We start from the raw sequence: 72,089 nt of genomic DNA on the forward strand, positions 1-72,089 counted from the left end.
CTTTTGATTAAGGATGCATGCGCTTTCCTCTCTCCATTTGAGGAGGCCACAAGGATAGTCAGCCGGGACAGCGCATGCATCAGTGACACCCTACCGGTACTGTTTTTGTTGGAGCACACTCTGCGTGGCATTATGGACAGGGCACTGGAGGCAGAGCAGCAGGAGGAAGAGGAGGACTTCCTTGCCTCTCAAGGCCCCCTTTATCCTGAGAATCCCGACCCCATTATGCCTAGCTCCCAGAGGCCCGAGCAGGATCCAGGGGTGGAAGAGGAGGAGGAGGACGACGATTCTTCGGGAACCTTTGCAGGCTTTGAGGAGGAGGAGGAGGAAGACATGCAGCAATCTGCAAGGCCTAGTTTTACTCCCTCGGGACACTTTGGAGTAGTACGTGGCTGGGAGGAGGAGGAGCATGTTCAAGATCATGTCGTTTTGAGTGACCCCGAGGTGTCAGCTTCTGAGGCCTTTGCTAATTTGCGATGCATGGCAAACATCATGCTTCAGAGCCTGCGAAACGACCCCAGAATCAAGGCCATTAAAGAGACTGACCACTATTGGTTGGCCACCCTACTTGACCACGGGTACAAGTCAAAAGTCTCTGAGCTTTTCCCATCCACCCAGAGAGTCCACAGGATCAAATCCCTTGAGGACAGTCTCAAGAGGATTCTGGTGAACACATTCCCCGACTCCCGTAGGGTGCAGGGGTGGGGACAACCTACCATGGACTCTACTGCGGGTCACGAGAGGAGCGTTGGAGAAGGCGTGCGGTTGATGGATGCCTTTCGGTCTTTTTTTAGTCCTCACTGCCCAGGCCTCTCAGCTGCCACATGGCATCGACAGCGTCTGCATCACATGGTGGACAATTACACCAGGGCACAAAGTGACACAGAGGGCTTTTCATGTGACGAATCTGATCCACTGGCATACTGGGTCTTAAGATTATACCACTGGCCAGAACTGGCCCAGTATGCCATGGAGTTGTTGGCCTGCCCTGCTTCCAGTGTCCTATCGGAACGGGCATTCAGCGCAGCAGGAGGATTCGTCACAGACCATCGAACGAGACTCTCCACCGACTCAGTCGACCGTTTGACATTCATCAAAATGAATCAGTCATGGATATCAAGCTTTGATGCACCTGATGCAGACCTTGTAGACTAGTCTATCGTTGCGATGTGGCTGCTGAGCCTCAGTTTAAGCCTGGACCAGGGTGCCACCCTCCAATCTTCCTCTCGTTCTGTTTATGTTCACAGAACCTCATTTTAGTTATACCAAAAATAACATGTTTGCGCACCTGTTGCACAGGTGCACACCTTCATAATTTTTTGGCCTTCTGCAACACCAGCTCTTTGGGCTTATGGTGGGGAGGCTCCGCCAAACAAAAAATACCATGTTGCGCACCTGTTCCACAGGTTCACACCTTCATAATTTTTTGGCCTTCTGCAACACCAGCTCTTTGGGCTTACGGTGGGGAGGCTCCGCCAACACCAAAAATATCATGTTTGCGCACCTGTTCCACAGGTGCACACTTTCATAATTTTTTGGCCTTCTTCAACACCAGCTCTTTGGGGTTACGGTGGGGAGGCTCCGCCAAAACACCAAAAGTACCATGTTTGCGCACCTGATCCACATGTGCACATCTTCTTAATTTTTTCGCCTACTTCAACACCAGCTCTTTGGGCTTACAGTGGTATGGCTCCGCCAACACCCAAACAACAATTTTTGCGCACCTGTCACACAGATGCATATCATTGTAATTTTTTTCCTTACAAAGGCAATTATTGCCTTCATTACCAGCACTTTCATAGGGATATGGTGTCAAGGCATCGTCAGCACCACCAAAGGCCCAATTTTTAAGCATCCTTTACTTCTATTCAAAGTCAAGAGACAACAGTATTCATCCAAAACATCTCTAATTTTGTTCACTGTGCACTACATTGTGGCCCCTACCCCTAACCCTAACCCTCAATGTATCCGTGCATATATGTCTGTTTCTTGTGAGAATTCAAGTTAAAGTGCACCAAACACCATTTTACATGAAATAAAGTGCATCTACATACATCTTTTGACTTCTTGAAAACATTTGGTAATAGCCCCATTGTGAAAATGCACCCGTTAATTATATCCACATGTAAAGAGACAGCACCTTTTTCCAGAAAAAAATCTGATCTTTTTCCCAGTGCACTGCATTATGTCCCCATCATACAAATTGGCTGTGCAGTTGATTAGAAGCAAAATAAAGGCGCGGTTAAGCAAAAAAGTCATTTTTGAAGATTTGGCATGCTATAATTCTGGTTCTGGACATGCTACAGAGCTGAAACTTCACAGGTATACTTTTTAGACCCACCAGACACTAAATCCAAAGAAATCTCTCTTTTTTTTCCAATAATTTTTTCAATAATTGGCTCTCTATCAAAAAACGACAATTTTTTAAGAACTTTTTTTACCTGATTCATAGTCCCTGGGGCATGACCCAGAATCCCAGGCACATTTTAGGGGCATTTATTAGGTTTTAGGGCTTCAAAATGGTGTTTTTTGATTCCCGAAGTTTGGGTCCCATTGATTTCAATGGGGTTCTGGAATCCGAACCGAACTTTCGGGAAATTTGAGTGTTCTGGTCGAACCGAACTTTTCAAAAGTTCGATCATCCCTAATCTAGAGGTCTGTGATGCCTATAGAATGTTCCACAACTGAGCAATGAATACTCTGGCTGATATCTGAAGTGATCTCTATTCATAGAGGTCTGTGATGCCTATAGAATGTTCTACAACTGATCAATAAATACTCTGGCTGATATCTGAAGTGATCTCTATTCCTATAGGTCTGTGATGCCTATAGAATGTTCTACAACTGATCAATGATTACTCTGGCTGATATCTGAAGTGATCTCTATTGCTATAGGTCTGTGGATATTATATAATGTTGCAAAAACTGACCGATGAACAATACTGTGACTGGTATCTGATGTAAAGAAAGAAATCTCTCCCTACCTCACACACGTACCTGGCCCTCCCTACACTGCTAGCAATGTCTCTGCACTGTCTGACAAACTCAAAAAAAAAACAACTCTCTCCCTGCCTCAATCGCGTTCCTGTCCCTGTCTCATCGCCCGCACAATGACACTACACGCTGTGGCTGCGTGAGCAGCCTTTATGTAGTGTGGGACCTGTATTTGGCCCCTGAGCCATGATTGGATAAAATTAGCCTGCCTTTAGTCCAATCATGGCAGATATCATTTGATTGGCCAAAGCATGAGGTCAGGGTGCATGCTTTGGCCAATCACATAACGCATGGCGCACGTGCAGTGCATTATGGGAAACTCGAATTTCCCACAAAGAAGCACATTTGTTCGTCATTCGACAAACAATTGAACGACCGATGTTCGAGTCGAACGTACCCTCAACTCGAACTCCAAGCTCATCCCTAATAGTGAACTTGTTGTTAAGTTATTCACTTTAAGATCATCACAGAGGACAAGGGGGCACTCTTTATGTCTAGAGGAAAAGAGATTTCATCTCCAAATACGGAAATGTTTCTTCACAATAAGAGCTGTGAAAATGTGGAATAGACTCCCTCCAGAGGTGGTTCTGGTCAGCTCACTGGATTCTTTCCTAGGTGTACATAATATAACTGGGTACTAATATTTATAGGTAAAGTTGATCCAGGGAATATCGGATTGCCTCTCGGGGGATCAGGGAGGAATTTTTTCCCCTGCTGTAGTAAATTGGATCATTGCTTTGCTGGGGTTTTTCGCCTTCCTCTGGATCAACTCTGGGTATAGGATTGTGTATATGGGATTGTATGGTTGGGTTTTCTTTACTGTGTTTTGTTTTTTATTGGTTGAGCCAGATGGACTTGTGTCTTTTTTCAACCTGACTAGGTAAATATGTTTGTGCTCAAGACTGCTAGGCCACATTCTGTCCATCTTTACAGATGCTGTCGCTTTCTGCAGGCTGATGGAAATGTGAGTGTTCCCGGCTTGGCTGCCTTCCAACCAGGCGTTTGGGAACTGACTGCATTATTTCATTACAAGTAGAGTTGAGCAGACACCTGGATGTCACCGAACCCCATTGAAGTCAATGGGGACCCGAACTTTCAGGCACTAAAATGGCTCTAAAACACCAATGGAAAGGGCTAGAGTGCTGCAAATGGCAGCAAAGCGTAGTTAAGAGCATGGCAAGTGCTCTGCAAACAAATGTGGATAGGGAAATAACTTAAAACAACAAAAAAAAAAACAGAAAAATAAAACAATGTTCTTCATCTGTGAAGGACGAGGCCCATATGGAGTAGGAGGGAGGTTGAGGTGGTGGTGGATGTGGCGGTGTCATTGGCGTGCGCACAGGGTGTGCCGGGTGTGCCTGGGCACACCCTAATCACCTAGGGCACATTAGCATTATCGCTCGGTTTGCCAGTGAGGAGATGGGAAAGATCTCCCTCGGACATGCTCTGCCATAAGAGAAGTGCCACACACTTCTATTTCACTTTGCCAGCAGGGAGAGTAATGTACAGGGGCCATATACATGTAGGCAAACACATGCATGTGTATTTAAACTTTGGGGTGCACACCCTAATGTAATAGGCGGTAACACCTATGGGCGGTGTAGGTGGAAGCGGCGGTGGAGGAGGACAAGGTAGCCAACACTGCTTTTTTTAAATGAGGGTACACCCCAAAAGAGGCTGGGTAAGGTCGGTATCCATCTCTATTCTGCACAAGGTACGGAAAAGTCCTGTGGGATCCACGCCTGGTTCATTTTAATGAACGTGAGCTTGTCCACATTGTCTCTGGACAGGCGGCTGTGCTTGTCTGTGATAATGCCCCCAGCCGTGCTAAATACCCGTTCAGATAATACACTGGCTGCAGGGCACGCCAGCACCTCCAAGGCGTAAAGGGCAAGCTCAGGCCATGTGCCCAATTTGGAGACCCAGAAGTTGAAGGGGGCAGACCCGTCATTCACTACATGTATGTGTGCACAAATACTGCTCCACCATGTTGGCGAAATGCTGCCTGCTAAGACGTTCCATATGAGCTGCTGGTGCTGCTGTTTGTTGTGGCGTGCTGACAAAGCTTTTCCACATTTCGGCCATGCTAACCCTGCCTTCTGAGGTGCTGGCGGTGCCCTGGTTGCGTTGGCGACCTCTTCCTCCTCCTCCTCTGCCTTGGCCTTGTGCTTCCACTGTGGCCCCGCTGTCAGGTGGGAATGCCAGCAGCATCACGTCTACCAGCGTGCGCTTGTACTCGCACATCTTGCGATCGCGCTCCAGTGAGTGAATTAAGGACGGTACGTTGTCCTTGTAACGAGAATCCAGCAGCGTGGCCACACAGTAATCAGCCCAAGTTAGAATGTGGGCAACTCGGCGGTCGTTGTGGAGACACTGCAGCATGTAATCGCTCATGTGTGCCAGGCTGCCCAGAGGCAACGAAAGGCAGTCCTCTGTGGGAGGTGTATCGTCTGTGTCCTCTGTATCCCCCCAGCCACGCATCAGTGATGGCCATGAGCTGGCCTGGGTGCCACCCTGCTGTGAACATGGTTCCATCTCCTCCTCCATCTCCTCCTCCTCATCCTCCTCATCCTCCAGAACTGTGCCCCTGCTGGACAATTATGTCCCTGGCGTTTGTGGGTGCAGGAACCCACCCTCGGAGCCCCTTGCGAATGACTGCCCTGAAAGCCTTGGAAATGTTACCTCTTCATCCTCCTCCTCCTCCTCCTGTGCCACATCCTCTTCCATCATTGCCCGAATCGTTTTTTGAAGGAGGCATAGAAGTGGGATAGTTAAGCTGACAACGGCGTTATCGGCACTGGCCATGTTGGTGGAGTACTCAAAACAGCGCAACAAGGCACACAGGTCTCGCATGGAGGCCCAGTTATTGGTGGTGAAGTGGTGCTGTTCCGCAGAGCGACTCACGCGTGCGTGCTGCAGCTGAAACTCCACTATGGCCTGCTGCTGCTCGCACAGTCTTTCCAGCATGTGCAAGGTGGAGTTCCACCTTGTGGGCACGTCACATATGAGGCGGTGAGCGGGAAGGCCGAAGTTACGCTGCAGCGCTGACAGGCGAGCAGCAGCAGGGTGAGAACGCCAAAAGTGCGCACAGACGGCCCGCACTTTCTGCAGCAGCTCTGACATATCGGGTAATTTTTAAGGAACCTCTGCACCACCAAATTCAGCACATGCGCCAGGCAAGGGATGTGCGTCAAACCGGCTAGGCCCAGAGCTGCTATGAGATTTCGCCCATTATCGCACACCACCAGGCCGAGCTTGAGGCTCGCTGGCAGCAACAACTCATCGGTCTGCTGTTCCATGCTCCTCCACAACTCCAGCGCGGTGTGTGGTTTTTCCCCCAAACAGGCAAGTTTTAAAACTGCCTGCTGTCGTTTACCCCTGGCTGTGCTGAAGTTGGTGGTGAAGGTGTTACGCTGACCGGATGAGGAGGCGGTAGAGGATGAGGAAGCGGAGTAGGAGGAGTTAGGAACAGGAGGCAAACTGAAGCGCCCTGCAATCCTCGGTGGTGGAAGGACGTGCGCCAAATTGCTATCCGCCTCAGGCCCATCCGCCACTGCATTTACCCAGTGTGCCGTTAGGGAGATATAACGCCCCTGACTGTGCTTACTGGTCCACGTATCGGTAGTTAGGTGGACCTTGGCACAGATGGCGTTGCGCAGTGCACACCTGATTTTTTCCCCCACTTGGTTGTGCAGGGAAGGGATGGCTTGCCTGGAAAAGTAGTGGCGGCTGGGCACGACATACTGTGGGACAGCCACCGACATAAGCTTTTAAAACTGTGCGTCTCCACCAGAAGGAATGACAGCATTTCAAAGGCCAAGAATTTTGAAATGCTGGCATTCAGGGCCAGGGATCGCGGGTAGTTAGGGGGGTACTTCCTCTTCCTCTGAAGTGTTTGGGAGATGGAAAGCTGAACGCTTTCACGGGACATTGTGGAGATGGTTGGTGACCCAGGTGGTGGTGTTGCTGACAGATCGTCTGTTTGCGGGGTGGCAGGTGCCGGTATCACTACAGATGTGGATGGAGAGGCCGAGACTGCAGCAGAAGAGGAAGCAGGAGGAGCCAGAGACCTTTCTTGGTTTTGAAGGTGTCTACTCCACTGCAGCTCGTGCTTTGCACTTAGATGCCTGATCATGCAGGTTGTGCTCAGGTTGAGAAGGTTTATGCCTCGCTTCAGGCTCTGATTGCACAGGGTGCAAACCACTCATGTCCTGTCATCAGCACATTTTCTGAAGAACTTCCACGCTAGAGAACTCCTTTGAGCTCGCTTTGGTGCGATCGTTCCCTTGCTGCGTTGGGCAGTAGCAGGCGTAGTGTCTAGGGCACGGCCGCTCCACTTCTGCACCCTGCTCCCTCTTCTGCTGTGCTGGTGGCTCTGTGCGACCACCGCCTCTTCCTCCAAACTACTCATGACCTTCATTCCATGTGGGGTCGAGGACCTCATCGTCCTCCACATCATCTTCCACCCAGTCTTCAATTCTGAATGCCGCAGCAGTTGGCACCTGCGTTTCGTCATCATCGGAGATGTGCTGCAATGGTCCTTCCATGTACTCATCTTGAGAAATAAGTGGTTGGGCATCGCTGCACTCAATCTCTTCCACTTCTGGGGCAGGGCTAGGTGGATGGCCCTGGGAAACCCTGCTGACAGAGTCATCAAAAAGAAGAAGAGACTGCTGCATGACTTGGGGCTCAGGCTGCTTGCCTGATTTGCAAGGGGGTGAGGTGAAAGACGGTTGGACATTGGCTGCAGGTGCCAACTCTGACCTTTCTGCAGTAGACTGGGTAGGAGGCAATGTGAAGGAACTGGAGGCACTGTCAGCAACCCAATCTACTATCGCCTGTACTTCTTCTGGCCTCATCACTTCTAGAGGCGCATGATGCCCTACCAAATACTGCTGCAGGTTCTGTCGCCTACTCACACTTGAGGAAGGTGTTTCACTTGTGCGTGTAGCTGGCACAGATATACCACGTCCTCTCTTTGCAACAGGAGCTCTACCAGCAGCACTACGACCCAGGCCACGGCCCCTATTTGACGGTCTCCTCATATTTCTGTAATTTATGATCTTGCCCTAGAAAGGTGTTTATTGAATAGCGGAACAAAACAACAACAGTATCGCACGGGTGTATCTCACAGTCAAATATGCAAACTATGCCGCAATTTAATTTTTTTTACCCCAAAAGGGTGTATATTGAATAGCGGAATAGAAAAAAGCATAAAAAACGGTGTATCTCACACGTACAAACACAGACTAGGCCCCGATTAAAATTTTTTGTACCCTAAAGGGAGGATGAGGAAGAGGAGTAGGAGGAGTTCGGAAAAGGAGGCAAACTGAAGCGCCCTGCAATCCTTGGCGGTGGAAGGAGATGCGCCAAACAAATTTAAAAGGTGTATCTCACATGTACCGATACAGACTATCCCACAATTTAATTTTTTACACTCAAACAGGGTGTATATTGAATAGCGGAATAGGAAAAATTTTACAAAAGGGTGTATCTCACACGTACAAACACAGACTAGACCCCTATTACAATTTTTTGTACCCTAAAGGCAGGATGAGGAGTAGGAGGAGGTCCGAACAGGAGGCAAAATGAAGCACCCTGCAATCCTCAGCGGTATGAGATGCGCCCCAAAAATTGGAAAGGTGTATCTCACACGTACCGATACAGACTATCCCGCAATTTAATTGTTTTTACCCCAAGGGTGTAGATTGAATAGCGGAATAGAAAATATGATATCAAAAGGTGTATGTATCTCACACGTACAGACCCAGACTAGGCCCCGATTACTATTTTTTGTACCCCCAAAGGCAGGATGAGGAGTAGGAGGAGGTCCGAACAGGAGGCAAACTGAAGCACCCTGCAATCCTCGGCGGTATGAGATGCGCCCCAAAAATTGGAAAGGTGTATCTCACACGTACCGATACAGACTATCCCGCAATTTAATTGTTTTTACCCCAAAGGTGTAGATTGAATAGCGGAATAGAAAATATGATATCAAAAGGTGTATGTATCTCAAACGTACAGACCCAGACTAGGCCCAAATTACTATTTTTTGTACCCCCAAAGGCAGGATGAGCAGTAGGAGGAGTTCGGAAAGGGCAGGAGGCACACTGAAGCACCCTGCAATCCTCGGCGGTATGAGATGCGCCCCAAAAATTGGAAAGGTGTATCTCACACGTACCAATACAGACTATTCCGCAATTTAATTGTTTTTACCCCAAAGGTGTAGATTGAATAGCGGAATAGAAAATATGATATCAAAAGGTGTATGTATCTCACACATACAGACCCAGACTAGGCCCAAATTACTATTTTTTGTACCCCCAAAGGCAGGATGAGGAGTAGGAGGCGTTCGGAACAGGCAGGAGGCACACTGAAGCACCCTGCAATCCTCGGCGGTATGAGATGCGCCCCAAAAATTGGAAAGGTGTATCTCACACGTACCGATACAGACTATCCCGCAATTTAATTGTTTTTACCCCAAGGGTGTAGATTGAATAGCGGAATAGAAAATATGATATCAAAAGGTGTATGTATCTCACACGTACAGACCCAGACTAGGCCCAAATTACTATTTTTTGTACCCCCAAAGGCAGGATGAGGAGTAGGAGGAGTTCGGAACAGGCAGAAGGCACACTGAAGCACCCTGCAATCCTCGGCGGTATGAGATGCGCCCCAAAAATTGGAAAGGTGTATCTCACACGTACCGATACAGACTATCCCGCAATTTAATTGTTTTTACCCCAAGGGTGTAGATTGAATAGCGGAATAGAAAATATGATATAAAATTGGTGATTTTTCAATAGCACATGTGAACAGCAGTGTCTTATATCAGTCAGCTCTGCTGCAGGCTATGGAGGAAAAAAAAAAGAAAATTCCCCTTTTAAGTTTGTAATTTTTAAATAGATTAGTACAGACTATGCCAGAATTTAATTTTTTTAACCCAAAAGGGTGTATATTGAATAGTGGAATAGAAAAAAGTGTATAAATTTTGAAATCACTCAATAATAGCACATGTGAACACAGCAGTGTATTATCACAGTCAGCAGCACTGAAGGAAAAACGCTGCACACAACTGACCGATAAAAAAGATTTTTTTCTCCCTCCTCCTCAGCGGGCAAAAAGATTGTGTTCACACCACCCCACACACAGCAAAATCGATGTGGACCACTGACCCTGCCTATTCTCCAGCCTGGCCCTAAAATGATCGATAAGATCGGTCACTGCCGTCACTGCAAACCCCCCACACAGCAAAATCGATTGTAGAACACTGACCCTGCCTATCTCCAGCCTCGCCCTAAAATGATCGATAAGATCGGTCACTGCCGGCACTGCAAACCCCCCCACACAGCAAAATCGATTGTAGAACACTGACCCTGCCTATCTCCAGCCTCGCCCTAAAATGCCCTAACAACTCGCCCTGCCTGCAGCACTCCGACCTGTCCCTGATTCTGAATTATTTTCGGACACAATATAATTTATGACTGTCTGTCCCTAATCAGCAGCCAGCACGTATGATGTGTGCTCTCTCCATGTACTACAGCAGAATGACGCAGCGACGCTCGGTCTCGAACTTATAAAGACTTGGTCACATGCTTCAGATGGCCAATCACAGCTACTAATACATTTGTAGGCATGGCTGGGAGGGCTTAAGGCACACCAGTTAAACGCTTGTTGATTGGCTGTTGAAAGCCCGCCATTAAAAGCGCGCCAATACATACAAACCCGGAAATAAAATGACCGAACACGGATTTTAAACCCGAACATACAGTAAAGTTTTCGGGTCCGTGTTCGGGTAACAAAAATCCAATTATTCAGTACGAACCCGAATAATACAGTCCGTGTTCGCTCAACACTAATTACAAGTTATTTCATTGTACTGGGACTGTGTGTGTTATTTCCACCTAAAAACCACTTACAGTGATGCATTTTTTTCCTTCTAAGTGCTGATATTTCAAAATAACTCAGAAAGGAAGTTGTGAAAGGTAAGTTTAGTGAATTCAAAGACTTGTAAATTTTTCAATTTTTACTACAATTTGTTCAGCTGTCTCATCTGTTATTTCTCTTTTCTAGTTTGAGGATGTGAGTAGAATTGTGTTTGTTCCCTGTGTGCTGCTACCTTCTACTATTTTCTAGATCCATGGGGATGAAGCTTTTCCACTATTGATAATATCTGGATTTTCTGTTTATGCAGATACTGCTGCCATTTGATTACTAAGCTCCAGATTACTTGATACCATTCAAGAAGATTCTTCCGATCTGCTGCAGACAGGAGGTAAGACTCTACCAACAGGTCAGTGGATGCGTGGTTGGGTGAAGGCTAGATATCAGAGTTTGGTTGTACATGGATCAGTGGCGGTTCTACATTAAATTGCTCCCCGGGCAAGACTCCCTCCCGGCGCCCCCCCCCCCCCCAAAAAAAAAAATTACATGACAACATAACAATAAATGAAGAGTGCCACAGCAATGCCCCCAATAAATGCAGAGTGCCACAGCATTGCCTCCAATAAATGCAGAGTGCCACAGCATTGCCCCCAATAAATGCAGAGTGCCACAGCAATGCCCCCAATAAATGCAGAGTGCCACAGCAATGCCCCCAATAAATTCAGAGTGCCACAGAAATGCCCCCAATAAATGCAGAGTGCCACAGCAATGCCACCAATAAATGCAGAGTGCCACAGCAATGCCCCCAATAAATGCAGAGTGCCACAGCAATGCCACCAATAAATGCAGATTGCCACAGCATTGCCCCCAATAAATGCAGAGTGCCACAGCAATGCCCCCAATAAATGCAGAGTGCCACAGCATTGCCCCCAATAAATGCAGAGTGCCACAGCAATGCCCCCAATAAATGCAGAGTGCCGCCTTTCAATGTAGAGATGCCAGCGTGCCACCTTTCAATGCAGAGCGCCAGCGTTCCCCCCGCGAGACCCGTCCATGCACTTACCTCACTTTTCTTCAGTTCAGTCCCCGGATCCCCCACGTCTCCTCGGTCCTCCCGTGGCGCCTCCTCCTCGACCAATGGCGTGGGGTTTGCCTTTCGGCCAATCAGGAAGCGGGAGGACCTGAATACTCAATATAGATCTTTATATTTATAGAGGGATTATCAGCAGGAGAAAGGTGGTCCCGATTCTTCTATATAGATCTTTATATTACTAGAGGGATCATCAGCAGGAGGAAGGTGGTCCAGATTTCTCTATATAGATCTTAATATAACTAGAGGTGTCACCAGCAGGAGGAAGGAGGTCCTGATTCCTCTATATAGATCTTTACATCAATAGAGGGGCAGGAGGAAGGAAGTTTGGATTCCTCTATATAGATCTTTACATTAATAGGGGGGTCACTAGCAGGAGGAATGAGGTCTCAATTCCTCTTTATAGATATTTATATCACTAGAGTAGTCACCAGCAGGAGGAAGGAGGTTCTGATTCCTCTATATAGAACCTGCTATCACTAATGGGTTCGTCAGAAGGAGTAAGAAGGTCTTGATTCATTTTTTTTTAGATCTTTATATCACTAGAGGTGTCACCAGTAAGAGGAAGGAGGTCCTAATTCCTCTATATAGATCTTTATATCACTAGAGGGGTCTCCAGCAGGAGAAAGGAGGTCCTGATTCCTCTATATAGATCTTTATATCACTAGAGGGGCCACCAGCAGGAGAAAGGAGGTCCTGATTCCTCTATATGGATCTTTATATCACTAGAGGTGTCACCAGTAAGAGGAAGGAGGTCCTGATTCCTCTATATAGATCTTTATATCACTAGAGGTGTCACCAGCAGGAGAAAGGAGGTCCTGATTCCTCTTTATAGATCTTTATATCACTAGAGGGGTCACCAGCAAGAGGAAGGAGGTTCAGATTCCTCTATATGGATCTTTTTTTTTTTCACAAAAAGGTGCTTTATTAAGGTAATTAAAGCATATGACTAAGGCCCCGTTCACATCGGGGCGACGCTACTTCGCACCGCGACCTCCGAGGTCGCGGTGCGAGCAGCGCGTCGCGACCTCGGAGCGGCCACCACGGACTTCATAACATTGAAATCTATGGCGGTCGCCTCCTGGTCGCCCCAAAGAAGCTCCGGACCCTTTTTCTAAGTCGGAGCGACTTGTGTCGCTCCTATTAGAACGGGTCCGCAGCTTCCCTATGGGAGGCGACCTACGGCGACCTGTGAGGCGACCAGGTCGCCTCACAGGTCGCCTCAGTGTGAACCGGGGCAAATAAGTAACAGTTGAACAACAATAGATTACAAAAATTGTTTATAAAAACAACAGTATCTTGTTTTCATGTTAACAGCAAGTAACACCTCCGGAGAGATTAAGGCATTTCAAGGTAAAAGAAGATAACAAAATCTTATCAACTGGAGAGTCACCAAGAAAGGTGAATTACACATCAAGTATGATAGATAACCAAAATATAATCTTGTACCTTACCTAGATGTGGGAGTTTAAGAACACTGTTGTACCTTACTGACGGTATCTATCGCCATGTGGCAACTAGCATCATATATAAGCTAACATATATAGAGACCTCCCATCCCAGGCAGGACCAGAACATCCAGCCAGGGAAAGGGGGTAGATAGATTATGAAAGGGAAAATAGATATAATAAGAAAGGAGGAGAAAAAATGAGTAAGTAAAAGGAGACAAACAGGAGAAGGAGGAATTATGAGGAGGGGATATGGGGGAAGGGAGGGGAATGAGGGTAGACGAGGGAGGTAAAGGACTATGTGTTATGCGACAACAGTAAAGGAGAAATTCAGTCGTTTTCAATTTCAATTTGGATCCAGTTTTGAGGGGCAATTTTATTATCAAGAGAGGGGACCAATCGTAATCAACTCAATGTTTTCAAATCAAGATATTCTTGAGTTGTAGAGAAAAAAAGACCAAGTGGACCACATTTTATGAAAGTTATCATTCCTCTCGTATCTCATGGCCGCAGTCTTTTCCATCTCATAGATCTGATCAACCTTAACAATCCAGTCTCTGAGACTTGGGATGTTTGCTGAGTTCCAGTGAATGGGAATCAAACATTTAGCCGCATTAAGATGGTGCCTCACCAATGAAAATTTATATTTCCTATAGGAGAAGGTATTAATGTGCAATAGGAATGTAGGTACATCAAATTTAAGATCCAGGCCAGTGATGTGCTTGATCCGGCATGCCACTGATTCCCAAAATGGCTTAATCTTTTGGCATGACCACCACACATGTAAAAAACTACCTCTGTGTGTGCCACATCTCCAACAATTGTCAGAAATCGTGGGGTACCACACTTTCAATTTAGTTGGGATTCTGTACCACTGTGTCCTTATTTTGGAGGCGTTTTCCTGCATTTTGGTACTGAGTGAGCATTTGTATGAAAAAACACACAATCTCCTCCACTGTGCCTTTGTAAAACTTTCCCCAAGGTCTCTTTCCCAAACAATCTTGAAGGGATCAGGTGAGTCCGGGGGTGTAGCATTCAGCCATTTGTAAGCTAGTGAGGTAACCTTCCTCATAGGGGCACCTAGTGAGCAACATCGCTCAAACTCCGTGAGTTCTCTTGTCAAGAGAGGAGTTTTTTTTACAGTTGCGGATGAAATCGTGTATCTGAACATAATTCCAGTAAGTTAAGTATGGTGTAGTGTTGCATTTACTCCTCAATTCTCTAAATGGCAGAAAACTGGCATTTGAAAAGCATTGTGAAGCAGTCAGAGGCTTTGGATTACCATTTACCATTCTGATTAGGGATTTATTTATCACTCCTGGGGGGAAATCTGGATTTTTGTATAAGGAGGTGAGTGGACTGGGGCATGTGGAGAGTCCGTGCTTTAGCATCAGCTTTTGAAAGATTGAGAGTGTGGTGTTAATCAAGGGGTGAGATTTTATCGAGGTTGGATATGATGATTGATTTGACCACAATAAGTAGTGTGTGTTATAATTTGACCACTTTCTTTCTATGGTAACCCACTCTTTGGATTCGTCGTGGCAATGCCAGTCTATAATCCTCGTGAGGTGGGTGGCAGCATAGTATTTGTAAAAATTTGGTAACCCCATGCCCCCGTCCTCTCTATTCCTTTGGAGATATTGAAGATTAATCCTAGGGTGTTTTTCTTTGCAAGGAAGTGAGCTTACGGAAATATGTTGTGGGGATATGGATAGGGAGTGCATGAAATAGGTATAATAGTCTAGGCAGGACTGCCATTTTAACTATCGCAGCCCTTCCAAACCAGGAAAATCTCCCTTTATCCCAACGCTCAAGATCACAGGTTCGTTTTTTAAGTAAGGGTAGAAAGTTGGCCTCAAACAACTTATCAGTTGTGGGTGTAAGGTTAATACCTAGATATTTCAGTGAGGTTGTTTCCCAGCGGTATGGGCAATTTTGTCTAGTAAGAGTAATCATATTGGGAGGGAGAGATAAATTCATGGCTTCAGACTTAGAGTTATTCACTTTGAAATTTGATAGATATCTATAGATCTTGGGGGTTGCTGGTGCCTCAAACCAGATAGAATGGGACTTTACGGCAAGTGAATGGATATACAAAGGAAATTATGATATATATATCAAGGAAATGACAAATATAAAAAGAAGTAGTATTTAATCCATAAATACCAGTAGGATATATACAGTAAACATTTAGTGAAAATTGTGCTTGGGACAGAGGCCCAAGTGTGAGGAAGAAAAAGATGATTCAACAGAATCAGTGACAATGGTGCATCTGGTGACTTTAAACATGGATTTTTTCTGTTTTCCCATGGATGTTGGAAAGGAAGGTTATTTCAGAAAAAATCCTAGATTGCTGACGCGTTTCGGCTCTATCATGGGCCTTTCTCAAAGCGTTCAGTCACTCAGTCTGTGGTCTATGAGAATGACATGAAATGTAAGGATTATTGAAAAAATCCTCTAAAATATATCCAGTACAATCTTAATATTGATAATGTTTGAAAATTACATACATGGGTGTAGCCATTGTTCCTGCGCAGAAGCCCTATATCCGTTCACATTCACAGCGGGAGTCGTGTACTGCAAGGCCTAAGATAATATATGATGTTTCTTAAAACTGGGGTTCAGATAAGTCATGCGAGTGATTCAAAAATTATATATATGTATATATTCCTCCACTTACAGTTAAGTTGACTGGTAGGAGGGGCTTGCCACCGGGGTCCTTGGGGTATAATCCCCTCTTTATCCACCGGGCTCTTGATCTGAAGTGTAATAGTAATTGGTTTTGTGGATAGAGTTTATATAGTACAGAGTGACTTCAAGAGTAGTGTGACTATGGTGTTCGTTTTTTTACCGGGATAAGTGCCGACATCTCATTGTGCTTGACTTGAAAGATGATGTTTTTACACAGGTAAGGTGACGTTTTATTACCGTGACTAGGTGCCAAAATTTTATTTAAAAAATAAGGGCTTTGAAGTCCGTAGCACTTACGTTTTTCAGGATGGGATGGAGGTATTCTTTCAGCCAGCGCAGGTTAGGTTCATCCTCTCCCCTCTGCTGGAGAGGAGTGAGGATTGCCTGTTCGTTCCCCGGCCTTAAGAAGCCCCTCGCGCATGCGCATTGCGCGCTGCACGTAGGCGGGCTCCATAGCGGCGTGACGTGGCACCGACATCTGCGCCTGCGCCGAATGGATGCGCGCGCAGGTCGCAACCCCGTTGCTGGGGACGCCGCTCTGGCCGCCGACACGGGAGGAGGGGCCATCTTCTCCCGAGGGGATTTGATTGGTCCCAGGAATCCCCTACGAAGTAGGGGTTTCCCGTGCCGGGTGTGACTGTGGGACATTGCGGGGCCAATCGGCGGAAGCATGGTGTATACCCATGTATTAACAAAACAAAATATGCGGAATCGAAGGCATTTCTGATTCAGTTGATATAAGTGTGCATTCACACAAAGGTGGATTCGACAATATTACAATGGTTATAGTATACTTATAATACAATTTATGAAATAAAAGTGATAATGGCACAATATCTTAACAGCAGTAGCATATATCACCACCACAGGTGGCTGTGGGTCAGGGAGGGACATTCCCGATTGCCGGGCAGTACCATGGATCGCTCCAGGGCCATGTCCATATACAATCGGGTTCTTGAGCACTAATGTGGAAATAGGCAGTGCTTTAAATACAGTGGAATAAAACATATATCCCATATGCAGTTTGTTTACAACACTGGAAAGCGGGGGGGGGGGGGGGCTGATGTATGTGGGGTCATGGGAGGGATGTATGGAGATCACATTGATACAAGCGTAAGGATGAATGGAGGAGTCATTAATCTGTCTTGCCAGAGGCAAAGCCTTCAAGAAACGGGCGGAAGCTCTCGTTTTCATTTAGGCCAGGAGGTTTTGTGGCATAGAGGCGTCTAATCCACCTCATTTCCATCTGAAGCAGTCTTTTATTCCAGTCCCCCCCCCACGATGTGGTATATGAATCCTTTCAAGTGCTATAAAAGTCACTTTGGGCATTCTGTTTTTGTGATAGTGGGCAACATGCCTCCCGAGGGCTACGTAGAAGTTGCACAATTGCATGCTGTTGATGTGTTGATTGACCCGTTTGCCAAATTCTTGTTTGGTCTTTCCTACATTTGTGGATTCTCTGGTATAAATGATTTTACCACGGGGTCTTCTTTTAGGATCAGCCAGTTTTTTGAGATGATCTTCTTTATTTTTTGGTGGTCGTTTGTAAACCTCATTATTATCCTGGTTGTGTTTTCCTGTTCAGTGAGTTTCCGTCTGTTTTCATTTTTGAATAGAATATTATGTCTGTCTTGCTTCTTAACTCTGTTAAACGCTTTTCTCAAAGTCGTCTTTGTGTAGCCCCTTCTTAGTAGCCTTGCGGTGAGGATGTTTGCCTCTTTCTGGAAATCTTGTTCAGTAGTGCAGTTTCTTTTAAGCCTAAGAAACTGACTGTATGGGATTGCATTCTTCAGTGGGGTGGGGTGGAAGCTTGACGCATGCAGTATGGAATTGCCGGCTGTCTCCTTCCTATATAGAGTTGTCTTTAGGAGTCCATCGTTACCTTTGATGATCCAAGTGTCCAAAAAAGCAATTTTCTCCTTATCGTAGTTGAGAGTAAAGAACATATTATACTCATTGTTGTTCATGGCTTGCAGGCATTCTTTGATCATGCTTTCTGGTCCTGTCCATATGATAAATATATCATGGAGAGTCTGTGCTTTAGCATCAGCTTTTGAAAGATTGAGAGTGTGGTGTTAATCAAGGGGTGAGATTTTATCGAGGTTGGATATGATGATTGATTTGACCACAATAAGTAGTGTGTGTTATAATTTGACCACTTTCTTTCTATGGTAACCCACTCTTTGGATTCGTCGTGGCAATGCCAGTCTATAATCCTCGTGAGGTGGGTGGCAGCATAGTATTTGTAAAAATGTGGTAACCCCATGCCCCCGTCCTCTCTATTCCTTTGGAGATATTGAAGATTAATCCTAGGGTGTTTTTCTTTGCAAGGAAGTGAGTTTACAGAAATATGTTGTGGGGATATGGATAGGGAGTGCATGAAATAGGTATAATAGTCTAGGCAGGACTGCCATTTTAACTATCGCAGCCCTTCCAAACCAGGAAAATCTCCCTTTATCCCAACGCTCAAGATCACAGGTTCGTTTTTTAAGTAAGGGTAGAAAGTTGGCCTCAAACAACTTATCCGTTGTGGGTGTAAGGTAGATATTTCAGTGAGGTTGTTTCCCAGCGGTATGGGCAATTTTGTCTAGTAAGAGTAATCATATTGGGAGGGAGAGATAAATTCATGGCTTCAGACTTAGAGTTATTCACTTTGAAATTTGAAAGATATCTATAGATCTTAAATTGTTGGTTTAAATTGGGGATGGATATGTGGGGCTGTGAAATATAAAAAAGCAGGTCATCTGCATATGCCGCAACTTTAAATTCTTTATGCTGAAATGTAATACCTTTAATTGACGGGTCTAAGTGTATGGTCCTAATGAGTGGTTCTAATGATAAGATGAACAATAAGGGTGAAAGGGGACAACCCTGCCTTGTGCCATTTCTCAATTCTAGTGGGTCTGAGAAGACCCCATTTACTTTAACCTTCGCCCTCGGTGAGGAGTACAATGCGCGTATCCATGTCATCATATTGGGGCCGAGACCAATGTGAGCACACGCCTCAAAGAGAAAATCCCAGGCAACGCGGTCAAAGGCCTTTTCTGCGTCCGTGGACAGCAGGAGACCTTCAAAACCAGCTCTGGGTGCACCGTGGATCAGATTAATTGATTTGATCACATTATCACGTGCTTCCCTTCCCGGCATGAAACCCACCTGATCTGGTCCTATGATCTTTTCTAGTAAGGGTCTGATTCTATCGGCCATAATTTTTGATAAAATTTTTAAATCCGTGTTGAGTAAAGAAATTGGTCTGTAGTTGAATCTTTGTCGGGCTTCGGGATCACCGCAATATGGGCTAAGAAGAAGTCAGTGGATGGTTTATGCCCAGATTTGATTACATTAATAGCATCAGCGAGATGTTTAGATAAAGTTTCTGAGTACGTTTTGTAATATTGTGACGTGAATCTGTCTGGGCCAGGACTTTTCCCTGGTTTAAGTGATTTAATGGCCCATTTGACCTCGTCTGGGGTAATCTCCAACTCTAGGGGCGTCAAGTCAACTTGGTCTAGAACAGGCAAGCCACTGTTTATTAGATATTCTCTAATGGCCTCTGGTCTCGTAGCAGAACTGCTCTCGACTCTATTTTGTGGGGGGATATTATATAGTTTTGAATAGAACTCTTTAAACGTGTTGGCTATGTCCTTAGATTCCTGCGTGACATGTCCATTTGGATGCTTAATGCCCAGTACATTATTAGAACATTGAGACTCTTTCAGGGCTCTAGCCAAAAATTTCCCTGCCTTGTCTCCATGTTCATAATATATAACCTTCTTAAAGAAAAGGATACGTTTCACATTTGAATTAAGGAGTTCTCTAAGGTCTTTCCTAGCCTGATTTAGATCATTTTCTACGTGTTCTGCTAAGGAGCGTTTATGTTGAGTTTCAAGTTCCCTTATTTTGGCTATTAAGTTGGCTCTGAGATTTTCTTTTTCCTGTTTCTTCCATGCCCCAATGCGAATAAGTTCCCCCCTGCAAACTGCCTTATGGGCCTCCCATACTGTACGTGGGGATATTTCTTGGATGAATTTTCCGTAAAATAATTGTGTAAGACAGTTTGAACATACGTTTGGGTAGGTAGGTCCAGCAATAGTGCAGGGTTCAGTCTCCAGGATTTATCACATCTGCACACGGGAGAAAAATTCAGGTGTAAAGAAATTGGCGCATGGTCGGCTAAGGTGGTCAACCCAATTTCCGCCCCCGACACCTCTCCCAGGTCTCTTTGTGATATGAAAATATTATCGATCCTGGCATATCTGTTATGTGGGACTGAAAAATGTGCAAAATCCCTACCTGAGGGATGCATTGTTCTCCATACATCGACTAGTGTCAAAGAATGCAAGGAAGCCTTTATTCTCTTTAAAATCGAGAATTTTATACTAGAGTTACCTGTAGAGGTGTCGCGCAGGGGATCTAGGGGTACATTAAAGTCTCCGCCTAATATTATACAGCCTTTTGCAAAGCTTTTCAGTTCCGCTATCATTTTATTGCAAAATGTTAGATGGGCATGGTTGGGAAAGTATACATTTGCTAGAGTTATAGGTTTACCGGCTAGGGTGCCTGATAGAAAGATATACCTCCCCTCTGGATCAATCAGTTGTTTGTCTAAGTTAAATGGTGTATCTTTATGAAACAATATGGCAACTCCTTTAGTTTTCGTTTGATTGTTAGAAGCATAGTAGGCATTCGGAAAAAATGTGTTTGTCATAGAGGGATGATTTGGTCCTTTAAAATGGGTTTCTTGTAAGAAAACCACCTGAGGCTTACATTTTTTAAGCTCATATAAAATCTTGTTTCTTTTTTCAGGAATATTCAGCCCATTTGTGTTGTGCGAGATTATGAAAGGGTTCTTACCCAGTTTGGAGTAAACCATGTAGTTTTTGTGGTGTCTCACCTTGGCCGAGCTCTTCACCTAGGAAACTAAATAAGTAGGGATTAATACGTGCCCTGATTAGAATGATGAAAGAGAGGGGAGGGAAGGAGTTGGGGGGGGGGGGGAGATGGAGACACAATAGGAGTGTAGGAAAAAGGATATAGAATAGAGAAAAAAGAAAGGTAAAGAAGAAGAAAGTAAAGAGGTAGACTACAAGTGGAGCAAGGTCGAAGGAGCCAAGAAAGAAACAAGGCTCCCCCGAGATTGCTTAAAACGAGGATGTAAATACAGAAAATACTATATTCAAGCAAAAGTGATCCTTTGGGATAATGGATGACTTGCAAGAGGACGGCCTCTTGTACTAAATTACACTTAGTTACAACGATGTGGAATCCAACCACATCAGGTCTCCTGAAATAAAGTGATTAGTTAACCGACTGGTAATATCAGCTGTAACTATAATTGTGAACCCTTTACCGTTCACAAGATCAGAAATGAGCATAACAATAAAAATACCAGTCATGTTTTCGATAACAATAACAATAGGCAATATTTTAGGACAACTAGAATGGGGGCGTTAAGAGTTAAAATTTCACACAAGCCCTGCATCTCATCTATAACCCGGGTGTGTCATAGTAGTGAGCAGCTCCAATGTGACCTCAAAGGTAAAAGGATTCCGGTATGTTCCAGATATATATGGTGCTGCTATGACCCTGCAGGGTAGTTTAAAGTGTACCCATCAGGTATGTTCAATTTGGATGTAGATAACCAGCCCTAAAGAGGGTCAAGAGTGCTGTACACTCACACCAGGCAATTATAAACTACTGGATCAGTGTGGAGAAACAAACATTAATTACAGTAGTAGAGACACTATTCAATGAACAGTAAAAACTGATAGCCAAATAACAGACATGGACCCAGACTCCATCTCCATAGTGTTCAAACCCACTGATCACATTGATAAGCAGGGTCTCTATCAGAATTGCTGAGAAGCATATGATAGGACCTTAACCACTTGCCGACTGCCTAACGCAGATCTACGTCGGCAGTCAGCCCCTCACAGGCAAAGCGATGTAGGTCTACGTCGCTAGCTTGTGAGGGTCTAGGGAGCGAGCGCGCGCCGCCGGAGGCGCGCTCCCGCTCCCGCCCGGTCACACCCCCCCCCGCGCGTGTGACCGGCGGACCCGATGTCCGCCGGTCACTCTGCGATCGTCGGGGGAGAGGGAGAAAGTCAGGCGGCTTGTGTATGAAGGATGATCATACGGTTCTACTATGTAGAACCGTTGATCACTGTTCATACATCTGAAGCCACAGCCAATCACAGTAGAAAGCACGCCCCTAGGGACACACATAGCCCCTCCCTTTCAAAAAAATGTTAACCCCTTCACTGCCAGTGTATTTTTACAGTAACAGCGCATATGTATAGCACTGATTACTGTAGAAATGTCACTGGTAACCCCAAAAGTGTCAAAAATGTCAGTCAAGGGTCCGATCTGTCCGCCGCAATGTCACAGTACCGCAAAAAAAAAAAAACGCAGATCGCCGCCATTACTCGTTAAAAAAAAAACAACAAAAATGACAAAAATCTTTCCCTTTGTTAGTAAACGCGATAACTTTGCGCAAACCAATCAAAATACGCTTTTTGCGATTTTTTTTTTACCAAACATAGGTAGCATAAAACAAATTGGCCGAAAATGTTAAAAAATTTTGATTTTTACATTTTTTTGGGGGGGAATTTCATATAAAAAAATGTGAAAAATATTGCTATTTTTGCAAAATTTACGCTTTTTTTTTGTTTATAGCGCATGATCAAAAAATCGCACAGGTGATCAAATACCACCAAAAGAAAGCTCTGTGGGGAAAAAAAGGACATCAAATTCGTTTAGATACAGCGTCGCACGACCGCGCAATTGTCCATTAAAGTCACGCAGTGCCGAATCGCAAAATACCCCCTGGTCAGGAAGGGGGTAAAATCTTCCGGGGCTTAAGTGGTTAATACGTGATCATCTGACTTAGAGATGATAAAAAAGAGATATAGACTGACATGATCACTTAGTGAGTCAGTTCAATAACATCAGGGTGAAAGGTAATTATCATAAGCGACAACAAAATAGAGCACAAATCCCTGCTTGTACCAAAACAGACTGCAGGTCTTGTAAGTTTAAGAATTCCTGAGACTTATGTATGGTCACCATGACATAAACTGGGGTTTCAGTAGTAACATACAGTGGCGGTATCTCCTACAAGGGAGAGAGTGGCTTCTATTGTAGAATCCCAGTATATTTCCAGATTGTTCTGCACAGGTAATATGCAACCCATGAATAAGGAAAGATACATCCAGCCGCTCAGTAGTTGCTGCCAAAAGTCACAAGGAGACCAGGATGTAAGCATGTTTTAATCCCTAAGCCATTATATGGCTCGCGTCTCCATCTAGTGGCCAAACATTGAATAGCTCCCAAAATTGAATAAAGAAAGTTTTGGAAATGAAAAAAGGAACGTAGTCTGTTTCTTTCCCATAAATTGCGAGTCAGTACAAAAAAACTGAGGGTGGAAAGCAGATATCGGGAGCAACTTAGTGTGAATTTTGTGGTTTTGCTCAGTGCTTCAAGCTGCTCGCAAACATATGAGTTAAAAAGTCGTCAGAGATGCTAGAAAGTCTCTGTGCTAACATATGGTCTGCATCTCCATCCAGTGACTAAGCATTGTACAGTTCTCAAAGTTGTATGGTGGATTTGAATGGGGTGTGAGATATAAAAAGTGGGCTTCTCAGTATTCCAGTTATCCAATGTATATATAGGGCTGATATAGTGGGCAGAAATGCGAGTAACGGTATGTCAAAAGTAATGTGTTATCGGTCACGGACGATTTCTAGTCTTGGGTGTTCTAGGAATTTTGGGTGATGCTCCAAAAAAGTGAATTTAGCTCCCTTTTCCTCTGTTGTTTCCCCCTTTTAGCATTGTGTGGGGATCTGGAGGTGGATGCCTCTACGTCATCTTGGGGAGCGTTTTGAATATGTGTGGTGAAGAACTCCGCGTACCAGTCTGGGAGTTCTATATCCCCCAAACGTAGATTGGCACAGAATTCCGGAAGATCAGCTGGTGTGCGTAGTAGGTATTGTTTCCCTTCGAATGTGGTTTGAAGGGCGAAAGGGAATTTCCACCTGTATGGAAGATTTTTTCCTTTGAGGATCTCTAACAAAGGTCTGAGGGCTCTTCTATTGTTCAAGGTAATGGGTGAGAGATCCTGGAAAAGTTGGATAGGTCTGTCGTTGAATATAATGCGCTCATTCTGCCTAGCTTTCGCAAGGATCTCTTCTTTTAAAGGATGACTAGAAAGACAGCATATTATGTCTCTGGGTGGTGCGTCCTCGGATGCCTTGGGGCGCAGTGCCCTGTGAGCCCTATCAAAATCTATAGGTGACTCTTCCGGGCGTTCCAGGAGACTGTTAAAAACAGACCGTAATGCAGGTTTAATTTGATCCCTGTCCACTGACTCAGGCACCCCCCTGACCCTAATATTATTCCTTCGACCTCTGTTGTCCAAATCTTCTATTTGTCTGTTCATCGTTATAAGGTGGGATGAGTGGGACAGGGTTACTTCTTCTAGCTTCTTTAGGGTTCTGTCCCTGTAGCGTCCTGCTTTTTCCACTGTTGCCATCTGGTCAGAAAGCCTGGTAATGTCCGCTTTCAAGTCTATTATGGCAGCAGTGAAAGAGCCCTTAATATCGGCTGCAATAGCCGTCATTGCTTTAAAAGTCAGTGGGTGATCTGTAGTATCAGAGTCTCCCATTGTATTCTTCTGTGTCAGCTATGGAATCTGTGTCATATTCCCTTTCCACATCCTGCAATGCTGCCCGCGCCATCTTTGAGTTAAGGGAGTTCTTTTTACCTGATTTCTGTGAGCCAAAGAAATCCGGAATATTCCTTCCTGAGGTGCCCAGACCAGACCGTTGCGACTGTGTGCTGCTGCCCGATTTGTTAATCTTGCCAATATTATGTGCAAATGTTGCCTATTCGCGCTTTAGAGACCCAATGTGGTGTGGTGTTCCGGTCTCACGCTGCCATCCCGCTCACTTGCCAAGCCATTCTCCCCAAATAAGTTTTGAAGTGATGAGTGGGCCGGGGGTTACATCAGCTGGCTATCCTATGAAGGAGAGTTTGTGCAGTCTAGGGGATGTGTAAATAAAGAGGCCTTACCAGATCCCCGACCTTGGCTGGATGCCGCTGTGTAAAAGACTGCTGCCGGATGCTTCTGCAGGGGAGTGCGCGGCTACTGGGCTTTACTAGGCTGCAATTATCAATCTACTCCTGAGGGTTCATATGGCATCATTTATGGCCAGTTAGGACCTCTGGAGCCTGGGGATGTTAGTAGAGCAACGATTGCCCGCAGGATGCAGCCAGAACTGCCGCTTCGTAGAGGTCCGCGGCCGGATGCCGCTTTAGGCAGACCGCGGCTTCTATTCCGGACTAGGCCGCAATCGCCGATCCGCTCCAGGAGCTCCAAACCTGAAAATTTGTGGCCCAGTATAGTCTATGGTGGTGGGGGACACTAGGTGGGCAGCGATGTCCCCGAATAAATCAGCCAAAACTGCGGATTAGGACGGATGCAAATCTTGGGACCGGCGGAGCTCCAGGAAGCACGTCCGTCCCGATCTCCTTCCGGTCACACCCCCCCGAGGATCTTTACATCACTAGAGGGACCACCAGATGCAGGATGGAGAGCCTGATAATACTGTACAATGGCTGGGTGATAGGAGTTATCAGGAGGGTAATCAAGGGGTTAACTGTGATTGGTCCTAGCCGATCAGCAGGTATACAGCCAAAATTATTGGCTGTAACGTGCTGAAAAACTCGCACTGTGTCCAATCACAGCACAGATCAGCAGGGGACACGCACTTGTGTGCCTCTATACCAGTGTTTCTCAACCTTTTTTCCATCGGGGCGCCCTTGAAAAGTATTTTCAGTCTTGAGGCACTGTGTGTCGCGGAACACACTCGAAATCGCGCTCGTTCCCGAACTAGTCTGCTCTTTAGGGGTGGCATTAAGTTTTAATGGTTCCCCACACATTGGAAAACATGGGGTGCTCAATTAAAAAAAAAAAAAAGGGTCAAGGACTTCTTTCCCTGTATTGAAATGAATGTGCTACCCTACACACAGCAAGCAGCCACACAGATGTAAACAAGAGCTTGTTCACATGTCAGGTTGGAGGGGCTGTAAAACCACATGGTTGAGCTGTTTTTACCACCCCCCAACTTCTCCCCCTTTAGCTGCAAAGGCAGCAGCTGGGGGTGTAGACATGCTGTGGCAGCAGCTGCAGGTATACCCAGGGTGAATGGGGCTGCCCTGCAACCACCCCACAACTGTGTACATTGCATGGTTGCGGCGTGTTAATGCTGAGTATGCAAGCTTAAAACAGGTGATGAGGTGGCAACATATTGCCTCTTTACCTACTGTTAAATTCTTCTGAAAAGCAATCTGAGCATGGATTGCTTTTCAGAGTAGCAGCAGTCCTTGCTGCTATCAGAAACAAGCCCTACAAAAGCAGTTCTGATGGTACAGAAATAGGGGGGTCAGGATTAAACATACACACACACACACACACACACACAGTATCTCACAAAAGTAAGTACACCCTCACATTTTTGTAAATATTTTATTCTACCTTTTCATGTGACAACACGGAAGAAATTACACTTTGCTACAATGTAAAGTAGTGAGTGTACAGCTTGTATAACAGTGTAAATTTGCTGTCCCCTCAAAAAAACTCAACACACAGCCATTAATGTCTAAACCGCTGGCAACAAAAGTGAGTACACACCTAAGTGACAATGTCCAAATTGGGCCCAAAGTGTCAATATTTTGTGTGGCCACCATTATTTTCCAGCACTGCCTTAACCCTCTTGAGCATGGAGTTCACCAGAGCTTCACAGGTTGCCACTGGAGTCCTCTTCCACTCCTCCATAATGACATCATGGAGCTGGTGGATGTTAGAGACCTTGCACTCCTCCTCCCTCCATTTGAGGATGTCCCACAGATGTTCAATAGGGTTTAGGTCTGGAGACATGCTTGGCCAGTCCATTACCTTTACCCCCAGCTTTTTTAGGAAGGCAGTGGTCGTCTTGGAGGTGTTTGGGGTCGTTATAATGTTAGAGAGCTGTCCTGCGGCCCAGTCTCCGAAAAGAAGGGATCATGCTCTGCTTCAGTATGTCACAGTAGATGTTGGCATTCATGGTTCCCTCAATGAACTGTAGCTCCCCAGTGCCGGTAGCACTCATGCAGCCCCAGACCATGACACTCCCTCCACCATGCTTGACTGTAGGAAGACACACTTGTCTTTGTACTCCTCACCTGGTTGCTGATAAACACACGCTTGACACCATCTGAACAAAATAGGTTTATCTTGGTCTCATCAGACCACAGGAGATGGTTCCAGTAATCCATGTCTTTAGTCTGCTGGTCTTCAGCAAACTGTTTGCAGGCCTTCTTGTGCATCATCTTTAGAAGAGGCTTTGTTCTTGGATGACAGCCATGCAGACCAATTTGATGCAGTGTGCGGTGTATTGTCTGAGCACTGACAGGCTGACCCCCCACCCCTTCAACCTCTGCAGCAAAGCTGGCAACACTCATACGTCTATTTCCAAAAGACAACCTCTGAATATGACATTGAGCACGTGCATGCAACATCTTTGGCCGACCATGGCGAGGCCTGTTCTGAGTGGAACCTGTCCTGTTAAACTGCTGAATGGTCTTGGCCACCGTGCTGCAGCTCAGTTTCAGGGTCCTGGCAATCATATAATAGCCTAGGCAATCTTTATGTAAAGCAATTCTTTTTTTCGGATCCTCAGAGAGTTATTTTCCATGAGGTGCCATGTTGAACTTCCAGGGGCCAGTATGAGAGAGTGAGAGCGATAACACCAAATTTAACACACCTGCTTCCCATTCACACCTTATACCTTGTAACACTAACGAGTCACATGACACCGGGGAAGGACATTTTGACTTGGGGGTGTACTCACTTTTGTTTCCAGTGGTTTAGACATTAATGGCTGTGTGTTGAGTTATTTTGAGGGGACACATTTACACTGTTATACAAGCTGTACACTCGCTACTTTACATTGTAGTTAAGTGTCATTTCTTCAGTGTTGTCACATGAAAAGATAGAATAAAATATTTATAAAAATGTGTGGGGTGTACTCACTTTTGTGAGATACTACACACACACACACATATAAAGCCTTTTGAAACATTCTAGCACAGTACCTTTCTCATTTAGCTAGGTACCGCACTGTAGGGGGAAGCAGAGAGCACAGCACACTTCCCCTCCCTTTACTGTCACTTTTGAGGCTGACCAAGCTCTCTATCTGTGCCAATGTACAGTTTGGCAGGGGATCTGAAAATCGGGCTCTGACAGCCCTTCTCTCCCATGATCCCGCGGCACACCTAAAGGACCTGTGCGACACACCAGTGTGCTGCGGCACACTGGTTGAGAAAGGCTGATCTAAACTAGGAAGTTCACTGTGACATTGCAATGCCCAACGGGGGACTGCCTACCAGCAGTAAATATAGTGGTAAGTGGGTAAATCAAGGTGTATCGTTATTCCACTAGCGTGTTCTGGTCTGCATCTTCATATTGCGTGCGTGCCTGGCATGTTCACGAGTAGTTGACAGAGTCCCGTTTTTAACGGCATTCTAGAAATGTGCATACACCTACCCGCCATTTATTAACGCACAATGGTAGTAAGGTGGTGAAACATCAATGGCATGTTTATGTAGCACTACTCCCTTGGGAGCTGCTGATGATGGGCTCCCATGGGTTACCCATAGCAACAGTACAATAATTCAGCAACTTCAAAGTGACTGGCTCAGTCAAGAAACAATATAGGAGTTTTGGTTTTTGTGGTTTTATTGAGAACTTGGATAGGAGAAGGGAATGAGTGGGATACTCCAGCTTGAATAAACTATGCACAATTTGCTGGGACGTTAGATATAATTGTGTGCGGCAAGGCCGCTGCTTCACCTTGTCACTAGTGACTAAGTAGTATTTAATGAGCCGCTTTAGATAAGCTGTACTGTACTGCAGAACACTCTTCAGCGCCCTTCCTGGGACCCCCTTTGTTCCTATTCTTCAGGGCTTTCTTCATGGCACTCCTTTTACTGTAATATATATATATATATATATATATATATATATATATATATATATATATATATACATACATTTTTTTTTTTACTTGACAGATTGCTTTAAACTCACTTCATCTGCAGATGGAAGTTCATCCCTTTGATCTGTAGATGAATAAACAGAAAGATACAAAATAAAACAATGTTTCTTTTTATCTTTCTGTTTTATATGCTAAGCAAAGCTAAATAAGTCATCAGTTGTTAAAGGAGAAGTACGGGGAGCCGCTGAGAGCCTGAGCCAGCCGCTCCCACCCCTCCCTCCACAGCCCAGCGCTTCAGTGAGCACAGGGAGGGCAGAGCAGAGAGCTGTGAGGATGTGGGACCGTCCACTCCTTAACCACTTGCCGACCGCCGCACGACTATTTACTGCGGCAGTCAGCACGCTACAGGCAAATCGACGTAGGTCTACGTCGCTCATTCCCGCCGCTCTGGGGCGCGTTCCTGTGTGCCCCCTGGCTCCCCTGATGGCCTGATTGGGTTCAGAACCGATCAGTGGTTTACTGTATTTTTGTATTAGTGTGATTGTGACTTGTGTTAGCGCTAGCGAATTATTTTCTGTCCCAAGTAGGTTTAGGGTCCCCGCCACCCCCCCAATAAAGATTTAACCCCCTGATCACCCCCAGTTAACCCCTTCATTGCCCTGTCACAGTGTCACTTTTATAGTGTACAGTTTTTTTCTGATCACTATAATTAGTGACACAGGTGACATTAGTTAGCGTTAGCGTCAGTCTAAGATAGCGCAGATCCCCGGTGCATAGTTAGAAATAACCCCTTGATTACCACACACACACACATACACTTCCATTACTAGTATAGTGTTTGAACAGATCAATATCTGATCTGATCAGAACTATATTAGCGTCCCCAATAGTTTAGGGTTCCCAAAATGCGGTGTTTGCACGATCAGCACTGATTACGGCCAGCACCTGCGTTTAACCCCTCCGCCCAGATCACCCCACCCAGGCAAGTGTAATAATCAAGATTACTGTCACTTACAAAAAAACACAACACACAAAACCGCTGTGTTAGCAGAGTCAGGCCTGATCCCTGCTAGCATTAGCAGTTGTTTTTGGTAGCGGTTGAAATAGTCCTCGACAACCAGATGCTTTTTTTACCTGTGAGTCACACTACTGTACCGGTAAATTTAGTTACTAAAATGACCAAACGGTGGTACAGTAGTGCAGAGGCTTACAGTATACTGACCATGTCAGATGAGAGCGATGGGGAAGCCTCACTGGCAGCGGCTCCCCGACAGACAGCTCTGACGACGGATGGATCCCTGTTAGACCCAAACGTACCCGACCCCATTCTGGAGTTGCTGAGGTGCAGAGATTGCAGGGTGCTCGTATGGAGCAGAGTGTCAGTACTAGTGCCGCTCATCCTTCAGGTGGCTTGGCAAGTGCCAGTGGCCTAGTACACCCTGGACCTAGTACAACCAGCACTGCAGTAACACTTGGTTACGTGGCGAGTCCCATAAGTGCAGTTGAAGCTGGTGCGGTAGCTAGCACAAGTAGTGGCCCGCAGCCACCGCGTATCCGAAAACAGGCCCGTAGAGCCCATAGTGCCCTCCCTGATGCGCTAGCATATCCTGATTGGCAACCCGCTGATACTAAAGTGCCCGTACTTCCCCCATTCACTGCCCAACCTGGAATCCACGTGGAAACAGCCAATTTTACGCCTCGTAATTTTTATGAGCTGTTCTTCACAGAAGATCTTTTCAGATCTATTGTGGATCAATCAAATTTATATGCACAACAATTCATCGAGGCCAACCCAATTTCGCCCCTTGCCAGACCATTCGTCTGGAAACCTTTAATGGTTCCTGATTTTAAAACCTTTCTGGGCCTTTCCCTCTACATGGGCATAACCAAAAAGAGTGAATTGCGGCTATATTGGTCCACTAGCCCACTTCACCATATGAGCGTGTATTCTGCCTCCATGTCCAGGGCGAGATACAAGCAAATTCTGCAATTTATGCATTTCAACGACCCTCGTAGACCACTTCAATCAGCGGTTTGCAGCCTTGTTTACCCACCAACAAGTTGTCTGCGTTGACGAGTCCCTGATTAAGTTTACTGGCTGTCTTGCTATGAAACAGTACCTCCCCAGCAAGCGTGCCAGATACGGGTCAAGCTGTATAAGCTGTGTGACAGGGCCACAGGCTATACAGTTAGTTTCTGGGTTTACGAGGGAAAAGATAGCACTGTGGAGCCCCCCCCAACTGCCCAGACTACATAGGAAGCAGCGGCAAGATAGTTTGGGACTTGGTGTCACCCTTATCCGGAAAGGGGAACCATTTGTACATGGACAATTTTTACACAAGCGTGCCACTATTTAGTCACCTGCTCGAATTACAGATTGGCGCATGTGGCACCGTGCGACCTAATCACCGGGGCTTCCCCCAATGGCTTGTAAATTCCTGTCTTAGTCGGGGGGAGAGAGCATGCTTGAAAACTGACAAATTGCTTGCAGTGAAGTGGAGGGATACACGGAATGTTTTCGTTCTGTCCTCCCTTCATGCAGACACAACGGTCCAAATTACTACGGCAACTGGCGTTATGGAGAAACCCCTCTGTGTCCACGAATATAACCTTAATATGGGAGGGGTGGACCTTAATGACCAGCTTTTGGCGCAGTATTTAGTTGCCCGTAAAGCCAGACGCTGGTACAAAAAAGTGTCTGTTTATTTATTCCAATTGGCTATGCTGAACGCCTTTGTACTATACAGAGCATCAGGACGAACCGGATCCTTACGAGAATTCCAGGAAGAGATCATCAATCTGTACCCAGGAGGTGTTCCTGCCCAACTTTCCCTTCCAGATGCAGTGAGCCGGCTGCATGAGAGGCATTTTTCACATGTCCTCCCGAGTACCCCTACCCAAAGACACCCCCAAAGAAGATGTTGTGTCTATAGCAGGTGCAGATTTAGGCGTGACACCCGTTATTATTGTCCCAAATGTCCTGACCAACTTGGTCTCTGCATCGGGGAATGTTTCGAGCGCTACCACACACTAGTGGAGTATTAGTGTAGGGTACAGCACGATACAGTGTAGGGCACACTAACACAGGGTCTCGAAAGATGTTCAATGGCTATCGACATTTTGAGAGACCCTAAGCTGGAAAATTGCAGTTCACAAAAAAAAAGTATAAAAAAAAATACAAAAAAATATAAAATAAAAAAGCCAAAAACAGTTGTCGTGTCAGTTATTTGTATGTTCTTCTACTCTTCCTACTGTACTTTTACTGTACTTTGTTTTTCATTCTTTTGTTAACCTGTTTCCCTTGCAGGTTACACTCACAGCTGCCACACTGATTTTATACATTCTGACACAAACAGCGTTTGCGCACAGCATATATGGATACCTCTGATGGCAGCAGCTGTGATAGGCTGATTTCACCACTGCAGTTAAAATACCTTTAGGTATACGTGGAATATTGTCATGTATACCCCCCATTAAGAAGTGGGTTTGGATGTTTGGGCGGTTAATGGTGTGTAATACTACACAATATTCCTGTGGTGATTTCTGATAGGTTCTCTTTGTTTTGTTCAGCCCACAGACTGCATGGAAAAAAAAAAAAAAACCTACACTATATGCCAAACAAGGACCAGCAATGTACTGGTACGTTGCTGGACTTTGAGTGGTTATACCAGGATGATGCCTGCAGATTTAGGCATCACCTTGGTATCGTTTTTTACAGCCAGCGGTCAGCTTACATGTAAAAGAAATCCTAGCAGATAATTGGTCGCTAGACTGCTTTTACAAGCAGTGGGAGGGGACTCCCCCCACTGCCGCCTTCCACTGCCTTCCGTGGTTTTTCTCGGGCTCTCCTGTCCCACCGGTTAACCCGAGAGTGCAGCCGGTGGTTTAATTATCTAACCATAGAGCTGATTGGAGATGAGAATGGCTCCAATCATCTCTATGGCCTAAGATACCGGAAGCTACAAGCATTTCATGACTTCTGTTTCGCCAGAAAAAAACAGCGCCATTGGGAAATTGCATTTTATCACCCCAATTTTGGTGTGGTCAGATGCTTAAAGGTCAGAGGAGAGATCTAGAGTCTAAAAGACCCCAATTTTTTTTTAAAAAAGAGTACCTGTCACTACAGATTGCTATCATAGGGGATAGTTAAATTCACTGTGATAACAATAAAAATGATTTAAAAAAAAAAAAATGAAAGGAAAGGTGTCAAAATAACATAAAAAAGCAAAATAAAAAAAAATCAAGCCCCCCATCCCCCTGTGCTTGTGCGCAAAGGCACACGCAAGCGTTGGTCTAGTGTCATATATAAACTGCAATTGCAGCATGCATGTGAGGTTTCATCGTGGACGCCAGGTCGAGGGAAGTAATTCTTGCACTAGACCTCCTCTGTAAGTCTAAAGTGGTAAACTGTAATGTACGTAGTTTGTTGCCGCTGCATGGGCGTGCATCATTTTTAAAGCATGTCATGTTTGGTATCCATGTACTCGGTATAAGATCATTTTTTAAATTTTACCAAACAATTTGGAATTATATAGTGTATTTGTGCATTAAATTAAATTTTTTTTTCGCAGAAATTGTGTTTGGAAAATCTGTGCGCAAATACCGTGTGACAAAAAAATTTGCAACATCCACCATTTTGTTCTGTAGGGCCTCTGCTTTAAAGAAATATAATGTAATTTTCTAGTAAAAAAAATATATTTTTTCATGTAAACAAAAAGTCACAGAAAAGGCTTGGTTTTCAAGTGGTTAGAAGAGTGGGTGATGTGTGGCTAAGATTGAGCATAAAATGCCAGAAAAAGTAGACACCCAAAGCTATTTGCTGAGAGGCATATTGAGTCCATGGAGTATTTTATATTTTTCCCTAAGTTTCAGGAAGGTGACAATCTGTTTATTTATTTACTTATTTTTTACACAAAGTTGTCACTAAATGATATATTGCTTACGCATGCCATGGGTATATGTGGAATGACACCCCAAAATACATTCTACTGCTTCTCCTGAGTACATGGAAACCCCATGTGTGAGACTTTTTGGCAGTCTAGCCGCGTACAGGACCCCGAAAACCAACCACCACCTTCAGGCTTTCTAAGGGCGTAAATTGTTGATTTCACTCCTTACTACCTATCACAGTTTTGAAGGCCATGAAATGCCAAGATAGCACAACCCCCCCTCAAATGACCCCATTTTGCAAAGTAGACACTCCAAGCTATTTGCTGAGAGGCATGGTGAGTATTTTGCAGCTCTCATTTATTTTGGAAAATGCATTTTTTTTCCTCTTTTTTTCAATTTCCAAAATTTTATGACAAAAAGTTAGATCATCAAAACACTCAACATGCCTCTCTGCAAATTGCTTAGGGTTTCTACTTTCTGAAAATGGGTCATTTGGGAGGGGGGTTTGTGCTGTCTTGGCATTTCATGGCCTCCGAAACTGTGATAGGTAGTAAGGAGTGAAATCAACAATTTACGCCCTTGGAATGCCTGAAAGTGGTGATTGGTTTTCGGGGTCCTGTACTCAGCTAGACTGCAAAAAAGTCTCACACATGGAGTATCCCTGTACTCAGGAGAAGCAGCAGAAGGTAATTTGGGGTGTCATTTCACATATACCCATGGCATGTGTGAGCAATATATCATTTAGTGACAACTTTGTGTAAAAAACAAAAAAAAATGATAATAATTTTCCTGAAACTTGTGACAAAGTATAAAATTTTCCATGGACTCACCATGCCTCTCAGCAAATAGCTTGGAGTTTCTACTTTGCAAAATGGGGTCATTTGTGGGGGTTTTGTGCTATCTTGAAATTTTAGTGCCTTTGAAACTGTGACAGGTGGTGCGGAGGTGAAATGCACAATTTACGCCATTAGAAAACCTGAAAGTGGTGATGGGTTTTCGGGGTCCCGTACACAGCTAGGCTCCCAAAAAGTCTCACACATGTGGTATCCCTGTACTCAAGAGAAGCAGCAGAATTTATTTTGGGGTGTCATTCCACATATACCCATGGCATATGTGAGCAATTTATCTTTTAGTGAGAACTTTGTTTTAAAAAAAAAATTAATAAAAAAATGTAAATTTCCCGAAACTTGTGGCAAAATATAAAATATTCCATGGACTCGCCACACCTCTCAACAAATAGCTTGTGGTGTCTACTTTCCAAAACGGGGTCATTTGGGGGGGGGGTTATGCTATCATGAAATGTAACTGTGATGGGTAGTGATGAGTAAAATCAGAAATGTATGGCATTAGAAAACCTGAAGATGGTGATTGGTTTTCGGGGTCCCGTACACATCTAGGCTCCCAAAAAGTCTCACATATGGTACGGTATCCCCATACTCTGGAGAAGCAGCAGAATGTATTTTGTGGTGTCATTTCACATATACCCATGTTATATGTGAGCAATTTATTTTTTAGTGACAACTTTGTGTTAATTTTTTTTTTTTTTAAATGTAATTTTACCAAAACTTGTGGCAAAATATAAAATATTCCATGGACTTACCATGCCTCTCAGCAAACAGCTTGGGGTGTCTACTTTCCAAAATGGGGTCATTTGGGAGGTTTTGTGGTATCTTGACATTTCAGGGCCTCCTAAACCGTGATAGGTAGTGAGAAAATGCAATGAAAAATGTACTCCCTTTGAAATTCTGAAGGTGGTGATTGGTTTTCGGGGTCCCGTACACAGCTAGGCTCCCAAAAAGTCTCACATATGTGGTATCCCTGTACTCTGTATATATTTTGGGGTGTAATTACACATATACCCATGGCATGCTTGAGCAATATATCTTTTCAATAAAAACTTTGTGTAAAAAAAAAAAATGTAGTCATTTTTTAAACACCTGTGACAAAAAAATGAAAATGCCTCTAAGGACATTCCTTAGGATTTCTACTTTACAAAAAGTGGTAATTTGGGGGGGGGGGGGGGTTGTAGGAACTTGACTGGCCTGCACAGAGTTCTGACCTCAACCCAGTAGAAAACCTTTAGGATGGATTAAAGTGCAGACTGTGAGCCAGGCCTTCTCTCCAACATCAGTGCCTGACCTCCCAAATGAACATCTGGAAGAATGGTCAAAAAATTCCTATAGACACACTCCTAAACCTTGTGGACAGCCTTCCCAGAAGAGTTAAAGCTGTTATAGATGCAAAGGGTGGGCCAACTCAATATTGAACCCTATGGACTAAGACTGGGATGCCATTAAAGTTCATGTGTGTGTAAAGGCAGGCGTCCCAATACTTTTGGTAATATAGTGTGTGTGTTTATATATATATATATATATATATATATATATATATATATATATATATATATATATATACACACACACACACACACATTTTTTTATATTAGAAGTTACATTATTTTCCTTACAATAATATGAAATTGAATAATTATCAGACAGATGAAGTAACTCTTGATGTCTTTACAGGTAAACAAGATGTCCAATGTCAGCAGTGAAATGGAACCAAACACGATTTACAGTCCTGTGGATTTGTTCTTTGTCCTGGTTTTATCTTTCACTGCTCTCGTGGGTGTCCCCGGCAATGCTCTGGTGCTTTGGGTTACTGGAGTGAAGATGGAGAGGACCACGACCACCATTTGGTTTGGGAACCTTGCTCTGGCCGATATCATGTGCTGCTTGTGTCTTCCATTCTTTATAGCACAGTCCTTCTACCCAGACTGGCTGTACGGTCCTATCCTCTGCAGGATTATAACCTTCATCGTTCCCCTTAACATGTATACCAGTGTCTTCACCCTGGTGGCTATCAGCGTTGACCGATGGATTCTGGTTGTCCAACCCGTGTGGGCCCAAAATCACAGAAGAGTCAAAATGGCGTGGATGATATGCTTGGCTATTTGGATGTTCTCCTTCACGATGTGTCTGCCTGTCCCCATCTACAGCAGATATGTCACCTCCTATAACAGGACCATGTGTTATTTAGAGCCTCACATGATTGAGCCCACCATTCTTACAAGTGCAATTTTGGGGTTTCTGATCCCTCTTATTATCATTTGTATCTGTTACATTCATCTGGCTTTTAAAGTACAAAATATCAGATTTTCTGAAGTAGGTAGAAAACCCATCAAGATGGCAATAAGTATTATTATCGTGTTTTTCATCACCTGGGCCCCCCTCCACATCCTAGGAGTAACCGCGCTATACACTAAGAATGGTGTAGTGTTCCTCCTGTTCCTTCTCTCAAATCCTCTGGCCTTCTTCAATAGTTGCATCAACCCAATACTCTACGTCTTCATGGGGAAAGCTATGAAGCAAAAGCTGAGACAGTCTATTGGGGAGATCATGCAAAATATATTTAGGGAGAATTTATTATCCCCACCATCCAATGAGAACCAGCCCACCGCAGAAGAAAGCCTCCCGCTCTAATGTATGAGACGGATTTGTAGATGTTTTATAGTTTTTCGCTTTATTAGCGAGCTAGGGTGTTGGGGTGTCCATACTGAATGTCTTGAAAAAGTCACATGCCATCAGGACTTAGTGCTTATTGACTTTGGGTTAGAAGGCACCCCCTAGGGACACATTTAACGCTTTGATCAGCCCTGGTGTTAACCCCTTCCCTGCCAGTGTCATTAGTATAGTGACAATGCATATTTTTAGCACTGATTACTGTAGTAATGTCACTGGTCCCCAGAAAAGTGAAAAATTCCTTTAAACCATTTCTGTACCGCCCACTGTGTATTTATGTCGGTACTTTGATGTTAAATACCGGGGTTATGGCAGCAGATAGCAGCCATAACCCCGGTATTTTTTTAAACGGCAGGCGGTCCGCTTTAACATAAAGGTGGTCCCAGAGGCGGATTCGCTGCGGGATCACCTTTATGGGCGGCGTGAGAGGTGCCCCTCCCCCTGCTGCCTCTCGGTCATTTTCCCTGCTTACCAGAGCCGTTGGTAGTGGGAAAAACAATCCGGTCCTTTCCCCTCTTAGGCAGGAAGTCCAGTAAGGGCAAGATGGCCCCCACTCCACTCTATGGCCTTGGAGGACTGGAGCGACGTCATACGTCACTTCCTACAACGGTTTTAAAGAGCCCATTTTTTTTCATCATGGAAAAAAATGACTTTTGTTTTTTTAGTGTAGATGTGAGGTGTGAGGTCTTTTTGATCCCAGATCTCACATTATAGTGGACCTGTCCTGCTTATTTCTATTACAAGGGATGTTTACATTCATTATAATAGGAATAAAAGTGATGACATTTTTATTTTTTTAAAGGACAGTGTATAAAAATAAAAGATAAAATATATAGGAAAGAAAAATTAAAGCGCTGCATCCCCGTTAGCTCATGCGCAGAAGCGAACACATACGCAAGTCGTGCCCACATATGTAAACGGTGTTCAAACCACGCATGTGAGGTATTGCTGCAATCGTTAGAGTGAGAGCAATATTCTGAGCCCTAGACATTTTTAAAATGTCGCCTATGGGGATTTTAAAAGTACCAATGTTTGTCGCCATTACACGAGCGTGCGCAATTTTGAAGCATGACATGTTGGGTATCTATTTACTTGGCTTAACATCATCTTTCACATTATAGAAAAACATCAGGCTAACTTTACTGCTTTCTTATTTTTATATTCAACAAAGTGTATTTTTTCCAAAAAAATTGCGTTTGTAAGACCGCAAGCTTAAATACGGTGTGATAAACAATTTTGCAACGATCTTCATTTTATTCTTTAGGGTCTCTGCCAAAAAAAAATATATAATGTAGTAGTTTTCTTGCAAAAAAAAAAAAAAGATTTTAACTTGTAAACAACAAGTGTATGAAAAAGGCCCGGTCTAGAAGTGGTTATATATCATGCCTGGGGGTCCCCTAATGCATACCTCACAACTTTCAGATTTGAGAATGAGGGACATTTGAGGGAGGCAGAGACCTGCGGTGCACTATGCGCACTGTGACAAAAAGTGGATGTGGTCGAATCTTACATTGGGAGGGGCTTAAAGGGCATGGTTAAACAAAACCCAGGCTTTGGATATATGCTGGGGGCTGGGTGCTTTAGGGATTAGAGAGAACTTGTGCTAGAAGGAGGTGTGGGGTGGGGGTTAGATTTGTGCTGGAAGTGATCTGGGAGGGGAGAGGACTTGTGCTAGAAGGAGGGATGCGGGGGGTCAGATATATGCTGGGGGGGGGGAGTGCTTTAGGGATTAGAGAGAACTTGTGCTAGAAGGAGGTGTGGGGTGGGGTGGGGGTTAGATTTGCGCTGGAAGTGATCTGGGAGGGGAGAGGACTTGTGCTAGAAGGAGGGATGTGGGGGGTCAGATATATGCTGGTGGGGGGGTGCTTTAGGAATTAGAGAGAACTTGTGCTATAAGGAGTTGTGGGGTGGGGTGGGGGGGTTGTTAGATATGTGCTGGAAGTGATCTAGGAGGTGAGGGGAGAGGACATGTGCTAGATGGAGGGATGTGGGGGGGGGGTCAGATATATGCTGGGGGTGTTTTGGGAGGGGAGTGGACTTGTACTAGAAGGTAGGGGGGCAGATAAGTGAAGGGGGGCTCTTTAGAAGGGGAAAGGATGTGTGCTATAAGGTGGGGAGATTTCAAATCCAACCCCCCCCCCCCTCCTTCTAGCACAAGTCCTCTTCCCTCCCAAAGCTCCCCCCCCCCAGCGTATATCCTCTTACCACCGGCCCTGCCAAATCACTCCCCCTTGTGTACATATAAATAAAAGGGGAAATATCCTGTGCTAAAGTGTCAATGACAGAAATCACAAAAAATGATATAAACAAATGACAGCGGCACTCACTGTATCCACACACGATAATACAAAGAAGACCACTAAAACAAATGTGTTGCACTGCCAAATAAATAATGGGAACCCACCATGAATTCAATAAAATACATAATATAACTACAACCATAAACAACAAATAAATATAAAGTTCATAATTCATATAAAGTGAAGTGTAATAAATACATCCATAAATGAGTGATTTGGAAAGTTCATAAAATATAAATAAATCAATAAAGATATAAAGTGAAAGCTCTCGCGCTCTGAATATATGTCAAACTTACAATTTCCAGTGAGTTCAACAAAATTTCAAATAAAGTGAAATATAAATGTATTGCTGCAGCTTCAAAGGAAATAACTAAATATGCAAAGTGATTCCCATTCAATTCAGCTACTCCTTCAGTTGCCCAACCATCATGCACGGAGGAGTCACCTGAAATATTCGATCATAGTGTCAGTGACATGCTGCTGGAGGATACGCAGCAATTTGACAACTGTGATGTTGTTTCCCAGGTTGATGAAGGGAATAACATGAGCCTAGAGAGAGGGGGTGACAACGACGGATATTTCCAAGTTTGCTCCAGTGATGAGGAGGGAGGGGATGATGAAGTCACTGACTGTACTTGGGTGCCTGACAGGATAGAGGAGGAGGAGGAGGGGGAGGTGGAGGAGGCAAAACTCCAATGAGACAGGATGTGCTCCATGGGCCGCCATAGAAATAGCCAAACTATTGCGTCACAGCACAGAGCTCCATAGGTCCAGGGTGCTGAAAAACTTCCGGCTGACTTCCAAATAATTATTAGTGTGGGCTTTTTTCAGTACATGTGCAGTAGATCGCAGTGTTGCTATTTGCAACATCTGTCTACAGCGGATCAAGCGTGACCAGAACACCAGCAGCTTGGGCACCACATGCTTGACAAGGCATATGATGACCTGCCATGCAGTCCGTTGCCAACAGCACCTGAAAGAGGCACCAGATCAAAACAAGCATACATCACGTTGCTCCTCATCTTCGATCTCTAACCCTACTATACCTCATGTCAGCTTAAATACCAGCATTGAGAGGGATGATGGTATAGCAATGAGTGCCACAGAGACTTGCACCCAATCTGCTAGCAGTACACAACCACTTGATTTGAGCAGCAGGCAAATTTCACTACCCCAGTTGCTAAACCGAAGAAAGAAATACTGTCCCAGCCATCCACATGTTCAGCGTCTTAATGCTAGCTTGGCCAAATTGCTAGCATTACAATTGCTGCCTTTTCATCTGGTAGACTCTGCTCCCTTTCGCAAATTTGTGGAATGTGCTGCACCACAATGGCAGGTACCAAAAAGACAATTCTTTTCAAGTAAGGCCATTTCGGCTCTCTAGCTTCATTTGGAAGGTAGTGTTTTAACAGAGCAGTCAGCTGGAAGGTGCACATTACTGCTGACTCTTTGTCCAGCTGGCATAGACAGGGACGTTACATTTCATTCACGGCACACTGGGTAACTCTGCTGGCAGCTGGGAAAGATGCATAACAGTTTTCAGTGTTGCAGCTTGTTTTGCCACCACGCCTCAAAAAATCTGGTGCTGGTTCTGCTACATCTGGCTACTCCACCACTAGAGATGGCCTTGCGGTTCGCCCGGTGCTCGGTTCCTGACGAATTTTGCTTGTTCGCTATCCGCCAAATTTGCAAACACAAGGAGTTGTTCGCGGCGGCCATATTAGTTTACATTGGGGAGAACTTTGACCCATAACACAGCCGTCAGGTGGAACGGCACAGCCAATTAAAACATTTCAGCACATGGACAGTCCCCCTACCCTATAAATAGACCTGAGCTGGCGGCCATTTCGCTTTTTGCAGGGTAGGGAGAGGTCTGCTGTGCTCATGAGGGAGAGATTGCCAGACACAAATAGCTCTGTGAAGATCCACAAAAGTCCTTTTCAGGGCTGGTATTTCGGTATAGGTCTACTAGTATCTTTTCAGGTTAGGGGCAGGTATCCAGACGGTGCTTTAGGGGCAGTTAGAGATCGGCAGCAGTCACACAAATCGCTCTGTTAATGACCACAAAAGTAATTTTCAGGGCTGGTATTTCGGTATAGGTCCAGTCTCTCTTCAGTATAGGGACAGGTATCCAGTCTGTGCTTTAGGGGCAGTTAGAGAGATCGGCTGCAGTGACACAAATCACTCTGTTAATGTCCACAAAAGTCATTTAAAGGGCTGCAATATTGGTATAGGTCCATTACAGTCTCTTCAGTATAGGGACAGGTATCCAGTCTGTGCTTTAAGGGCAGTTAGAGAGATTGGCTGTAGTCACACAAATCGCTCTGTTAATGTCCACAAAAGTCATTTAAAGGGCTGCCATTTTTGGTATAGGTCCAGTCTCTTTTCAGGTTAGGGGTAGGTATCCAGTCTGTGCTTTAGGGGCAGTTTTGTGAGATTGGCTGTAGTCACACAAATCGCTTTGTTAATGTCCACAAAAGTCCTTTAAAGGGCTGCAAATGTTTTGGTATTGCTGATCAGTGTACTAAAAAAAGGGGGGGGGGGGTAACCCACAGTATAATATACTTTGTATTGTATTTCCTCTTTTGCTGAGTTAAGTCTGGTACACACAGTGCCAAACTCACTGGCCAATTTTTGGAACTGGTGTAATAGACCAATGGCCCCCCAATAACACATATTGAAGTGGGGTGTTATCTGAGTATACTTTTAAAAGTGTATTTGTGTCCTGCAACAATATTGCCTCTTTTGCTGTGTTAAGTCTGATACACACAGTGCCAAACTCACTGGTAGAGATGGACGAACATCGACCGGGGCGGTTCGCAAACGTCAGCCGCACATTTTCTCAAAAGTCCCCGAACCGCGAGTTCGGGGCGGGCCCCATTGACTTTAATGGGAGGCAAGCTTTAAAAACCTTTAGGTCATATTTGCAGCCACAATGGACGTACTATCTGTGCACAAATAGTCCCAGAACATGGACAATGTCATAACAGAAGTATTGCAATTAAAAAAGTTGCCCTACATTTTTTTTTTTTTACAGCAAAAAATATATATATATTTTTTTCCATAAATCAACCAGAACTGACAGCAGCCGGTAAATACATGTCTAATACATATAGGGTCCATTCACACATCTGTAAAATGGGTCCGCATCCATTCCACAATTTGGCGGAACCTTTACAGACCCATTGATTTTCAATTCCAGTCTGAAAAATTAGGCATTCACAGGATAAAGAAGTAAGTGTCGGCCAGTATAGGCCCCAAAAATTAGCCCACATGGGTTTACCTGACAGCTAAGAATGTTGTATTCTGTTGCTGAAGGTACATTAGGCATTCACAGGTTACAGAAGTAAGTGCCGGCCAGTATTGGCCCAAAAATTTGCCCACATGGGTTTACCTCACAGCTAAGAACGTAGTATTCTGTGGCTAAAGGTACATTAGGCATTCACAGGATACAGAAGTAAGTGTCAGCTAGTACTGGCCCCTAAAATTAGCCCACATGGGTTTACCTGACAGCTAAGAATGTTGTATTCTGTGGCTGAAGGTACATTAGGCATTCACAGGATACAGAAGTAAGTGTTGGCCAGTATTGGCCCCAAAAATTAGCCCACATGGGTTTACCTGACAGCTAAGAATGTTGTATTCTGTGGCTGAAGGTACATTAGGCTTTCACAGGATACAGAAGTAAGTGTTGGCCAGTATTGGCCCCAAAAATTAGCCCACATGGGTTTACCTGACAGCTAAGAATGTTGTATTCTGTGGCTGAAGGTACATTAGGCATTCACAGGATACAGAAGTAAGTTTTGGCTAGTATTGACCCCTAAAATTAGCCCACATGGGTTTACCTGACAGCTAAGAATGTTGTATTCTGTGGCTGAAGGTACATTAGGCATTCACAGAATACAGAAGTAAGTGTCGGTCAGTATAGACCCCACAAATTAGCCCACATGGGTTTAACTGTCAGCTAAGAACGTAGTGTATTTGATGGCTAGAGGTACATTAGGCATTCACACAGTATACAGAAGTGTCGGCCTGTATAGGCTGCAAAAATTAGCTCACATGGGTTTAACTGACAGCAAAGAACGTAGTGTATGTAACGCTCCTGCATTTTCTGAATGATGTGGATTTGCAGCTGCAGAATTACTCCACTCAGTAGTCATGTAGAGAAACGCTGAGATACCAATCCCAACTCCCAAGACTCATCACTGTGGATAGTCTCAGATTCAGCATACAAATATACACACTCAATAAGATGTTCCTGGAGTGATCTATGTATATAGTAGTATAGTGGTGATAGGCTGAAGAGACAGGTTTAAGTAGAGACAATAGTTGACAGACACTTGAGAGGAATGTTCTTGAGAATGAGATGGTAACAGGTAGGATGCAGATAGGTTAGCAATCATGTATGGTAGTAGATGATAGGATAGCAGATAACATACAGGAGAGCCTAACCCAGTGCAAGGATAGATGTTAGTAGGCTCAAGAGCTAGCAATCTAGATAGTGCAGATGATAGTAACAGTCTTTAGTATACAGAGCTAGTTAGTGTAAGCTTTAGTATGAAGGTTATGGAGGATTCCCCTGTGGGGTACTTATCACTAGTAGCAAGCAGTAGCAGAGAGGTTCGGTATTAGCGGGTGATCCGGTAGCGGGATGCAGGGATCAGCAGCGAGGTTCCGACAGCGAGGTATGCTTGCAAGCATGTGAGCTTCAAGGCAGGTTATGCGGCGTTGAACAATGCTAGTGAGACCGCCGGCGGTTGAAATAGCCGCTCCTGCGGCGCTCAATGATGACAGCATCGGTCTTAAAGGTGTATGCGCACCTTACCAAAAGGGAATGGTGGGGCGCATACACTAAGGAAAGTGGAATTAGGGTACCAAAGGTACCAGAACATTACAGTGTATTTGATGGCTAGAGGTACATTAGGCATTCACAGTATACAGAAGTAGGAGTCAGCCTGTATATGCCCCAAAAATTATCTCACATGGGTTTAACTGACAGCAAAGAATGTAGTATTTGATGGCTAGAGGTACATTAGGTATTCACAGCATACAGAAGTAAGTGTCGGCCTGTATTGGCCCCAAAAATTTGCCCACATGGGTTTAAATGACAGCAAAGAACGTAGTGTATTTGATGGCTAGAGGTACATTAGGCATTCACAGTATACAGAAGTAAGTGTCGGCCTGTGTAGGCCCCAAAAATTTGCCCACATGGGTTTAACTGACAGCAAAGAACGTAGTGTATTTGATGGGTAGAGGTACATTAGGCATTCACAGTATACAGAAGTAAGTGTCGGCCTGTATAGGCCCCAAAAGTTAGCCATTCAATGGACATGAAATGCCTTTTATGCCGCTGTATTTAGCGAAGACAAGGACCGGGAGGATGGCGGTCTGGCGGATATTTGTGGCCTGTCATGAGGAATTTCAATGAAACATGGTCTACTGGTCACATTTGTTTAATTCCTCAGAGATCCATGCCTCATTCATTTTTATAAATGTGAGGTAGTCTACACTGTCATGAGCTAGGCGAGTGGTCACGATCCCCTTTGCTGCGCTGAAAGTCCTTTCGGACAGGACACTGGATGGGGGGCAAGCCAACAGTTCCATTACAAATTGTGCAAGCTCTGGCCAGAGGTCAAGCCTGCCCACCAAGTAGTCCAGGGGTTCATCACTCCTCAGAGCGTCCACATCGGCTGTTAACCCAATGTAGTCGGACACCTGTCGGACACCTTTTTTTACGCTCCAACATTTGAGCCACAGAAGCCTGCCTTTTTCCAGAACAACGTGATGACGGCATCATGGAAGGTGGAGTTTTGGACAACTGTGAGGAGACAGGAGAATAGGAGAAGGAGAAGAGGCTGGATGGTGAGAGCCTGGAGTGTGGCTTTGTGGGTTCTGATGGTGTTGCTCCCACTGGGCTCGGTGATGGGATTTCAGGTGCCTTCTTAAGGCGGTTGTCCCTAGGTGAGTTTTGGGCTTACCGCGACTTTTGCGTTGACTGCAAAGGCTGCAGATGGCAACACTGTTGTCAGCAATGGACACATTAAAAAAAGCCCACACTGTGGAGCCATGTGCCGGCATCCTGGGAGCGCCAGATGTGACTGTACATGGTTGATGGCTCGCTCCTGATACATTTGCAGTCTGCTTTGTACCTCTTGTGCAATTCAAGTTCTGCCTGCCTCTCCTCCCTATCTGCCAGTCCGTCAGTTCCCCAGTTCTACAAATAATTGGCCAGTAACCGTTGTCACTGTGTTTAGCACAGTTAACACAGCAAAAGAGGCCAAATTTTTGCAGGACTAAAATACAATCTTAGAAAAGTATACTGTTAAATAACACCTCACTGCAATCTGTGGTATTGGGGGGCCACTGGTCTATCACACCAGTTGTTTAAAAAATTGGCCAGTGAGTTTGGCACTGTGTGTACCAGACTTAACACAGCAAAAGAGGTAATATTGTTGCAGGACACACATACACTTGTAAAAGTATACTCAGATAACACCCCGCTTCAATCTGTGGTATTGGGGGGCCACAGGTTTATTACAACAGTTCTACAAATAATTGACCAGTAACTGTTGTGTAGCACAGTTAACACAGCAAAAGAGGCCACATTTTTGCAGGACTAAAACACAATCTTAGAAAATGATACTGTTAAATAACACCCCACTTCAATATGTGGTATTGGGGGGCCACTGGTCTATCACACCAGTTGTTGAAAAAATTGTCCAGTGAGTTTGGCACTGTGTGTATCAGACTTCACACAGCAAAAGAGGCAATATTGTTGCAGGGCACAAATACACTTGTAAAAGTTTACTCAGATAACACCCCACTTCAATCTGTGGTATTGGTGGGGCCACAGGTTTATCACACCAGTTCTACAAATAATTGGCCAGTAACTGTTGTCACTGTGTGTAGCACAGTTTACACAGCAAGAGGCCACATTTTTGCAGGACTAAAATACACTCTTAGAAAATGATACTGTTAAATAACACCCCACTTCAATATGTGGCATTGGGGGCCACTGGTCTATCTCAGCAGTCCAAAAAAATTGGCCAGTGAGTTTGGCACTGTGTGTACCAGACTTAACTCAGCAAAAGAGGCAATATTGTTGCAGGACACAAATACACTTGTAAAAGTTTACTCAGATAACACCCCACTTCAATATGTGGTATTGGGGGGGGGGGGGGGCATTGGTCTATCACACCAGTTATAATACATTATAAGTGCTTTTGTCACTGTGTGTAGTATTTCTGCAGCAACGCTCAGTCACCGCACCTGTCACAATGCTGCACAGTGCACAATAATACTACTAATCCACTATAATATGCTTTCTACAAAGTTTTTTATACTGTGGATTACCCCCCCCCCCCTTTTAAGTGCACTGTACACCAATACCAAAAACATTTTCAGCCCTTTAAATTACTTTTGTGGACATTAACAGAGCGATTTGTGTCACTGCAGATGCCGATCTCTAACTGCCCCTAATGCACAGACTGGATACCTGACCGTATACTGAAGAGACTGTAATATACCTATACCGACATTGCTGCCCTTTAAATTACTTTTGTGGACATTAACAGAGCGATTTGTGTCACTGTAGATGCCGATTTCTAACTGCCCCTAAAGCACAGACTGGATACCTGTCCCTATACTGAAGAGAGACTGGACCTATACTGAAATACCAGCCCTGAAAAGGACTTTTGAGGACATTAACAGAGCGATTTGTGTGTGACTGCTGCCGATCTCTAACTGCCCCTAAAGCACCGACTGGATACCTGCCCCTAACCTGAAAAGATACTAGTAGACCTACACTGAAATACCTGCCCTGAAAAGGACTTTTGTGGATCTTCACAGAGCTATTTGTGTCTGGCAATCTCTCCCTCATGAGCACAGCAGACCTCTCCCTACACTGGCAAAAAGCGGAATGTGAAATGGCTGCCAGCTCAGGTCTATGTATAGGGTAGGGGGCATGTCCATGTGCTGAAATGTTTTAATTGGCTGTCCCGTCCCACCTGACGGCTGTGTCATGGGTCAAAGTTCTCCCATTTATAAACTAATATGGCAGCCACGAACAACGCCATGTGTTCGCAAATTTGGCGGGTAGCAAACAAGCAAAATTTGCCGCGAACCGACCGCCGGGTGAACCGCAAGGCCATCACTACTCACTGGCCAATTTTTTGAACAACTGGTGTGATAGACCAGTGGCCCCCCAATACCACATATTGAAGTGGGGTGTTATCTGAGTATACTTTTACAAGTGTATTTGTGTCCTGCAACAATATTGCCTCTTTTGCTGAGTTAAGTCTGGTACACACAGTGCCAAACTCACTGGCCAATTTTTTTGAACAACTGATGTGATAGACCAGTGGCCCCCAATACCACATATTGAAGAGGGTGTTTTATTTAACAGTATTATTTTTTAAGAGTTAGATTTAGTCCTGCAAAAATTTGGCCTCTGGCTGTGTAAACTGTGCTATACACAGGGACAACAGTTACTGGCCAATTATTTGTAGAACTGGTGTGATAGACCAGTGGCCCCCAATACCACAGATTGAAGTGGGGTGTTATTTAACAGTATACTTTTCTAAGATTGTATTTTAGTCCTGCAAAAATTTGGCCTCTTTTACTGTGTTAACTGTGCTACACACAGAGACATCAGTTACTGGCCAATTATTTGTAGAACTGGCGGACTGACGGACTGGAAGATAGGGAGGAGAGGCAGGCAGAACTTGCATTGCACAAAAGGTACAAAGCAGACTGCAAATGTATCAGGAGCGAGCCATCAACCATGTACAGTCACATCTGGCGCTCCGCAGTGTGGGCTTTTTTTAATGTGTCCATTGCTGACAAAAGTGTTGCCATCTGCAGCCTATGCAGTCAATGCATAAGTAGCAGAAAGCCCAACACTCACCTAGGGACAACCACATTAAGAAGGCACCTGAAATCCCATCACCGAGCCCAGTGGGAGCAACACCGTCAGAACCCACAAAGCCACACTCCAGGCTCTCACCGTCCAGCCTCTTCTCCTTCTACTTCTCCTGTCTCCTCACAGTTGTCCTCCACTCCACCTTCCTTGATGCTGTCATCACGTTGTTCTGGAAAAAAGCAGGATTCTGTGGCTCAAATGTTGAAGCGTAAAAAAAGGTGTCCGGCAGGTCTCCGACTACATCGGGTTAACGCCCAATGTGGACGATCTGAGGAGTGATGACTGTTGCTGTCAGTTAAACCCATGTGGGCTAATTTTTGGGGCCTATACAGGCCGACACTTACTACTGTATCCTGTGAATTCCTAATGTACCTCTAGCCATCAAATACACTACGTTCTTTGCTGTCAGTTAAACCCATGTGAGCTAATTTTTGGGGTCTATACAGGCCGACACTTACTTCTGTATACTGGGTGAATGCATAATGTACCTCAAGCCATCAAATACACTACGTTCTTTGCTGTCAGTTAAACCCATTTGAGCTAATTTTTGGAGCCTATACAGGCCGACTCTTACTTCTGTATCCTGTGAATGCCTAATATACCTTCAGCCATAAAATACACAACGTTCTTTGCTGTCTGTTAAACCCATGTGGGCTAATTTTTGGGGTCTATACAGGCCGACACTTACTTCTGTATCCTATGAATGCCTAATGTACCTTCAGCCACAGAATACTACGTACTTAGCTGTCAGGTAAACCCATGTGGGCTAATTTTTGGGGCTTTTTATGGCCGACGCTTACTTCTGTATCCTGTGAATGCCTAATGTACCTCTAGCCATCAAAGGCACTACGTTCCTTGCAATCAGTTAAACCCATGTGAGCTAATTTTTGGTTTGGAGCCTATACAGGCCAACACTTACTTCTGTATACTGGGTGAATGTCTAATGTACCTCTAGCCATCAAATACACTACGTTCTTTGCTGTCAGTTAAACCCATGTGAGCTAATTTTTGGAGCCTATACAGGCAGACACTTACTTCTGTATACTGTGTGAATTCCTAATGTACCTCTAGCCATGAAATACACTACGTTCTTTGCTGTCAGTTAAACCCATTTGAGCTAATTTTTGGAGCCTATACAGGCCGACTCTTAATTCTGTATCCTGTGAATGCCTAATATACCTCTAGCCATCAAATACACAACATTCTTTGCTGTCTGTTCAACCTATGTGGGCAAATTTTTGGGGCCTATACAGGCCGACACTTACTTCTGTATACTGTGTGAATGCCTAATGTACCTCTAGCCATCAAATACACTACGTTCATTGCTGTCAGTTAAACCCATGTGAGCACATTTTTGGGGCCTATACAGGCCGACACTTACTTCTGTATCCTATGAATTCCTAATGTACCTTCAGCCACAGAATACTACGTACTTAGCTGTCAGGTAAACCCATGTGGGCTAATTTTTGGGGCCTTTTATGGCCGACACTTACTTCTGTATCCTGTGAATGCCTAATGTACCTCTAGCCATCAAATACACTACATTCCTTGCTATCAGTTAAACCCATGTGAGCTAATTTTTGGAGCCTATACAGGCCAACACTTACTTCTGTATACTGGGTGAATGCCTAATGTACCTCTAGCCATCAAATACACTACATTCTTTGTTGTCAGTTAAACCCATGTGAGCTAATTTTTGGGGCCTATACAGGCCGACACTTACTTCTGTATCCTGTGAATGCCTAATGTACCTCTAGCCATCAAATACACTACGTTCTTTGCTGTCAGTTAAACCTATTTGAGCTCATTTTTGGAGCCTATACAGGCCGACACCTACTTCTGTATACTGTGAATGCCTAATGTACCTCCAGCCATCAAATACTACGTACTTAGTTGTCAGGTAAACCCATGTTGGCTAATTTTTGGGGCCTTTTATGGCTGACACTTACTTCTGTATCCTGTGAATGCCTAATATACCTTCAGCCACAGAATACTACGTTCTTAGCTGTCAGGTAAACCCATGTGGGCTTATTTTTGGGGCCTATACTGGCCGACTGGACATCTAACTACAAGCTTTATTGACCCACTTACAGTAAGGTATTGGGGGTCAACACCATCTGGTGAGTTTGCATTGCTTACTATACTAACACAGGAGCACGGAGGGTGACACCACTATTGCACACAGTGTTATTTTGGAACACCGTTATTGAAGCTAGCATATCCAGTTGGGATAATCACCACAATTCATTTGGACTATATGGACATCTTTTTTTGCACTTTATAACCTTTGAACTTTCCTCACCTTGCATTGTTTGCACATTTTTGCACCCAAGATTTTATTATGCCATTTTTGCAATTTTTTTTTTGCAGTAATATCGGATTATACCAATTGTGTCATATTTATAATTTACGTCACATGTGTATATATATATATATAAATTTGCTGCACTGATTGTTAAGTCACACTAAATACAGCACTTGCACTTTAATTTGGCCCACAGATAAGCACAAGTGTACAATATTTAACAGAGGTACTAAGAGACAACAGATTGTCTCACCATATTATTTATTTAAACAGGATATGCGCTGTGGGTAATATTTCATATATTACCAATATTCCACATTATACCTTTAGGTTGTCCACAGCAGCAATCCAATAATGCATAGCGGATGCACCAACATATAATATATAACATATATCTTTTTAGCACAGTGTATTTTTAATAGGGATATGCGCAGTGAGTAATAACATTTATTACAATATCGTTGTATCCTGTGAATGGCTAATGTACCTTCAGCCACAGAATACTACGTTCTTCGCTTTCAGGTAAACGTATGTGGGCTAATTTTTGGGGCCTGCAATGGCCGACACTTACTTCTGTATCCTGTGAATGCCTAATTTTTCAGACTGGAATTGAAAAACAATGGGTTTGTAAACGTTCCGCCAAATTGTGGAATGGATGCGGACCCATTTTACAGATGTGTGAATGGACCCTATATGTATTAGACAATGTATTTACCAGCTGCTGTCAGTTCTGGCTGATTTATGAAAAAAAATAAATGTTTTTGCTGTAAAAAAAAAAAAAAAAATTTAGGGCAACTTTTTCAATTGCAATACTTCTGTTATGACATTGTCCATGTGCTGGGACTATTTGTGCACAGCTAGTATGTCTTATGTGGCTGCAAATATGACCTAAAGGTTTTTAAAGTTCGCCTCCCATTAAAGTCAATGGGGCCCGCCGCGAACTTGCGGTTCGCGGACTTTTGAGACAATTTGCGGCTGACGTTTGAGAACCGCCCCGGCCGATGTTCATCCATCTCTAGTCACATTTAACCCCTTGATCACCTATACTGTTAACCCCTTCCCTGCCAGTGTCATTATTACAGTAACAGTTCATATTTGTAGCACTGATTACTGTAGTAATGTCACTGGTCCCCCCAGTGACAAAAATGTCAGTCAGGGGTCCGATCCTTCCGCTGAAATGTGGCAGTCCCACAAAAAATCACCGCCATTACTAGTAAAAAAAAAACAATAAAAATGACATAAATCTTTCCCATTGTTAGTAGACGCAATAACTTTTGCGCAAACCAATCAAAGTACGCTTATTGTAATTTTTTTTACCAAAAATATGTAGCAGAAAACAAATTGGCCTAAAATTTTAAAAAATGTAGATTTTTACATTTTTTTTTTTTTTTGGGAATGTCATATAGCAGTAAGTGAAAAATATATATATATATTTTTTAAAATTGTTGCTCTTTTTTTGTTTATAGCGCAAAAAATAAAAATCGCACAGGTGATCAAGTACCACAAAAAGAAAGCTCTATTTGTGAGAAAAAAAGGACGAAAATTTTGTTTGGGTACAGCGTCACACGGCCGCGCAATTGTCCGTTAAAGTAACGCAGTGCCGAATTGCAAAATAGGGCCTGGTGAGGAAGGGGGTAAAATCTTCTGGGGCTGAAGTGGTTAAAATCAGTAAATCAGTGCTCCTTTAAAAACGATCTTTTTTTAAAAAAAAAAATTTTTCATTGCTACATGTTTCCCAGGTCAGGACCCGGACCCCCATACACTTTTTTGGGGCAATAACTTGCATTTAAGCTTTTAAAATGAGGCCGTTTGATTTTCGAGGTTCGAGTCCCATAGACTTCAATGGGGTTTGTTTGTTCGAATTAACTTTTCCTCTGTTCCCGGTGTTCTGGTGCGAACTGAACTGGGGGGGGGGGGGGGTGTTCAGCTCATCACTAACAATAGACAGTGGGTGCAGAAGAGGAGTGTAAAGGGGATGACAATAGACAGTGGGTGCCAAAGAGGAATGCAGAGAGTATGACAGTGGGCAGTTGTAGAAAAAAAATTAATTTAGGGATGGATTTGTAACTGCTTACAATGAATTTCAAAGCAAATCTGCAGGAAGGAAGTTGGTTTGTTATCATCACCCTTTCAAGAGTTAGGATAAGAATACATTTTACTATCGCCTGGTACTCTGGAATATTCAGAAGAGGTTGCAGATTCTTCTCTCATCCTGCTGCAGACTGGTAGAGGTAAGACAGCCATGAAGAAGTCATTCCATAACAGATGGACAATGGAAAATGTGATTGGGAAAGAGGAAGAAGGTGAAATAGAAAGGTTAGAAGGGGAGAGAGGAGGAATGGGAAGAGGGTGAGATAGAAAGGTGGAATGAGGGAGAGAGAGATGATGGGTAAAAGGATGAGATAAAAAAGGGTATGATAATGGAAAGTGGGTGCAGGGGAGGGATGCAGATAGTATGATAATGGGCAGTGGGCAGTATGTACAGGAGAGGGGTGTGGGGAGTATGACAATAGAGAGTAGGTGCAGGAGAGAAGTGTAGAGTGTATAACAATGGACAGTGGGTGCAGGGGAGGGATGTGGAGGGTTAGTAAATGGTTGGACAATTAAAAATGAGATGGGAAAGAAGAAGTTGAAATAGAAAGGTTAGAAGGGGAGAGAGGAGGAAGGAGAAGAGGGTGAGATAGAAAGGTGAAAAGAGGGAGAAAGACATGATGGGTAAAAGAGTGAGAAAAAAAAGGGTATGACTATGGATAGTGGTCCAGGAGAAGAATGTGGGGGGTATGACCATGAAGAGTGGGTGCAGGAGAAGTGTGTCGGGGGGTATGACTAGGTAGAGAGGGTGAAGGAGAAGAGCGTGGGGGTATGACCATGAAGAGTGGGTGCAGGAGAAGAGTGTGGGGGGGTATGACCATGTAGAGTGGGTGCAGGAGAAGAGTGTGGGGGGTATGACCATATAGAGTGGGTGCAGGAGAAGAGTGTGGGGGGGTATGACCATGTAGAGTGGGTGAAGGAGAAGAGTGCGGGGGGGGGTATTACCATGTAGAGTGGGTGCAGGAGAAGAGTGCGGGGGATATGACCATGTAGAGTGGGTGCAGGAGAAGAGTGTGGGGGGTATGACCATGTAGAGTGGGTGAAGGAGAAGAGTGTGGAAGGTATGACAATGGACATTGGGTGCCAGAGAAGAGTGTGGAGGCTATGACAGATGCCAGTATGCATATGACCAGTATGTATGTATGTATGACAGTGGTCTGCACCTAACTGTGCTACACAAGCTTGGTGCACCCAGGGCTGGGACAAGGGGTGGACAGGAGGGACGGCTGCACTGGGTACTCTGGTGGGGGGGACATCACAAAGGAGATTAGGGGGAGGGATCTGTTTTAGGAGGAGGAATTTGGGGGGCAGCAGGAGAAAATAATTGTCCAAGGAGGGGAAATTTGAGGGGGAGGGGGGGCTGTGGGTAGGAGAAGGGGATTTGTGCTAGGATGGGGGGGGGGTGGTGCTAGAAAAGGTGATTTGGTAGAGGGGGAGGAGTTTTTGCTAGTAGGGATGATTGATTAGGGGGTGTTTGTGCTAGGAGGGGGATATTTTTTTGGGGGGAGGGGCATTTGTGCTTGGGGAATGGATGGGATAAGAATTGTACTGGGACAGAAGATTTCAGCATGGGGGGGGGGGATTTGCACTTGGAGGGGAGATTTCAGCAGGGGGGGGGCGATTTTCACTTTGCAGGAGAGGGAATGTATGCTTGGGGGGTAAACATGCACATTAGTGACTATTTTTTTTTTTGGGGGGGGGTTTGCTGACACATAGTGCTCATACATATTGGGGGGGGGGGTGCAGTTTGGCATGTTCACCCTGGGCTCTAGGTGTTGACCTTGTCCCGACACTGGGTGCACCTATGTATCTTCTACTATAAGAAATGACATTCAGAGTGTAATTGTGTGTGGTCTATACAGTCGTACAACATAAGGTGTATATACAAGGCTCTATGTATCATAATGATATTTGTGGGACAGTGCCTAGGACAGCAGGGTATTGGGGACAACACCAAGTCTCCAAACTTCCCAATTGTTTCCCTGTTCAGTAAAATCTCCAGCGTTTAGCTTTCTTCTCCAACCAACATCCCAGGTCCAGCACCAAGCTCAGTACTTTCCTCCTTTCACCCTGTTACCAATGAGGAGATTTGCTGAACTCCTTTCTGAGACCCCCCTCACCACCTGTCTGCTGGACCCTTCACAACTACTAAGACCCCCTTCCTTCTCTATCCTGGACTCTCTAACCCACATCTTCAATCTCTCCCTCTACACCGGCACCTTTCCCTCCCCTCACAAACATTGCACTGGCTACCCCTGGATTTAAAAAACCCCTCACTGGGCTCCACCCGTTTAAACAAATGAAGTCCCCTGGGATCATGGGTGGGCATCCCTGGTGGTTCTAGTTGGCACCCCCCCCCTGAAGGGTCTGCACTGATAGTCAATGCTCTGATTACCAGTACAGATCCCCTCCCCCCCCCCAATGAGGAGAGCCGCAGATCGGCTCTCCTTTACTCGTGCCTGTCAGGCACGGACTGAGGAAAGCCAATCAACGGCTCTTCCTGTTTACTATGAGGCCAGCTGTGATTGGATGCAGCTGGTCACATGGCAAAGAGCCTACAGAGAAGAGTCCCTACTGTCAGAATACATCTCGGGGGAGGGGATTTCTGCATCCACCTCTCTTGTGTGGATGGATGAATCGTTTTCAGCGTTTTTTTTTTTTTTTTCATTCCGCCCACTGGCTGAAAGAAAAAAAAACTATTCATGTGGAGTTCCACCCAAAAAATGAACTTCAGCTTTAAGGACTCCTGACTAGTGTTGAGCGAACACGGACTGTATTATTTGTGTTCGTACCGAATAATTGGATTTTTGTTACCCGAACACGGACCCGAAAACTTTACTGTATGTTCGGGTAAAAATCCGTGTTCGCTCATTTTATTTCCGGGTTTGTATGTATTGGCGCGCTTTTAATGGCGGGCTTTCAACAGCCAATCAACAAGCGTTTAACTGGTGTGCCTTAAGCCATCCCAGCCATGCCTACTAATGTATTAGTAGCTGTGATTGGCCATCTGAAGCATGTGACCAAGTCTTTATAAGTTCGAGACGGAGCGCCGCTGCGTCATTATGCTGTAGTACAGGGACAGAGCACACATCATACGTGCTGGCTGCTGATTAGGGACAGACAGGCAAAAATCATATTGTGTCCGAAAAGAATTGAGGGACAGGTCGGAGTGCTGCAGGCAGGGCGAGATATTAGGGCATTTTAGGGAGAGGCTGGAGATATTTAGGGTCGGTGTTCTACAATCGATTTTTCTGTGTGGGGGGGGGGGGGGGGGTTTGCAGTGCCGGCAGTGACCGATCTTATCGATCCTTTTAGGGAGAGTCTGGAGATAGGCAGGTGTCAGTGGTCCACATCGATTTTGCTGTGTGTGGGGTGGTGTGAACACAATCTTTTTGCCCGCTGAGGAGGAGGGAGAAAAAAGTATTTTTTATCAGTCAGTTGTGTGCAGCATTTTTCCTTCAGTGCTGCTGTGCTGACTGTGATAATACACTGCTGTGTTCACATGTGCTATTATTGAGTGATTTCAAAAGTTATACACTTTTTTCTATTCCATTATTCAATATACACCCTTTGGTTAAAAAAATTAAATTGTGGCACAGTCTGTACTAATTTAGTTAAAAATTACAAACTTAAAAGGGGAATTTTCTTTTTTTTTTCCCTCCATAGCCTGCAGCAGAGCTGACTGATATAAGACACTGCTGTTCACATGTGCTATTGATAAATCACCAATTTTATATCATATTTTCTATTCCGCTATTCAATCTACACCTTTGGGTAAAAACAATTAAATTGTGGGATAGTCTGTATCGGTATGTGTGAGATACATCTTTCCAATTTTTGGGGCGCATCTCATACTGCCGAGGATTTGAGGGTGCTTCAGTGTGCCTCCTGCCTGTTCCCAACTCCTCCTACTCCTCAGCCTGCCTTTGGGGGTACAAAAAATAGTAATTTGGGCCTAGTCTGGGTCTCTACGTGTGAGATACATACACCTTTTGATATCATATTTTCTATTCCGCTATTCAATCTACACCTTTGGAGTAAAAACAATTAAATTACGGGATAGTCTGTGTCGGTACGTGTGAGATACACCTTTCCAATTTTTGGGGCGCATCTCATACCGCCGAGGATTTCAGGGTGCTTCAGTCTGCCTCCTGCTTGTTCCGAACTCCTCCTACTCCTCATCCTGCCTTTGGGGGTACAAAAAATAGTAATCGGGGCCTAGTCTGGTTCTGTACGTGTGAGATACATACACCTTTTGATAATATTTTCTATTCCGCTATTTAATCTACACCTTTGGGTAAAAACAATTAAATTGCGGGATAGTCTGTATCGGTACGTGTGAGATACACCTTCCAATCTTTTGGGGCACATCTTCCACCGCCGAGGATTGCAGGGTGCTTCAGTTTTCCTCCTGTTCCGAACTCCTCCTACTCCTCATCCTCATCCTGCCTTTAGGGTACAAAAAATTGTAATCGAGGCCTAGTCTGTGTTTGTACGTGTGAGATACACCGGTTTATAAAATTGCTGGCATTCCCACCTGACAGCGGGGCCACAGTGGAAGCACAAGGCCAAGGCAGAGGAGGAGGAGGAAGAGGTCGCCAACGCAACCAGGGCACAGCCAGAACCTCAAAAGACAGGGTTAGCATGGCCGAAATGTGGAAAATCTTTGTCAGCACGCCACAACAAACAGCAGCACCAGCAGCTCATATGGAACGTCTTAGCAGGAGACAGCATTTCACCAACATGGTGGAGCAGTATGTGTGCACACGCCTACATGTAGTGAATGACGGGTCTGCCCCCTTCAACTTCTGGGTCTCCAAATTGGGCACATGGCCTAAGCTTGCCCTTTACGCCTTGGAGGTGCTGGCGTGCCCTGCAGCCAGTGTATTGTCTGAAAGTGTATTTAGCGCAGCTGGGGGCGTTATCACAGACAAGCGCAGCCGCCTGTCCAGAGACTATGTGGACAAGCTCACGTTCATTAAAATGAACCAGGCATGGATCCCACAGGACTTTTCCGTACCTTGTGCAGAATAGAGATGGATACAGACCTTACCCAGCCATTGTTCTATTTTTGATCTTTCTCACTCTTTTGGGGTTTACCCTCATTTAAAATGACTGAAAAAAAGTAGTGTTGGCTACCTCATCCTCCTCCACCGCCGCTTCCACCTACACCGCCACATCCACCATCACCTCAACCTCCCTCCTACTCCATATGGGCCTCGTCCTTCACAGATGAAGAACATTTTTTTTATTTTTCTGTTTTTTTTTGTTGTTTTAAGTTATTTCCCTATCCACATTTGTTTGCAGAGCACTTGCCATGCTCTTGACTACGTTTTGCTGCCATTTGCAGCACTCTAGCCCTTTCCATTGGTGTTTTAGAGCCATTTTAGTGCCTGAAAGTTCGGGTCCCCATTGACTTCAATGGGGTTCGGTGTCCAGGTAAAGTTCGAAAAAAGTCCGGGACACGGACCCGGACTTTTTTTTCAAGTTCGGCCGAACCCACCGAACACGGACATCCAGGTGTCCGCTCAACTCTACTCCTGACCCTCTGATGTGCCACATTTAGCGTGTCATTTTTTTTGGGGGGGGGTGAGGGGTACCTAGTTTTGACAGGTACCCGCCCCCACTTCCACTTGGGCCATCTAGGCAGCTCAAACTGAAGTTCTCCTCTCCCCCTCCCTCCCTGCAATCTTCTAGGACACATCACAGGTCCCAGAAGATTGCCCGTCCACTGAGGAAGCATAGTGCGATTTGCGCATGCGCAGTGTACACCTGGCTGTGATGCCGGCGCCAGGGAGGAGAAGGGGAGGAGCGAGGCTTCGGGAGGCCGCATCGCTGGACCGTGGGACAGGTGAGTGCGTGTTTATTAAAAGTCAGAAGATAAACTTTTTGTAGCTGATGACTATTAATAAACTTAAAAATGACTGGAACTCTGCTCTGATTCTCTGCTCATAGAATAAAAGGCCCCATACACACAATAAGAATAATCTGACAATATTATTTTACATGCGAGTCTCATATGGAAAACAGATAGGAACTCCAGTTACAAAAATTTTTGTTAGACTGAATACAACTTCAGAAATGATGTATTGTAATGTATCCTTTCATCTCCGCGCATGCGCAGTCAGGATTATCTGATTTATTTTTTTCATGCAAATCCCATTCTATTTACATGAAAAACATTGGTTTTCTTATCTTACAAGAATTTTTTCCGTTCCTATTTTGTGATATTTTTACATGAACTGCTGTAATCAGCTCCTGAAAGCTGTGCACTAATAATCAGATTATCAGACGATTGATCCAAATCCGTTTGTTTTTGTCTGATTTGCTGATCATGTGTACTGGGCAACAATGAGCATTTAACCCATTCACTACGGGAGGCCCCATTGCAAGGGGGGATTTTATTTTTTTCCCCGGAGTTGGGATTTAAACCTTTATTCTGAAAAAAATGTCAGGGAAGACATTTGGGTCAGCCAGGTACATAAATTGGTGGTTTTATGTATATATGTGAGTGTTTGTATATATGTGTGTGTGTATATATATATATATATATATATGTGTGTGTACGTGTGTGTATATATGTATAAATATATACAAACCCAATTCCAAAAAAGTTGGGATACTGTACAAATTGTGAGTAAAAAAAGGAATGGACTAGTTTACAAATCTCATAAACTTATGGAGGACTTATGTAAGGACTGGTGAATAGCTTAAAAGAAAGACGCCCCCTACTCCCAGCATTCTCCTTTTTTTCCTCATACCTCTGGACTGGTGAAGAGTAGCAGTATGTCCCTACCTCTGCCTTACTTAAGGCCCGTACACACGTGCAGATTGTCGGCCGAAAAGATTCAGCCGACGACCGATCGGCCGATTTTCGGCTTGTTAGTATGATGCTTCCGACAGCGCACTTTCGGACGATTTTTGTATGCCGACACCAGAACGGCCGATTGTTCGCCAGTCAGTACAGATTTCAGCAGACAGACAGCAGATTTGCAAGACTGGGCATGCTCAGAAAAGAAAAAACACAGGGAAAGTTAACCATCACATGACATCACTTCTGCAGTCGGCTGTTGTTGGCCGACAAAATTCATGTGCAGTCTTTGCACTTTTCAGCGGACAGACAGCCAGGGGACAAAAGACGGCCGATCGTTCGGCCGACAATCTGCACGTGTATACAGGGCATTAGTCTGGCAGCTTCAGCTGGGTTCAGCCTCTCCCAAGCGCAGTCCCTGTACTCGGGCCGCTAATAGCGCTAAAAAGTCTGGGAACCCCTTCTGCGGATCTTTTGGGTTATGCAGAGTTTCCTAATGAGGAACGCAGTCTGCCATAAACTCTTTTGCATAAAGAGCTTTTTTGTGAATGGCATTGATGGCGGCAGCAGCAGCAGGATCAGCATTCTTTGACTCCCCCCTGCTATCTTTCTTCAGGTATCTACATTTATTTTCCCTCCTCTTCAGGTGAGTTTGTTCCATTTTGTTGTATCCCTCCTTCCCCTCCATCTGCTTAATTATCCCCTTTTTCTTTATCAGCCAGCCAGGTGTTCCTTGTGGTGTTGATTTTCCTTCCTCCATTCATTCAGAGGATTATTTATATAAAAAAAAAAAGTGTGTGTGCGCATGTATATAGTGATGAAACAAGCCTTCCCATTTTTTAGTTAAAAAAAAAAAAAAAACCCAGCAACCCAATATTGAATTTTTTCCAGGAAGAGCAGGTCCCAGGGATTTCACTTCCTCCCCTTACCTATGGGGCCCCTTTCGCACTTGTGCAACTTGTTGTGAAATTTGGGACTGCAGAATCGCATGGCAAGTCATTCTCCATTATTTCCAATGAGCCCCATTCGTATCTGTGTGACTTGAAGTCGCACCGACTTCAAAGTAGTCCCTGCACTACTTTTGGCATGATTTTGATGCATTTTGAGGAAAAGACATTATCAGCCCAATCAGACTCGCATCAAGATCAAAGTTGCATCAAATTTGCTGTAAAATTGTGCGACTTTGAGGTCTGAGGGCAAACTGTGCGCAGCCTCGTCAGGTCGTGTCATTGTCCAGGTACGTCTTTTTCTGGTATTTCCTTTAAAAAAAAAAAAAATGCATTAGAATATCCTTTCTTTTTTGGCACGATTTTGAAGCCTTCTTCCTCCTCCCTATTTTCAGCTGATCCTCTTGCTATAGGCAACATGAGCCATTCACCTCATGATTAAGATCCGCAAATGTCTATTAGGTATGGGACCACCCTTGTGTGAGTATCAAAAGAGCGCATTGACAAATGTGTTTAAAAAAAAAAAAACATTTCTCTCTCAATATTTTTTAGCCCTGTTTACTCGAAGAGATTGGGAAAGTCATCCGGACATTATGCTTCTCCTCGGGAATGCAGTCCGGGCCACAGGTCACATTCATCTAGACAGGTCGATCTAGATCTCATAGGAGCGATCGCTCTTCCTCTCCTCATTAGTGTTGAGCGAACACGGACTGTATTATTCGTGTTCGTACCGAATAATTGGATTTTTTGTACACGGACACGGACACTTTACTGTATGTTCGGGTAAAAATCCGCGTTCGGTCGTTTTATTTCCAGGTTTTGCATGCTTTGGCGCTCTTTTCATGGCGGGCTTTCAACAGCCAATCAACAATTTAACTGGTGTGCCTTAAGCCATCCCAGCCATGCCTGCAAATGTCTCAGTAGCTGTGATTGGCCGTCTGAAGCATGTGACCAAGTCTTTATAAGTTCCAGGCAGCCGCAGCGTCTTCATTCTGCTGCTTAGATCAGGGACAGAGCACACATCAACGTGCTGGCTGCTGATTAGGGAAAGACAGGCAGAAAAAAACCATTTGTGTCCGGATAGAATTGAGGGTCAGGTCGGAGTGTTTAGGCAGGGCGAGTTGTAGGCATTTTAGGGATAGAGTCTGCTGAATTATAGGGTCAGTGTCTTCTACAAAGTACAATCGATATTGCTGTGTGGGGGGTGGGGTGACTCTGCACTCAATCCTGATCTACGATCTCTTCTCAATCCTGTTAGGGAGAGGCTGCTGCTGAATTTTAGGGAAAGTGTGTTCTACAAACTACAATCGATATTGCTGTGTGGTGTGGGATAGGAGATAGGCAGGTGTCAGTGATCCACATCCATTTTTCTGTGTGTGAGCTGCAGTGAACACAATCTTTTTGGGGTGCAGTGAACACAATCTTTTTGGGCTGCAGTGAACACAATCTTTTTGGGGTGCAGTGAACAACGTCCTTTTTGGGGTGCAGTGAACAAAATCTTTTTGGGGTGCAGTGAACAAAATCCTTTGTGGGGTGCAGTGAACAAAATCCTTTGTGGGGTGCAGTGAACACAATCTTTGTGGGGTGCAGTGAACACAATCCTTTTTGGGGTGCAGTGAACACAATCTTTGTGGGGTGCAGTGAACACAATCTTTTTGGGGTGGAGTGAACAAAATCCTTTTTGGGGTGCAGTGAACAACATCCTTTTTGGGGTGCAGTGAACACAATCTTTTTGGGGTGCAGTGAACAAAATCCTTTGTGGGGTGCAGTGAACACAATCTTTGTGGGGTACAGGGAACAGAATCTTTGTGGGGTGCAGTGAACACAATCTTTGGGGGGTACAGTGAACACAATCTTTTTGGGGTGCAGTGAACAAAATCCTTTTAGGGTGCAGTGAACACAATCTTTGTGGGGTGCAGTGAACAAAATCCTTTTTGAGGTGCAGTGAACACAATCTTTGTGGGGTGCAGTGAACACAATCTTTGTGGGGTACAGTGAACACAATCTCATACTTCTGAAGATTTGAGGGTGCTGCCTGTTCCATACTCCTCCTCCTACTGCTCAACCATCCTTTTAGGGGTACAAACAATAGTAATTGGGGCCTAGTGTGGTGGTGTACGTGTGAGATACATACACTTTCTTTTTGATCATATTTTCTATTCCGCTATTCAATTAAAACCTTTGGGGATCAATTAAATTGCGTGATAGTCTGTGTCGGTACGTGTGAGATCCACCTTTCCAAGTTTTTGGGGTTCATCTCATACTTCTGAAGATTTGAGGGTGCTGCCTGTTCCATACTCCTCCTCCTACTCCTCAACCATCCTTTTAGGGGTACAAACAATAGTAATTGGGGCCTAGTGTGGTGGTGTACGTGTGAGATACATACACTTTCTTTTTGATCATATTTTCTATTCCGCTATCCAATTAAAACCTTTGGGGATCAATTAAATTGCGTGATAGTCTGTGTCGGTACGTGTGAGATCCATCTTTCCAAGTTTTTGGGGTTCATCTCATACTTCTGAAGATTTGAGGGTGCTGCCTGTTCCATACTCCTCCTCCTACTGCTCAACCATCCTTTTAGGGGTACAAACAATAGTAATTGGGGCCTAGTGTGGTGGTGTACGTGTGAGATACATACACTTTCTTTTTGATCATATTTTCTATTCCGCTATTCAATTAAAACCTTTGGGGATCAATTAAATTGCGTGATAGTCTGTGTCGGTACGTGTGAGATCCACCTTTCCAAGTTTTTGGGGTTCATCTCATACTTCTGAAGATTTGAGGGTGCTGCCTGTTCCATACTCCTCCTCCTACTGCTCAACCATCCTTTTAGGGGTACAAACAATAGTAATTGGGGCCTAGTGTGGTGGTGTACGTGTGAGATACATACACTTTCTTTTTGATCATATTTTCTATTCCGCTATTCAATTAAAACCTTTGGGGATCAATTAAATTGCGTGATAGTCTGTGTCGGTACGTGTGAGATCCACCTTTCCAAGTTTTTGGGGTTCATCTCATACTTCTGAAGATTTGAGGGTGCTGCCTGTTCCATACTCCTCCTCCTACTCCTCAACCATCCTTTTAGGGGTACAAACAATAGTAATTGGGGCCTAGTGTGGTGGTGTACGTGTGAGATACATACACTTACTTTTTGATCATATTTTCTATTCCGCTATTCAATTAAAACCTTTGGGGATCAATTAAATTGCGTGATAGTCTGTGTCGGTACGTGTGAGATCCACCTTTCCAAGTTTTTGGGGTTCATCTCATACTTCTGAAGATTTGAGGGTGCTGCCTGTTCCATACTCCTCCTCCTACTGCTCAACCATCCTTTTAGGGGTACAAACAATAGTAATTGGGGCCTAGTGTGGTGGTGTACGTGTGAGATACATACTTTCTTTTTGATCATATTTTCTATTCCGCTTTTTAATTAAAACCTTTGGGGATCAATTAAATTGCGGAATAGTCTGTGTCGGTACGTGTGAGATCCACCTTTCCAAGTTTTTGGGGTTCATCTCATACTTCTGAAGATTTGAGGGTGCTGCCTGTTCCATACTCCTCCTCCTACTGCTCAACCATCCTTTTAGGGGTACAAACAATAGTAATTGGGGCCTAGTGTGGTGGTGTACGTGTGAGATACATACACTTTTTCTTTTTGATCATATTTTCTATTCCGCTATTCAATTAAAACCTTTGAGGATCAATTGAATTGCGGGATAGTCTGTGTCGGTACGTGTGAGATCCACCTTTCCAAGTTTTTGAGGTTCATCTCATACTTCTGAAGATTTTGAGGGTGCTGTCTGTTCCATACTCCTCCTACTCCTCATCCATCCTTTTAGGGGTAGAAACAATAGTAATTGGGGCCTAGTGTGGTGGTGTACGTGCGAGATACATACACTTTTTTGGATCATATTTCCTATTCCGCTATTCAATAAAAACCTTTCCCAAGTCATCCTCCAGGACGGTCACATGAGAGAGATGGCTCCTCCTCCTACAGGAAACACAAGCACAGTTAAGTTTAAAAGGCCGCCCCCCAGGCTGCCCCACAGTTCTTGTGTTTCCTCTCCTGCTCATGCAAGCATGGTCCTCAAAACATCCCCTGTTTGTTATTTTATTTCCCCTATCCTGGGCAGGCGTCCTGGGATACCTCCTCTTTCCACCAGCCTGGGCCGATAAGATTATCAGGCGGGCCGGTGCCAGTAATGGGGGTGAAGGAGGAGGACTTCCTAGGGATAGGAGGGGGTCAGGAAGACACCCTCTTCTGTCTCTTCCATGTGGGGGCAGACTTACGGCTGGAAACCTGAGGTCAGGGCATTTCCAGCAATACTGCCTTGCTGGCTTACCTTGTTCCAGGGGGACTAAGGAGAAGCTGACCTAAGAGGGGACCATTCGGCCAGCCGGAGGCCGCGCTGAGCCGCACGCCATACCCTTGAAGAGAGGTCTTTTTCCCACGCCGGGCTCCCGGTGGAGTAACCGGCGCATACAGCAGCAGCCAGCGTCGCCGCGGTCGCGGCGGAAGTGACACAACAAATATGGCGCCGCCACTGGAAGTGGGGAGGCGGCCATTTTGGAAGTGGGCAAAAGCGCCGGAAGTGAGGGAAAAGCGCCAATCGAGTCCCTGGCGGGAAATTTGATTTTAAAAAGGCGCCAATTTCACTCACACAGCGGGCTACACCCTGTCAAGTCAGGCTGCTGCAGAATTCCTTCCCTCCAGGCGGTCCTAAGACCAGTCCCTACTACCAGAGGCTGTTGCTTGTGGCCCCAGCCTGAGTACGGTAAGTGGAGGGAAGGGAAAGAGCAGGGGGCAACTCCATCACCCTCTCGGGCGCCCCCCCCCCCCCAAAAAAAAAAAAAAAGGAGGGGAATCGGTGGCGAACCCCTTTTTTTACGGGGTTAAAAGGGTGAGGGAGCTAGTACTCCAGAGGGACGGGCGATAATGGGCTTTATGTCTCTCTCTGCTCTCTCCTTCTACAGCTCAAGTCCGCAGAGGCTATAGACACAGCGGCGAAGCCTAAGAAGAAATACTGCCGCATCTGCGGGATAAAAATCCCAACGGATTCGAATAAACTACTATGCCCCAAGTGCATCAAGAAAGTTATTAGTGAAGAATCCAAGCCACTAGGGAAAGATTTCCTTGATTTCAAGAAAGAAGTCACATCCACACTAAAATCTCTGCAGTCCTCCATAGATGGAATAAGACAGGCGGACCAACCATCCACGTCAGGATACCGCGTAAAAACGACAAGGATCCAGACGGTCACTAGGCCAGCAGAAGAATCCTCAGACTCAGACTCCCAGGATGAGGAAGGAGAACTCATCGGGGGAGACAGCTCAGATTCAGAAGAGGAAAGCGGGGTTCAAGAAAAGGTGACTAGACACCTATTCCCAACGGAAGAGACGGAGGAACTCCTTAAAGCAATATACGTAACAGAAGACATACAAGAAGAGGAAGAAACAAGATCGGTAAGGGACCGACTATACAGAGGACTTCAGGTGCCGAAGACTCGTACTTTTCCAGTCCACCATTCCCTGGAAGGGATCATCAAGAAGGAATGGGAATGTCCCGAAAATAAACTTTTTTTCCCAAAGGCTATGAAAAAGAGGTTCCCTTTTGATGACGCTGTAGAGGTTCGGGCCAAATGCCCAAAATTCGACGCACCACTAGCTAAGGTGTCAAAGAAGTCGGACCTGTCCTTCGAAGACATGGGCCACTTAAAAGATCCGATCAATAAGAAGATCGACATGACACTTCGGAGGGCCTATGAGGCTGGGGCAGCGTCCTTTCAGCCGAGTATGGCCAATACCTGCGTGGCTAGGAACGTGTCCTTCTGGCTGGAACAGCTAAGGGGACAGCTGGAAAAGGTACCAGGAAGCGAAGAAGCACAAAATTCACTCCTCTTGATAGAGAAAGGGGTGGCCTACATGGCAGATGCAGCAGCAGAAGGAGTACGAATTGCAGCCAGAACTACGGGTCTAGTAAACTCTGCAAGAAGAGCCCTCTGGCTCAAGACCTGGGAGGGGGACTACGCGTCTAGGAATAAGCTATGCGGTATCCCCTTCGATGGGAAGCTACTTTTCGGCCAGGAACTGGACAAGGTCCTGGAAAGGTCAGCCGACAAAGCAAAAGGATTTCCCACCAAGAAAAAGGAAAAACAGAAGAAGTTTTTTCGTCATCCAAGGGGCGACACACAACCCAAGGGGGGAAAACCCAATACCCAGAGAAAGTGGGTATACAACAACGGCAAGGGTAGACCAAACAACCCCTTCCCGAACATCAGCAGCAATGTCGGCAAGCCACAGTGACGCCAGACGACCGGTAGGGGGGAAACTGAGATTTTTCTTTCCCCAATGGGAAGAATTCTGCACCAACCATTTCATAGTAAATATCATCAAGGAAGGATACAAGATAGAGTTTGTGACAAACCCTCCTCACAAATTTCAGGTAACCTCCCTACCAGAAACATCACCGGCAAAGGAAGCCTGGGAAATATCCATATCAAACCTGCTACAGGAGGAGGTATTAAAGGAGATACCCTTAACGCATCAAGGGGAAGGGTTCTTCTCCAGAGTCTTTTTAAGACCAATACCTTCAGGCAAACATCGCCTAATCCTGAATCTCAAGGACCTCAACCGAAGAGTGAGGTACAGGAGGTTCAAAATGGAGTCCATCTTCTCGGTGAGGACATTGCTTCCCGAAAATGCCTTCTTAGTAACGTTAGATCTCCAAGACGCTTACTTACATGTACCCATACACATAAAACATCAGAAGTTCCTGAGGTTCGCAACCAAGCTGGGATCAAAGGTACGTCTATTCCAGTTCCAGGCACTACCATTTGGAATCTCCTCGGCACCAAGAATCTTTACCAAGATCATGGCAGAGGTGATCCAGGTCCTCCGAGTAAAAGGGGTCCAGATCATTCCCTACTTGGACGATTTCCTGATATACGGCAAATCAGAGGTAGAAGTGTTGGGAAATCTCAGAACAACAGAGAACTTCCTAGTATCACTGGGGTGGGTGATCAACACTCAGAAATCAAACAAAATTCCTTCTCAAGAGACAGTGTTCCTGGGTTACCGAATCAACACAGTAACACAAAAGATCCTGTTACCAGAGAACAAGATTGTAAAGCTTCAAGAAGCTACAAGACGCCTAATAGATTTACGCCGGATATCAAGAAGAGAAACTATGGTGGTCCTAGGCCTCATGTCATCAGCCATCCCGGCAGTGCAGTGGGCGCAGTTTCACATGAGACCCCTACAGAGACATCTTTTAAGTCACTGGAACGGGAAAACCTCAGAACTGGACGAGTTAATAAGAATCCCACCATTGGTAAAAAAGTCACTAACCTGGTGGCTAAAAGAGGGTCTACTATCTCAAGGGAGACTCTGGATGCCTACAGTACAGGTCATAATAACGACGGATGCAAGTCTCTACGGCTGGGGAGCCCACATAGGACACCAGGTAAGACAAGGAACCTGGTGCCACTCTGGGGAGGAAGTATCCTCAAACATGAGGGAACTGACGGCCGTAAGAGAAGCACTGATAGGATTCCAACAAGAGGCAAAAGGGAAACATGTACAAATCCAGTCGGACAACATGGCGACAGTTGCCTACATCAACCACCAAAGCACCTGATGAAAATAGCGCAGGATATCCTATCAGATGCGGAAGCAAACCTCTTATCCATTTCGGCAGTGCACATAAAGGGATCAGCAAATGTACTGGCAGATCTACTGAGCAGGAGGCACCTCGATCCAGCAGAGTGGGAACTAAATCACCAGGTTTTCAGTCTGCTGGTACAAAGGTGGGGCACACCGGAGGTGGATCTGTTCGCAACGATGAACAACAGAAAAGTAAGGTCATTTTTCTCCCTACACAAGGAAAAAGACGCACTGGGCATAGACGCCCTAGCATTTCCCTGGAGCTTTCGCCTGGCGTACGCGTTTCCTCCGATACAACTGATCCCGAGGACAATCAGGAAAATCCGCCAAGAGGGGACAAGGGTAATCCTAGTGGCACAGTTCTGGCCAAAACGGGCTTGGTTCACCCCTCTGTGGAAAATGGCGGAGGAGGAACCCTGGATGTTACCAGCTCAGGAAGACCTTCTGGCTCAAAAGGGAGCACACCACCCCGCCAGTCAGACGTTATAACTAGCAGCATGGATCCTGAACGGAGTATACTATTAAATAAAGGACTTTCTACAAGAGTCACAGAAGTACTGCTCCAGAGCAGAAAACCTGTAACCAGGAAGATCTATAATAAAATTTGGAAGACGTACAAACTTAAGATGGAGCCCAGCAACAAAGATCTAAAAGACATCAACACGGTGCTGGAATTTTTCCTAGAGGGAGCAGACAAGGGCCTGGCTGTAAATACCCTTAAAGTACAGGCAGCAGCTCTGTCGATTTTTCTGGAAAAACCTATAGGAGAAGACCCTTTAGTGAAGAGATTCTTCAAATCCATACTAAGGTCCAGGCCTTGCAAAAATCTTAGCTTGGCACCATGGGACCTAACGCTGGTACTACAGGCGCTCACAAAAGCCCCTTTCGAACCATTGGAAGAATCCAATTTGAAGAATCTTACTCTGAAAGCGACATTCCTCGTGGCAATTACATCAGCCAGAAGGGTGAGTGACCTTCAGGCTCTCTCCATGAAGGAGCCCTTCCTAAGGATCTTTCTGGACAAATTAATCTTGAGGACGGATCCTCTTTTCCTTCCGAAAGTAGCATCCGATTTCCACCGGACTCAAGAAGTAGTCCTTCCATCATTCTGTCAAAATCCAACCTCACCAGGGGAGGAAGGTTTTTCTACCTTGGATGTCAAAAGGTGTATCTTGCACTACATAGAGGCCACCAAGGAAATCAGGAAATCAGCTAACTTATTTGTTCTTTTCGGAGGTACTCAGAAAGGTGAAGCAGCTTCTAAATCATCTATAGCGAGGTGGATCAGGATGGCTATCCACGCCGCCTACACAGGACAAAACAAAAGTTCACCAGCCGGCATCAAGGCACATTCCACCCGAGCAGTATCTACATCTTGGGCAGAAAAGGCTGGGGCCTCAGCAGAGCAAATCTGCAAAGCAGCCACTTGGTCAAGTGATTTGACATTTGTCAAACACTACAGGGTCGACCTGGTCTCCGCCCAGGATCTATCCTTCAGTCGCAAAGTGCTCCAGACAGTAGTCCCACCCTAGGTATGCATCGTTGGGGTCTCATGTGACCGTCCTGGAGGATGACTTGGGAAAGAATAAGTTATTACCTGATAACTCCCTTTCCAGGAATCCTCCAGGACGGTGGACCCCCACCCTATTAACAAAGTGTATACTTAAAATTATAGTTTGAGCTAGTCGCTTAAGCAGGCCAGTTCATCTTTTTACAACTGTGGGGCAGCCTGGGGGGCGGCCTTTTAAACTTAACTGTGCTTGTGTTTCCTGTAGGAGGAGGAGCCATCTCTCTCATGTGACCGTCCTGGATGATTCCTGGAAAGGGAGTTATCAGGTAATAACTTATTCTTTCTAGGGCAAGATCTTAAATTACAGAAATATGAGGAGACCGTCAAATAAGGGCCGTGGCCTGGGTCGTGGTGCTGCTGGTAGAGCTCCTGTTGCAAGGAGAGGACGTGGTCGATCTGTGCCAGCTACACGCACAAGTGAAACACCTTCCTCAAGTGTGAGTAGGCGACAGAACCTGCATCAGTATTTGGTAGGGCATCATACGCCCCTAGAAGTGATGAGGCCAGAACAAGTGGAGGCGATAGTAGATTGGTTTGCTGCTGACAGTGCCTCCAGTTCCTTCACATTGTCTCCCACCCAGTCTACTGCAGAAAGGTCACAGTTGGCACCTGCAGCCGATGTCCAACCGTCTTTCACCTCATCCCCTTGCTAATCAGGCAAGCAGTCTGAGCCCCAAGCCATACAGCAGTCTCTTCTTCTTTTTGATGACTCTGTCAGCAGGGTTTCCCAGGGCCATCCACCTAGTCCTGCCCCAGAAGTGGAAGAGATTGAGTGCAGCGATGCCCAACCACTTATTTCTCAAGATGAGTACATGCAAGGATCATCGCAGCACGTCTCCGATGATGACGAAACGCAGGTGCCAACTGCTGCGGCGTTCAGCATTGTGGAGACCGACAAGGAGGGCAGGGGTGAAGACTGGGTGGAAGATGATGTGGAGGACGATGAGGTCCTCGACCCCACATGGAATGAACGTCATGCAGGTGACCTGAGTAGTTTGGAGGAAGAGGCGGTGGTCGCACAGAGCCACCAGCACAGCAGAAGAGGGAGCAGGGTGCAGAAGCGGAGCGGCCGTGCCCTAGACACTACGCCCGCTACTGCCCAACGCAGCAAGGGAACGAGCGCAACAAAGTCAGCTCAAAGGAGTTCTCTAGCGTGGAAGTTCTTTAGAAAATGTGCTGATGACAGGACACGAGTGGTTTGCACCCTGTGCAATCAGAGCTTGAAGCGAGGCATAAACCTTCTCAACCTGAGCACAACCTGCATGATCAGGCATCTAAGTGCAAAGCACGAGCTGCAGTGGAGTACACACCTTCAAAACCAAGAAACGTCTCTGGCTCATCCTGCTTCCTCTTCTGCTGCAGTCTCGGCCGCTCCAGCCACATCTGTAGTGATACCGGCACCTGCCACCCCGCAAACAGACGATCTGTCAGCAACACCACCACCTGGGTCACCAACAACCATCTCCACAATGTCCCGTGGAAGCGTTCAGCTTTCCATCTCCCAAACACTTGAGAGGAAGAGGAAGTACCCCCCTACCCACCCGCGATCCCTGGCCCTGAATGCCAGCATTTCAAAATTATTGGCCTTTGAAATGCTGTCATTCCGTCTGGTGGAGACGCACAGTTTTAAAAACCTTATGTCGGTGGCTGTCCCACAGTACGTCGTGCCCAGCCGCCACTACTTTTCCAGGCAAGCCATCCCTTCCCTGCACAACCAAGTGGGGGAAAAAATCAGGTGTGCACTGCGCAACGCCATCTGTGCCAAGGTCCACCTAACTACTGATACGTGGACCAGTAAGCACGGTCAGGGGCGTTATATCTCCCTAATGGCACACTGGGTAAATGCAGTGGCGGATGGGCCTGAGGCGGATAGCAATTTGGCGCATGTCCTTCCACCACCGAGGATTGCAGGGTGCTTCAGTTTGCCTCCTGTT

At 45.1% G+C, this 72,089-nt stretch overlaps 1 protein-coding gene across 1 annotated transcript; it reads left to right on the forward strand.

Annotated features, from left to right (window-relative positions):
• Positions 1-11,185: 11,185 nt before the first annotated feature.
• On the forward strand, positions 11,186-37,513 carry LOC309563846 (C3a anaphylatoxin chemotactic receptor-like; the record flags this gene model as incomplete). Its single annotated transcript, XM_082268481.1, has 2 exons — positions 11,186-11,287; positions 36,557-37,513. Exon 2 carries the CDS (start codon positions 36,566-36,568, stop codon positions 37,511-37,513), a length of 948 nt encoding a protein of 315 aa, XP_082124607.1. The 5' UTR covers positions 11,186-11,287; positions 36,557-36,565.
• Positions 37,514-72,089: the final 34,576 nt, after the last annotated feature.

Source organism: Pelophylax lessonae (genome assembly GCF_965119305.1).
Source record: "Pelophylax lessonae genome assembly, chromosome: 9".
NCBI lineage: Eukaryota > Metazoa > Chordata > Amphibia > Anura > Ranidae > Pelophylax > Pelophylax lessonae.